Source organism: Sycon ciliatum, chromosome 1 (assembly GCF_964019385.1).
Source record: "Sycon ciliatum chromosome 1, ocSycCili1.1, whole genome shotgun sequence".
NCBI lineage: Eukaryota > Metazoa > Porifera > Calcarea > Leucosolenida > Sycettidae > Sycon > Sycon ciliatum.
The window spans coordinates 94,417,635-94,489,373 of NC_088643.1; the positions used below are offsets into that span (position 1 = coordinate 94,417,635).

The 71,739-nt window shown below is 47.0% G+C and overlaps 3 protein-coding genes across 4 annotated transcripts; 1 reads left to right on the forward strand and 2 right to left on the reverse strand.

Annotated features, from left to right (window-relative positions):
• The first annotated feature begins 2,921 nt into the window (after positions 1-2,921).
• Positions 2,922-17,133, forward strand: LOC135806602 (protein transport protein Sec23A-like). Of its 2 annotated transcripts, none has more exons than XM_065320807.1 (20): positions 2,922-3,320; positions 4,420-4,477; positions 5,086-5,172; positions 5,670-5,747; positions 6,359-6,430; positions 6,691-6,881; positions 7,164-7,467; positions 7,830-7,945; positions 8,316-8,439; positions 8,826-8,906; positions 9,129-9,218; positions 9,671-9,777; positions 10,057-10,146; positions 10,688-10,900; positions 11,291-11,378; positions 11,914-12,000; positions 13,807-13,899; positions 14,809-14,871; positions 15,884-15,952; positions 16,485-17,133. In XM_065320807.1, the coding sequence occupies exons 1-20, from the start codon at positions 3,103-3,105 to the stop codon at positions 16,569-16,571; spliced, it is 2,316 nt and encodes a 771-aa protein (XP_065176879.1). In that variant the 5' UTR covers positions 2,922-3,102; the 3' UTR covers positions 16,572-17,133. The 2 variants fall into 2 exon arrangements, with proteins under 2 accessions (XP_065176879.1, XP_065176878.1); XM_065320806.1 differs by having other exon boundaries at positions 2,924-3,320; positions 16,482-17,133.
• A 2,079-nt stretch (positions 17,134-19,212) lies between these two features.
• Positions 19,213-28,570, reverse strand: LOC135807181 (uncharacterized). The gene is made up of 8 exons (XM_065321200.1): positions 28,376-28,570; positions 26,861-27,453; positions 26,148-26,293; positions 25,490-25,610; positions 22,933-23,172; positions 21,833-22,030; positions 20,591-20,601; positions 19,213-20,097 (listed from the first exon to the last, which is right to left on the reverse strand). The coding sequence occupies exons 1-8, from the start codon at positions 28,395-28,397 to the stop codon at positions 20,049-20,051; spliced, it is 1,380 nt and encodes a 459-aa protein (XP_065177272.1). The 5' UTR covers positions 28,398-28,570; the 3' UTR covers positions 19,213-20,048.
• Positions 28,571-68,729: 40,159 nt separating this feature from the next.
• Positions 68,730-70,067, reverse strand: LOC135808905 (putative uncharacterized protein DDB_G0288537). The gene has a single exon (XM_065322153.1). The coding sequence runs from the start codon at positions 70,065-70,067 to the stop codon at positions 68,730-68,732; it is 1,338 nt and encodes a 445-aa protein (XP_065178225.1).
• Positions 70,068-71,739: the final 1,672 nt, after the last annotated feature.

The following is a 71,739-nucleotide window of genomic DNA, read 5'->3' on the forward strand; positions in this document are numbered from 1 at the left end:
AGCTTCCCAAACTGACAACAATCAAAAATGATCTTCTATTAGGTCTCTCCACATGCTAAAAGAACAAAATCGCGGTACACCCAAAGTGGGAACGAAAATCATGAATTCATGCACTTGGCTCACAGTCTATACTGCACTGCAGTGTCGAGTCTGCATATGCCGCATTTATGCGCATGCGGTGCGCTCTGACTGAAGTCTGACTTCAGTCAGAGTGCACTGCATGCGCAAATAAATGCGGCAAAGTACTGTTTTCACATGTCAAACTTGGTAGTATATGTACTCTCCTGATGTGATATCACTGTCGTTCTCCAAAAACGGCCAATCCTGATGGGGCCAAAATTCAAAAAAAATAAAATAATTGAAAACATTTTGTGGACAAGCCTATTAAGGTAGCAGTACTGGAATATGCCATTCGCAAATACACACAACTAAAATCTGGTATTACTTCGGTGTCTGTGAATCTTTTCCCACAAAATTTTGAGCACAGATTCATGATTCACGCCACCACCTAATAAAAGTACTACCTTGAACTTATTTACTTCGCATCGTCCCAAAGGTTCACTGCACTGGAGAGTAAAAAAATGCCGTCATCTCAGATTTTTGGTACATGCTAGCAGCAACATAATATCAGCTGAAGTGTTAAAAATGCATCACAAGCGACAGTCTACAACAGTAGCAGATGCTGAATAGAACAGATTGGAGATAGGACACAAGTAGCACCACCCAGTCAACATCATCTGTGAAGACGCCCGTCACCGTCGAAAAAGATTATTACTACTGAGGCAGCTAACATCCGCCAAACAAAAAACTATGGCTTTATAAATATATTCAGCATCTGGGAAATTTTCCACTGATCAATCTACATATAAGGTTTATTGGGCTGTGATGAGCCAGTCTGGAGATATAGTGTACCAAAGTTTGGTCGGAAGGCCAAAAAACACTAACTTTTGGCACTCTGAGAACCCTCCAGCAATGTATGTGACTACCTCTGCTTGCTGTATCGTGTCAGCAAATCCCTTTCGAATGGCTCTTCTTCTCTTCCTGGCTGACTTTTGCTCCTCACTGGACCTTCTCCTCCTGTGATACTGCTTCTCTTCATCCAACTTGAGAAGACCAGAGCTGGCAAGTTAACCCTTAGAGCAGCTCATCATTTCCAGCACAGCCGAAAACATTTCCATTGTTCGTAATCAGCATTAGAAATCTTTCTTGCTTGCCATCTGTTCTTCCAAGTTTCACATCCACTGCAGTGTTTTGATAGCACCTCCGCGTCCAGAACCTTTTCTGTCTCATAGGACACAACAGTTGGCATACCAAACATTGATGAGAATCCGCGCTTCATCCACGTTCCATCGGTGCTAACTGCAACATGCTCCGGGTGGGAATGCTGTTCTGTTGTTCGCCGAACAAGAAGACGCTGTGCAGCACTCTTCATGGTGGCCCTAGCATCAGTTTCCACAGCAGTGTGTAGTGCATCGCTGTGCCCAGAATTGGACTTGCTAACAGGAGGCGGCATATCCAATATCCCACAGATACTGTTCAGACCTTCTCGTCCACTACCAATAAGGCGCATGGCAAGCACACTGCGGCAGCGGTTTACATCGTACAATTTAGCAAGTGGGTGTCTTTCTGCCAGGGCTACACTGGATGATGAGCAGCACGATTCGCACTGCAAACTAATTGTTGAGGCGAGGCCATGACGAAAATTATCTTTGATAGTCAGGTTGCCCTCTTGATAATTACTACATACACACGCTGACGTCACCAATTGCTGTAAGCTCTCCATGTGAACAATTCGATTTCCTGATGGAATATCATCGCAATCCTCTTCAGACTAATCTCCATCGTTATCACACGAGCCATCACTGGATAAAAAATCAGCTGGAAGATCAGAGTCATCTTCTACGCCCTCACCAGCTCCATCACGGCATCAGCCTGCGACTCGTGTTCGCTTTCACTCCCCTCAATTGGCTCAAATACTGCAGGACTTGAAACGAGCTTGGACGTAACTCTAGGAAATTTGCTTTTCCTTGGCCTGCTGAGCGACCTTCGTTTGTGTTCATCACCCGTCTCCTGACCAAGTAGCGCCAGCACAACAACTCAAGCGCAGAGCTCCAACGTCGATGACAAACGCTCGTCGCATTGGCAAACAGTTTGAGAACAAAGAATTTTTTTTATCATTAATTTGAAAATACAATTGCGTGGGTTGAGTGCATGCAGGCCAGCCAGGCCAGCTAGCTTGGGCCAGGCAGGCGCTGCATGCATGTGGTGATCGCGACACTCAGCCCAGCTCTAAACTGGTTTTAGCTGGACAGATAGTGTGAATCAGGCCGAGATTGGCAAGGATGCGCTGATATTGTACAGAAACCCTCTCGAAATAGATTGACATCGATCAGCTGATCAGTGCAATTTTGAAATTTTGACGGGTATTTTCAGTTTTTGAAGGGCCATATCTCTGCTTTGGCTGGTTCGAATGCCAAAAAATTTCATTTGTAGAGCCTTTGGTATTCCTTCTTTCAGAAAAATCACACTTGAAGCAGTTCCCGTGAAATTGATATTTTGGCTAAATCTGACACCCGTTTTCCAGTACTGCTACCTTAAACTCCGACTCTGAGTCATGAACATGACCATAATGACTCATGACATGAGCTCAGATGAGTCAGATCAGTGCGGTAGTACTGACTGTACTAGCGCACTGACACTGACTGCGCACTGTCTGTACGAGCTGTCTCACACTGGCATGCATATCGCACATACACACCGGCGAAGTGCACGTGCGCGTGCACGGCCCGGCAGTTCGCTGCGCAGCGAAAGGACACGTGGCAGCGCACCCTACCACATCGTGCTGGGAACGAGGTCGGAAGATTATGAGCCAAGCGTCACCGATCTGATTCGGTCATGAGACCTGGGAATGTGTGATGTGTAATGAGCTGAAAAGAAACAAAAGAAACGAAGCAGAAGTGAAGTCCTGAACAAACTAATCCTTACACTTGATGTATTTATGAAACTGCAGCACATCGCCAAGTCAATTGAGCTGTTCAGTTTTACTTCTTGATGTTCAGTAGAATCTTGGGACACAGATGAATTGATTGGAGACGAGCGAAAATGTCTTTCGCTGAATTTATCCAGCAAAGCGAAGACAGGGATGGCGTGAGGCTGACATGGAACGTCTGGCCCTCATCGCGGCTGGAATCGACAAGAATTGTCATTCCACTTGGTGCTATGTACCAGCCGTTGAAGGACAGACCGCAATTCCCTGTTGTAGCGTATGAGCCTGTGATGTGCACGCGCCAAACGTGTAGAGCTGTTCTTAACCCGTTCTGGTAAGATTTCTGTTCACTTCGTTCAAATTGACCTCGTATTTGTATAAATATTGAATATATTCGTACATACGGTCATGAGCCAGAAAAATGAGAAAGTCACTCCTTTCCAACTTCCAATATGCACAAACATTAACATTGACACTACACTAACAGTCTCTGGACTGGAAAGAGCGGGCAGACTCATCTGGGCTTGCAAGTACATGTAATTTGGATTTTGGTACTTCTTCACATACTTCCAGTCAGCTCATGCTTGAAGAACGCATTGCCAAAGATTCCTTGGCCTCCTCATAGTGTCCAGCAATCACCTATTGTAGGATGTGAAAGATTTCATAAGAAACAACCATTTGTAGATGTTATTGGCCGCGGAACAAAATGAACTCTCGCCTCCTTTCTCGTCAAATAAGAACTTTCCAAACTGCACAAGTGAAAAACTACTGCATTATGTAGAGAGATGCATAGAGCTAGAGATTTTAGAAGATGAATTGATGGGTGATGGACGCTGTGGATGAAGCAAGCGTGGTGGTATTGCCGCATACCGTAGCTACACTACACAGGTATGCAATTGACCAATCCCATCCATTAAACCTGGAAGCCGGTCAGCCAGTCAATGGTCATACTTAAAATTTTCTTGCCCAACATTTGATAGTCTGTAGCAATGTGGTACATGTATGAAGCATGTCGAACTGAAAGATCCAAAGCGATTGCTTGCATGATTAGATCTTGTGTGTACACGGTACAATAATGGTTATACTGCCCCAATGGCTCGGAGCTGTATACTGGAGGCAGGGTGCCTTTACATGGAAGGTAGAACTGAATATAGATGCACATAACAGTTATATGTATGACCTGCAGTGTTGCTCAATGAAATCCGACCGAGCGAGTCAATGCCATGCTGGGCGCTGTGCAGCCCTAAACCTGCGAAGACTGGGATGTGAACTGGCCCTGGGCGCAAACTTGATTCCCGTGATCGGATTTCATTGAGCAGCACTGCAGACGTAGTACATGTGTGTTTCATCGAGTCGGTCATCAGACAACAAGTCTTGCGTGTGCATGCGTATGTGCATGCGTGCGTGTACGTGGTTCTCTGTTAATTTTGCAGTCAAATTGATTATCGTGCAAAGCTCTGGGTCTGCAATTTCTGTCACCAGCGTAATGCGGTACGTATGATATGTCCCGGGAAGTCCTTTTGCTTTCCTGTGGTGTACGTGGATACTTTCCCAACCACTCTGCCATTATCAAACTCGTTTCCATCGTACGATCCATTCTTTTCATGACATTTCGGCAACATTGTTCTCATCAGGTTTGCATTGGGAAAGAGCAAGTCTACTCCACACCGTTTTCTATGTATGAAGCTGCTGCAGGAATCCTCAACAACTTTTACTCTGTGATGTACTAGTATGGAAACTTTGTGAAGGTCCTTCCAGACCTTAAACGTTGGATTAAAATTATGGAGTATCTACTATCAATAGTGTGCATTGAATTTTAAATAATATTATCTTGATTTTATGCTCATGGAAATTAAAAAGCACTAGTGGTTTACAGCTTGAACTAGCTCTGCCTTTCGGCACTGGGCACTCTATTGGACAGCCTGGAACGTCTTTGTTTTACAAGTTATAGTATTATGTAGTTGTCCACCGATAAAACCGAGATGCTGAGGAGTCAGAATGTTAGATGGTTGCCACAGTACTGATGGCTGTTGCCACCGGCACCGTTCAACCACCCAACATCCATGCTGTTGTTTCTTTCATGTGTTTGCTGTTAACAGTTCCCACAGCACTATCAAGCAATCACTGCTGAGCACCAGCCAGCCGAGATCATCGGCGGATATTCGTCTATTGAGTACACTGTACAGGTATGGAGGCTGTTTTGCTGTGTCCTTGGTTAGGTTCACACTATCCTATCAGCTGTTTTGCTCTGTCCTTGGTTACGTTCGCACTATCCTATCAGCTGCTAACTTTGCTAGGCACATGTAAAGAAAGTTGATGCCAGGGCAATCTTCATGGCCGCGAATATGTCAGGTGAATCGTCAGTAATCTACTTCTACACTCCTTTTTGCATGTATGTGTACTTGAGGTGTGATCTACTTGCTTGTACGCGTTAGTATGTACTGGTCGCTATACACCTTCCAGTCTTCCAACTGTCTCTCTTTCTCTGCCTCTCTCTCTCTCTTTCTCTCTCTCTCTCTCTCTCTACCTCTCTCTCTCTCTCTCTCTCTCTCTCTCTCTCTCTCTCTCTCTCTCTCTCTCTCTCTCTCTCTCTCTCTCTCTCTCTCTTTACCTCTCTCTACCTCTCTCTTCCTCTACCTCCCTGTCTTTGTGTGCTTATTCACTTGTTTTCTTGCTTGCACAGCAACGAGCACCACTACCGCTGGTCTACCTATTTGTCGTGGATCTATGTTTGGATGATGATGATCTTCAGGCACTGAAGGTAACATTGTTGCTGCTTCTGGCTCGGTCCAATACATCTCTTATGCAGATGCTGCTAAGGAGGTTGTTATGAATCAGCTTTTATCAGTGTACACAACTACCTTCACGTCATTGTTGAAGTCAAATTTGGGGCGAACGAAATCTGACCTTCATGGCGAACTGTGCCACGTCCAGGCCCACTTGCATAGCAGGCTGAATGTCACGCAATGCTCACTCACGTGCGCTTTTGCTAATGGCCACACGGTGTGGGGAGTTGGATTTATTTGCACCCAACTGTATCTACTTATGTATGTACGATGGGTACAGTTCGTTACATTTCTTCCAAGACTTCTCAGTATAACTGCTAACGGTATTCGTAGCTGACATATCCGCTCAAGCCACTGTAGGTCTTGTCCTCCCCTGGTTTATTTTGGCTTGTGCATGCTGCTATAGCATGATCACACTGGAAAGATTCTACAGTGCCCGTTATCCTATTTGCGATTATTGAGGAATTTTTGGGACGTAGGGCATAACTCTACTGTAAGTGTACACTGTTCGGCGTTTTCTCTCTTTGGCTTTGGTTTCCTGAGGTGATGTTCTTTGTTTTCTGTTTTTGCGTGGCTCTGTCTGTAGGAGTCTCTTCAGATGTCTCTGTCTCTTCTTCCTCCAACTGCATTAGTTGGCTTGGTTACATATGGCAAGATGGTAAGCATATGTTACAACTGGCTTTTCAACTCGCTCGACATTATAAGTGTAGTGAATTGTTGCTGGGTTACGTGCATCCGTTCTGGTCCCATACCAAGTTTGTTGTGTGTGCGTATGTGTGTGTGTGTGTGTGTGTGTGTGTGTGTGTGTGTGTGTGTGTGTGCGTGTGTGCGTGTGTGTGTGTGCGCGTGTGTGTGTGTGTGTGTGTGTGTGTGTGTGTGCGTATGTGTGCTCTGTGCTTCTCTGTCCATTGTGACCAGGTGCATGTTCATGAACTGGGCTCAGAAGGTATTGCGAAGAGCTTTGTATTTCATGGCAAGAAAGATTACACGGTGAAGCAGGTCCAGGAGTATCTCAACCTCTCCGGCGGCGCTGGTGCTAAGGCCCCTAACCAGCCCACTGCACAGCAGCCACAGGGACAACAGCCGCAACATCAACCCTCCTCGTACCGGTATGGTTCTGTGCTGACTGTTGTCCTTTGCTTCCCATCATGATGGCTGAAAAGTGAACAGTTTTTGTCTTGGCAGGCGATGCTTGTGGATACATGTACATTGTACTGCTTGAGATATGCCTGTACTCGGTATGCCTTCTTTTGTTGGCTTTATTGCCAACGTTGAGTTTAGCACAATAAGTAAATCTTGAATCACCAGCACCAGGACTGTTGCCACACAATGAGCTGTCAATTCTAATGCATGAATTTTGCGCTTCCCTGTGCTCATATCTCTCTGTGCAGATTCTTGCAACCAGTTCAGCAGTGCGATATGAACTTGACAGATCTGATTAGTGAACTGCAGGCAGACCCGTGGCCGGTACCGACCGGAAAGAGACCCGACAGGTCCTCCGGTGCTGCACTATCGGTTGCACTGAGTCTACTGGAGTGCACGTATCCTAATGTCGGTGGACGCATCATGATGTTTGTCGGTGGTCCAGCCACACAAGGCCCAGGCATGGTCGTGTCCAACGACTTGAAGGAGACGATTCGCACACATCATGATGTCGAGAAAGACAACTGCCGCTACATGAAGAAGTCATTGAAGGTCAGGACGTGTTCTCTGTGTTTTGTCTTTGACACCACGATAAGCATGTTTTGAATTCTTTATTCTCACGATGGCACCATTGCCAATAAGAGATATGTGTTGTACATTTTGTTTTACTCTGAAATATATTCACATTTCGTTTTCATGCAATCACATTGATATTTGTGATGTTGTCGCCTGTGTGCAGTCTGCATTTTCTTATGTCAGTTCTGTAGATTTGAAACCATCCTTCTGGTGGTCACTGTTGACTTGCTTGAATCCATCAGCATTATCACAAGTCATGTTGCTGGATCATTCTTGGTGCACATGAATTGCTAAATGCCCATGTCCATTGTGTATATTGTGACCATACTGTCATACAGCACTTCAATCAACTAGCTCAGCGTGCTTCTACCAATGGCCATGTTGTAGACCTGTTTGCTTGTTCTCTGCGACAACCGGGTCTCCATGAAATGGCTGCGGTATGCGACTTGACAGGGTACGTACTCAATTTGATGTACATGTACATGTACTGTCTTGTCACGATTGTAGCTTGGCGCATTGTTCCACAATGTAGACAGGCACGCAGTGATGCGAATTGTTGTAATGCAGGCTTTTGGATTGTTAGTTCTGAGCTCAGCTTGAGCCTTGTGTGAGGTAAAGGCATGGTCATGGCAAACCTACTCGTAGTGACTAGAATACTCGAGAGTACTGTACCCACCAACTTTGTCTATCACTACACATTAGTATGAACTGGAGAGTTAGCCGTGGCACCACCCATGCCTCTTCCTATTGTGCTGCTACGTTAGGTGTACACCCTCCTCATGCTGACTGGAAACTTGCTTCATTCTCTTTTCGCTTCCATGCAGTGGTCATATGATCCTCGGTGATTCGTTTGACACGTCCTTGTTCAAGCAGTCGTTCCAGCGAGTTTTCCTGAAGGATGCTCAAGGCCACTTGAAAATGGCACTTGGCGCTCAGCTGGAAGTCAAGGTAATATTCTGGGCTTTCTCCAACCATCATGTTGTATTGTGTATACCCGTACCAGTACTATTACCTACTTTCCATGCTGTGATTGAGACCTGTTGGATTAGTTGCATTTGACAGCTGACCTGAGCTTTCTTCGTTCTGATCACGGTCAATCTCCAAGTCGTGTTTTACCAAGACCGATGGGCACACACGCACGCACACGCACTGCAACACCATCTGCATGTGCTGTGATGGAAACTGTGCCTTACAGTGTAGTTGTGTGTTTGTCTACCACCTACTGACCTAGCTGTTGTCACTTGTTCATAGTGGCAACTGCACTGCTCTCCCTATCCCATGTTGTTCTAAGTTCAGTTTACACTGTCCTGGTCTGTGGCTGTGTCCGTTTGCAGGTCAGCCGGGAGTTGAAGATCAAGGGAGCCCTCGGTCCTCTTGTGTCCCTCGGGCGAAAAGGTGGCAGTGTTGCAGATGAGGTATGTTGATCATTCCCATTGCTTGCTGTACTGTAGCAACACAACATATGCTGTGTTACCTGTGCAATTCAATGTATGTCGTCTATCTGCTGATGGCAAGCCAGCACTACTGGCGTGCTTCAACTGACTGCCAACCAGTATGCCATGGTGTGTGTGTGTTTCACTGTGTTGTGTGATGCGTGCCACTGTATGTGTTTGTACTCTGTTGTGTGATGCGTGCAGGAGGTTGGTGTTGGAGGCACCAGCGCATGGAAGCTGTGTGGACTAGATGACCGGACGACGGTTGGTGTCTTCTTTGAAGTTGTCAACCAGGTAAAGAGCACAGTGTATTATCAGACCACGCTGTTGTACAGGCTGTCCAGCATGCACACGTAGTTGGTCACTCTGCAGTTTGCAAAAAAGAATGTACTCTCTGCTTGGTGCTTGGAGCAACCCCCTCTCGTGTTGCCCTTCATCTCTCTTTTCTTGCTCCGGTGCATGCACTCCCTTCTGTCACTCTGCACTAACGGTGACAATTGTGACCTGACTTATGCCACTGCTTGTGCAATAGTTTACTGCCCTTGATCTGCTGTACATGTCTGCTGGTTATGTGCTGATGTCAGCTTGTGTGAACAGTCACATGTATACTTATCCTTGCATCAATCACTGTGTGTGTGTGTGTGTGCGTGTGTGTGTGTGTGTGTGTGTGTGTGCGCGCGCGCGCGTGTGCGTGTGCGTGTGATTTTTTGTTTGTGTGTGTGCGTGTGTTTAATTGAAACCATCAGCATGCGACACCCATTCCGCAAGGCCAACTCGGCGCAATTCAGTTCATCACAACGTATCAGCATTCCAGTGGACAGCGTCGGATACGTGTCACAACTGTGGCGCGCAAGTAAGCAACTTCGTGATCCCATTCAATGGTGTTGCTGTCATGCCCATGCTCCGATGATCCCATTCAATGGTGTTGCTGTCATGACCATATTCCGATGAGGTTTTCCTTTCACGTTTTATTACTTTGTGACCTGCGAATCTGAGTTTGAGTCTTGTATTGATGTAGCTGCGTAGTCGTAATAGCTGTGTAGCTATGTGTAGGAAATAACTGAGTGATCACTGTGTGCTGTGTGATGTGTGTGATGCGTGTGCTGTGCGCATGTGCTGTGTGCATGTGCAGCTGGGCAGATGGCACAATGCTGCAGCAGATTGGTTCCGGGTTTGACCAGGAGTGTGCTGCCGTCATGATGGCTCGTGTTGCAGTCAGCAAGTGAGTCAAACTTTTCTTCTTTGTCTTTTAAGAGCGTTTAATAAGAGTGATGAGGTGTGTACATGCACAAGAACAAGATTTCCAGAAATGTGATCAGAAAGCACATACTGTATCAGGATATATTTGTTAGTCTGCTTTGTGTTTGACTGGAAGTCGGATCCCAGTGAGCGGTTGCGGCACATGACATTGACGCAAGTACAACCAAGGATCAGTCAAATTTGATAACACTCACGCGTATCCCATGCAGCCTACATCAGACTTTGTGCTCCCGTTTCCCGTCACCATTTGTGGATATGCCATGCTATCAGTGACCACTATCACAATAGATTCTTTTGTTGGGTACATGTATGTATGTATGTATGTATGTATGTATGTATGTATGTATGTATGAGAGCCGGGACCTTGGGAATTTAGGTATGTTTTACAGTCCTCCTCACAGATCATGCCAAGTTCCCATGCATGTTTCCTAAAAACTCTCTGTTGTCCATATTGGTCTTTCCAACTCTGCTTGCTGTTTCGGTGTCCTTGTTCTGTTTTGAAGGGCTGAGCATGGCGAAGGACCAGACGTACTCCGCTGGTTGGATCGCACTCTCATTCGCATGTGCCAGAAGTTTGGCCAGTACAACAAGGATGATCCGAATTCTTTCCGCATTGAGAATCACTTCAGTCTATACCCACAGTTCGTATTCCATCTGCGGCGTTCGCAGTTCCTGCAAGTATTTAACAACAGTCCTGATGAAACAGCGTTTTATAGGTGAGCATACTGGTTTTGTTTCTTATCTTGCCGCTGCGATTACCTTACACCTGGCCTCATCATGATGATCATCATCATTGTCAGTCTCCGGTAACATTGCTTAGTATGACTATGAACATTACTATGCAGTGCAGCATAAACTCCAGACCACATGCGTGGCTCTCCTGCCGACATCTTTGATCACACCAACAACACTACTCGAAGTTCTAGTGCGTACTGATTCCTCCATACAGCCCTTTCAATTATACATATCTCATCTCCAGAATGTTACTAGGAAATTGGTGGTTTCACCGTGTTTTGTCCTGTATTTGCAAAGGTACTTCGAAGGTATGCTTTCTTGTCAAGCTTCACTCCCTGTTATTTGCTATAATTATGTGATGTGTACTGCAGGAACAAGTTGAATCGTGAGGATGTGACATCATGCCTCATTATGATCCAGCCTGTCTTATACGCGTACTCCTTCAGTGGGCCGCCAGAGGTATGTACGAAATCATAAATGGCAACAGCGGTGCAGTGCTGAGCTGTGCAGTGCTGTGCTGTGTTGTGCTGTGTTGCTTGTGAGTCCGTTAGTAACATGTACCACGCAGGCCTAGCACTGCCGCCACTGGCCTGTACTGTGGTGGAAACAGGCGGTAACTAACGTTACTGATTTACCTGACTTTATTTATTACATTTGAGTAGCACAGTACATCCACAGTACATCCACAGTACATCCACATGTACTAGTATCTTTAATACTAGCAGCACTATGATCCCAGTGAAGTTTCTTTAGTACATATCACTATTAGTATTGTATTGTATTTGAAGGATTACCCAAAGGCTCTAGGCCTGTCCAGGGGATCTCCTACTCGGAAAAATTACTTACATTGGCTGCTCAAATCAAAGACATTCTAAGAACATCCAGTGTATGCTAGTTGAAGTGTTCTTTTTGAAATAATTTTGAAACTTTACACTGACGGTGGTTGCTGCTGGTGCTGTGGTGTTGGTTGTGCTGTCTTGGGTCTTGTGTACAGCCGGTTCTCTTGGACAGTGCAAGCATCAAGAAGGATAGAATTCTGCTGCTGGACAGCTTTTTCCATATCCTGATCTTCCACGGCGAGGTAGGGCAAACGCTTGACTCATGCTGATATTCTCTTGTTCCATTTCCAGTCTTGGCTGTATCTCAGTATACAATGCACATATCAAGAGTTCAGTATTCCCGGTGTACTGAGCTTGTAGCGGGTTGCTGGTATATGAAGTGCTGGGTTAGAGGGACGATTGTACTCGTACTTAGGGGTTAGAGGGACGATTGTACTCGTACTTAGCTGGTTGATATTGCTATTATTCCCGTAGCTATGCAGAAGACGTTACTTCAGTAACGTCTGGCGCTAGCCAGGGTCCACACAGCTTTAATTTGGTGTTTGTGTGTTTGTTTGTTTGTTTGTGTCATGGCTGGAGCTATCCCGTATCTGTCCCGTATCTGTCCCGTATCTGTCCTGTATCTGTGACTACAAAGGCTCTACAGGATTGTACATAACAGCTGTCCACAATATTTGCGGGCTCCTGTATCTGTCCCGTACCGTACCAATATTCGTCGTATTATGTATACGACTCCCTGATGTAGAGGGAGATTTGGAAAGAAATAGGGAGACGAGGAGGAAATTAAATTAGAATAGACGCCGAATAGGTGATAGGATGCGTCCGCATTAACATACATGTACTTTGGAAGAGAGATCCTGTCGTCTCCAAAATAAGCGTGAACGAGCGATTCAGCGCCGGTCACAGGAAACGTCGGAAGAGAGATCCCGTCGACTCCAGAACCCCCGTGATCGGCAGAGTCCGCCGGTCCCAGGCAACGTCAGGACAGACATCCCGTTGAGTCCAGAACGCCCGTGATCGGCAGAGTCTAAGCCGGTCCCAGGAAACGTCAGGACAGACATCCCGTCGAGTCCAGAACGCCCGTGATCGGCAGAGTCAGCGCCGGTCCCAGTGAACGTCAGGACAGACATCCCGTCGACGCGCAGAAAAACTAAATCTGCAGCCTCTTTTGCCGTCGGACAGGATACGTATTATAGGAGACTGTAAAGTTATGTAATGTCCAAATTTCCACGTGAGCAGCAGGTCACTCGCGTTGATTTTTCGACGTGCGAGCCAAATAACGCGAGCTGAACTTTCGCGTCGCAGACATCCGGTCGACGCGCAGAAAAACTAAATCTGCAGACTCTTTTGCCGTCGGACAGGATATGTATTTTAGGAGACTGCTAAGTTATGTAATGTGCTCCACAGGCAACCATGCATTCGGCGTCTTCATTGGCTCAACAGGTCAATGTACATGTATTACTACAAAAAGGCCAGAAAATCCGATTACTGTATTAAAATCAACTAATTTTCGCTGGCGATTTGATTTCGCTGATTTCGCCGCTTGGTACCAACCGGCCAAAGTAAATCGCAGGCCAAAGTTTGTCATATAGGCAAATGATGCATGATTGAGCAATGGATGCATGTGAGAGCAAAAATACCGATCGATTTCAAATTTGACGTGAAATTGCGCGTCACGTCGGAAATATCGTGCATCTTAACCTCTCTAATAGAGAGGTTTCTATTTCTCATCGGCCAAAATTTGTTGATTTACAGAATAAGGAGATAAAAAGAAAAGAAGGAGCAAACCAAAAGTAGATGATTATTAGAGAAATAACAATCCGCAATAAATTCTGCAAATACTTTTGCCTCAGTTTTTATAACATGTACGATGAGCTAGGCAAAAAAGCATAAAAGCATAGCGTAGGGCCCTGAGCTTCCAAGCTCTCTCGTTTAGAATCGTGAACTCATGCTGGGTGTGTTGCCGTGCCTTCTGTATGCCACTTATCTGATCTGCATTGTGTGTCTGATGGTGGTGTTGTCGTTGTGTGTGTGTTTACACTGACTAGACGATTGCTGCATGGCGGAAAGCAAAGTATCAAGACCAGCCCAACTACGAGAACTTCAAGCAGCTGCTGCAGGCACCCGTAGATGATGCACAGGTAAAATAACGACTTTGTTCATCATGTTGTCATGTAGTAGACCTGTTGGTGCAAAGGTTATAGTTATCATTTTCTAGCTGCTCACGGTGGAGCCGCTGGTGTGCTAGGATACAGTTATGGTGAGTAGCCCTTTAGAGCCTAAATTATTTCAGGAGACGCATGAAATTCACAAACTCACATTTTCATCTGACTGTAACTTCGATATCCATTGGAGTATTCCAACAATCTCGGGCTCTAGGGAAAGCTCTCTCCAAGACAAACACAGCCATACCCAGTTCGCAATTGATAGAGTCGTAGGAGTAACGCCGCAGCGCGATCTGAGCGCTCCAATGCCAGACCTGCGAGCGCGGTACTAACTTCTCAGCCATTTCAACAATATCGTTCGCAGAGCGGTCAATTTTTTTGCAGGAGAGAGCTTCAAAATGCAGCTTCAAAATGACGTATGCCAGTCATGCACGCGTCGGCAGCGAGTCAGGGAAAATCCCTTGCTGGCGTTTCAAATTTACGCCGCGCGAGCTGACTCGCCCACTCGAATTTCGTTCGAGTATCATAACTCTGCGCCATGACCTCAGATCGTCTTCGGGTTTTTAGGAGCCGACAGCTGAGGCTTTTCTGATACGATTAGACCTTTCGTTTGTTGAATTCAAACAAGGATTGACTGAATGACGAAAGTTTGAAGTCACCTCAGCATGCACTGTACAGTCAGGCGGATATATCCGCCCTATAGGCGTTATAGGGTTAGTATACGCCATACCTTATGCCTGATTGTGCTCAGCTAGTTTGTTGATGTGTGTACCTAGAAGAATTTGATTATGTACATTCATCTTGCAGTAAAATGGGTGTGATTGCTTGGGTTTATGTGAGGCCTCAGCAACATGTTGGTGCCGTGTTTCTGATGTACTGCTGCAGGAAATCTTGCGCAATCGATTCCCCGTCCCTCGCTACATTGACTGTGATGAAGGCGGCAGTCAGGTATGTAGTTGCTGTACTGCAAAATGGCAGTCAAAGCACGACGTGCCGATCACCCTCCATCTTGCTGTAAACTGTCTTCTCTCCCATCACCCTCAGCTTGCACCTAGTGCGTCAGCGAAAATTAAATTGAGCGAATGTGAATCAAAATTGAAAAGTGTCATCAGCGCACTCAACTGTTGCTGTTTTAATCAGATTCAGCTTCAGCTACAAGGGGTGGCTAGAGGTGGCAGCTTTCTGAAAACCGAGGTATATGCGAAATATCCTTCAGCTCGTGGCTGGAGATGAGCCAGCGGTCATGCCTTGATTTGACAGCCGAGGCCTTGGCACTTTTCGAGGGTCTTGTTGCTAAAGGCAACCTTAACCTAAGCCACATACAACACTTTCACTGCGGACTTCATTAGGGCTTGAAAATGCTATGTGACAGCCAGCCCTTACTCATGACAACGCTGAGTTCTGCATCCGCTTGGATCCCGTTTTTGTATGGATCCATGCACGTCTGGCTGGTTTTCCTTCACAGCAGGTTAACACATTCGCTGGTACTGACTGGACTGTGCCCTCCCGGTCGGGGACACACTCCTGATACAGGAAAAGAAATCACACTTGCATGCGTCATGAGGGTCCTTCACACCGCATACTGTACTAAACTACCAACAGAGTGGATCCAGAAGTCGTTATTTCAACTTGTTTTGTCATCACTTTCCACTAAGTTTCCAAAGCCCTATTGGCAGGCTACTGGTCCTGTATTGCGGGGTCCAGTGGCTGAAACTCACCTGTGCACCGTGCCTTCCTTCATCACCGTCAGCAGTGTGTTTGTGCCGTGTCCGGGGATGGAGACAATAAGTGTGCTGATGGCTTAGTCGCTTTGTTGGCGCATTACAGCCAGTTTCCTTTGATATCACTTCCTGGTGTGTGTGTGTGTGCGTGTGTGTGGGTGCATGTGTGTGTGCGTGTATCATGTTGTAGCAAGATTGAGTAATGTATCTTATTGTCCTCTCTCCTGTGTTCTGTTCAGGCACGCTTCTTACTAACACGCGTCAACCCAAGTGCCACGCCCAACACTTCAGGTCCATGGGGACAACAGGTATGGCTGGTCAGTCTAGTGAAGACGATGTGCCTGCATAATGTATGTGTTCATCGCGTGGCTGAAGCCCTGCATCAGTTCAAGCCCCAGTCACGACTCCCGGCGGGGCATTTTTTATTTCATTTATTTTTGCAAAAAAAGCACACACCATTTGACAGCACAAAGCAGCAAGACAGCGATGAGAAATATGGAATGGCAGGAGTGGGGGAGAGGCAGGGGCAGCTTGACCGACCATAGGGTCTCGGCTTCATTGCGACCCAAGCGCATGGACTTGCTTCTGATCGGATTTCAATCATTTCATTAAGCCAGCACTGTCCAGAGTCTGTTTTGCAGAACGTTTCATGCCAAATCTGTATACTGAAGTACATGTACACGGAGCATCATTTCCCCATCAAATACAGACAAATGCGAGCACTGACTTTACGCATTTTGTCATGTGTATCTTGTTCATGCTTGTACATGAAATGTGTTGTATTCATGTGTATGTGTGTGTATGTGTGTGTATGTGTGTGTGTGCTTTGCTTCTTAGCAGGAGGGAGGTGCTGCTGTGCTGACTGATGACGTGAGCTTGCAAGTTTTTATGGAGCATTTGAAGAAGCTGGCAGTTGATGGCCAGTAAGAAGTTGATGGTGTGTGATGGTGACCTATGTATTCACAGACTTTATGTTTTCGCCTTCGTCGCTATCGCTGTCGTCATTGCTGTTGTTGTTGTCGTTGCCGTTGTCGTTGTTGTTGTTTGCCATAGCGTTCTTCTATCGTTTTTTTATAGGTTTTCTATTGGAAATAGTACTCGTCTCTCTTAATTTTTCAAATGTTTATTTCATTTCATGCTACTGCGTTGACCAACTACTGCCATGTATTCTAGATGTCTAAGGACTTCCATTTTGAAGATGTTGTTGTGCCTGCCCTCAAGCGAGTGAGTGGATTGGTAGCATGTTGATTGCGGTGATAACGCGCAACAGTCCTGCTCACTACTGAGCCCGTGTGTGTGAAATGTACTTCAGCAATTTATTTTCATTATAATTCATTTGTACCAAGAGTACATGACTCCACGAGTGGATAACTCCGTTGGGTAGTGATCTCATCAAGATTCTTCTTCTACACCGTCAGATCTCTCTGAGCTCTGCATTTTCTCAATCACAAAAAAAGTTCGTGATGCAAGGAATGACGACTACACCATAGCTCAGTGGGTTTCTGTCAGTGGGTGCGATTTGTACTACTCCACTGCCCGCTAAACACTGGCTAGACTGTTCACGTACAGCGTGAACAGCACACTAGCTATGTGCTGTGCATGATGTGAGTTTTCACCATCAGCTTATGGGTGCCTGTTGTGCTGCTCCTCGGGGGAAATCGCTGAAGAAATTCTCAAAATTCGCAGCCCAAGTTGCGGTATATAACACAACTTCGAAAAATCTCTAGAATCGGGAATCGTGAGACGGGTTTTTTGGTCACAGTCTAGGCATGCCCTTACTAACAATAAGCTAGGAACCAGGGAGTAGTAAATATCATGTACTTCACTACTCCCTGCTGGGAACGTACAACGTGAGCGCTCTACCACGTGACGTGTTATTTGGCAGACCGCATACTCCATAGCAAGAGTACAGTACTCTTGTCCATAGCTATAGGCCCATTCACAATACCACTTTTTGTGACAAGGAAATGCCTGTCGCGTCCTGTTGCTAGCAGTTGCAAGGCCACTGTCGCAGAAAGTTGGTTGACCAAAGTTCAACTGTTGCGACATGCGATGTGCGCCGTACGCAAAAAGATAATAATTATGGTAGTGAATCGGGTGTCACGGTCACAGGCATCGTGAATGGGTTTTACGACCCGGTCCATTCACCTGTACATGATTACATGCACCACTTTAAAAAAAATTGTATTGTGAATCGGCCTGAAAATTCAACTGTTGCGGCGTGCGATGCGCGACATACACAAGTTAGTGGAGTACAGTTTCTACTCTAGTTGCGCGTGCATAGTACATGCACTGCGTAGGGATGTCGCAGAACGTAAAAGATGGTGAATCGTTTGTCGCGGTTGCAGTTCGTCGCGTCGCAAAAAGTGGCATTGTGAATGGGCCTTTTAAAATTAACTTGTCAATATGCCGGTTTGATTAGCCTAGCTTCAGAACTGCTCAATTCCAGAAGGTTCAGCACTCAGACCTCCTGGCTATATGTACACATGACTCAAACAGCAGTGAGTCTGATAGTAATAACAAGAGTATACTCTTGCCTTGGTAATAGAGAGGTTCCGGGGTACGATTTTCCGTGCCAAAATCCGTATGGGCGCTACGGATTTTTTCCAGGCATGCTCCATACGATTTTTCGGCACGGAGAATCCGTGTGGACTGGCTTTCATACGAACCATGTTTCGTATGGAGATTTTGCGTCATCGGGTGCAGAAAGATTTTTCGCGTACAAATTTGGTACGAGAAACATCGATTTTCCGCGGGAAGTTTTGATTTCGGTACAAATTTTCAAAATAAAAAGGCATAGCGCGGGAATGTGACGTGTTTGCGATCGTAACCTAGGCAATGACGGCAAACACATACGTTCCGTACCCCGGAACTTTTCACTGCTCGAAAACGACGTACAAAATATCCGTAGCGCATCCGCGGATTTTGGCACGAAAAATCGTACTCCGGAACCTCCCTAATAATAAAAAAATAGTTTGTACCTACATTCCCCAGCCCCAATCATACATGTATTATGATTGGGGCTGGGGAATGTAGGTACAAACTATTATTATCAAATATTATTTGATATTCGGAACTCTCCCTCCCCCTCCATGGGAAATACCGAAAGAAAACACTCGTGGACGTGAATGCAGAACTGTCAGTGTTGCATCAGCAAAAGAATAATGGCCGATAACTGTCGTCGGTTTTGAGGATGTTCATTCGCCCTTTACTCTCCTTGCCAGACTTCACTTCCTCTAGCACATTTCTGAGCAGTAGAGTGGCGTGTCCAAGAACATAGTTACATAATCAAAGGGATTAGACCAGGATGTTCATATTTTTCATCAATCTGGCTGCGTTTTTGGTAACAATTCATACTCGACCATAATGTATCGCAAAGGCTGTCAGAAAACCAACACCGCTGTTCTAAAATTTAGCCTGTGGCGTTCTTAGCGTTTCAGGTTGGACGTTCTTGGACTCCAAGTACGACTCGTATCAGTTCTTCGGCGCGCGCCTCTACTAGACTTCCCAGGCCCCGTGTGTACCGTCAAAGAACCGTCACCCTGGTAACTGCCAATCTAGCCAAGAGTACCGAACTTAAGGAGCAGATATGGAATGTTGGGTTAGGATGTTCATTTGCACAATATCCAATGATGTAGGCAATTGCGTGCAAGAGGATAACAGCAAGGATAACAGCAAGGATAACAGCAAGGATAACAGCAAACATACAAAATAAGTTATGCATCTAAAAAATAGATCGGGGAGGGGCTGGTATTAGAACGTCTCCAAGAAGGAAATGGGGTTAAAGAGCAGGAGGTTATCGTGGGTCATGGCCAAACGTAAAATGAAACAAAGGGAGAAAGATGAACGGCTTGATAACAGCGAGTCAAAGGACCTGGCTGGCGTATACCAACACCTGGGCTTGCAGTGAGCAATGTAATGACACAAAGTAGTTAAAAATGCTGGGTTGAAATCATTCCACCGGAGACGGTGAAAGTCGGTAGCTGGGGGTCTGGGCAACGATAATTGTTACGTTGGCCAGGAGAATAGGAAGTATCAAGAGGGGATGGTTTCTGAAAAAATCTCAATGGGGATAATGTGAAGCGGTAACAGTAAACGCAGTGAACAAACGAATAAAGGGTGCGGCACCGATGCCATCAACAACAGTTATATCTGGCATGGGCTGCTGCTGTTCCTGCTGCTGGCTGGGGTAATTTCAGAGCATTTAGAAAAATCAATGCTCAATGAAATAAATACTTTTTGCACTAAGAAAATTGGCCTGCGGAGTATGTGTGATACATGCAGCCAACAGAGATGCCAATCAGTAGCAAAACTAAGAGAAGTTGAGAGTTATGTCCTTTACTGTCTACGTATCTACAGAGACTAAAAATATATAGTAATTATATAAATATGTATGAGGTAACCTTATGAAGAGGACGAGGACGAAGACGAGGACTTGTCAGAAGGTGAAAGCCTGCATTGAGAAACATCAAGAACGGTGCCAGAGAAAGCTGCCATTACTGCCAACACAATTCATGCCAGCAGTGCACATTCACAAAATATGGGAGAGAGACAGAGAGGGAGAGAGAGAGAGAGAGAGAGAGAGAGAGAGAGAGAGAGCATTACAAGCACAAAAGACGAACCACAGCAAATGTCGATAGACAATCGGAACTTGAAGTTTGTTGTGAGTGCAAAATCCCACTAATTTGAATAATTATACACTTTACTGACAGTAACAGGTACCTGTCATGATGACAATATCTGTGTGTACACCAAATACATTTATTGCAAGAAATTAGAGGTGTAGTTTTAACCCCAGATGGCCCCTGATGAAGAAAAAAACCCCATTGGTGGATAGTTATTCTGGATTGCACACCTGTCTGCAGACGGGCTAAAGCTACTGCAGGATACTGAATACAGTGTATTAGTAAATTAGTAGTAGCTGAATAATCTCGATAATGACTTACGTTGATCCGAGCTGTACGTCCAAAATCCATAGAGACGAAATGTACACGCACATACACATGGAAACACACACACACATACACAAATGAGCAAAAATGTCGATTCACTCTGTCACTCTGACAATGAAAAGCTTTTCCAGGAAAAGTGCAACTTCTTCTCTGTTATAAATCATTCTCTAGCAAGCATAAACCCCAGAAATACGTATGCACTTTGTTGTATGTGTGGCGGCTTGAAAGGAAATGACAAAAACGTAATTTGCCGGACTCCAAGGCAACAAAATGCATAAATACTTTATATATCCAAGCTTGCAGCTTATATCAATCATATCTTCTGAAAGTTGTAGTCAAGTCGCTGAAACGCTTTTGATCCCTCTCAAGTGTGTGTATATTTTTTAATTTCGGCCAGTCGGCTACTATCATTTCGTCTTGGGGGTTAGACAAGGGGAAGTAGCCATGTAGGGTCGTGAGCCCGCCTTTTGGCACCGCGAGTTGCAGCTCTCTCGGCTCGACTATAAGTAAAAGTTGTTCCCCCTCCAAACAGGTTTGAGCTACCTTGAAACATCACCTACTAGCCACTCTGATTGTTGTAGGTAGAAACAACACAACAATGAGTCAATCAATGTGCTATAGGCAAAGTGTGCTATAGGCAAAGTGTGCTATAGGCAAAGTGTGCTATAGGCTAAGTGTGCTATAGGCAAAGTGTGCTATAGGCTAAGTGACAAGGCAGGGAGATGTTATTCAACCCAACTTCATGTTATTGTGCCAGGAGTGGCCCCTAATGCTGTAGAATGCCTCATTTTAGCGGATAATAATTTTAGCGTTTTCTGATTCTGGACCATTTTGAGATGAGATATTTTAGCGATCTGGCTTTCAGAGTCTAAAAAAGAAGGATGACTACACTGCAACATTTCGATTGGCGTGGCAAAACTTTAGTGAAAACTCTCCTTTCGCTAAAATATCACCGGCGCTGAAATTAACCTTTTTACAGTACCACCTACTGCACGAATATAAAATGGCAACATGACAAACCCAAAGCACTATTGAACGTGACCTTTCCTAAACACACACACACACACGATGCAGAACCTATTTTGTCCTACAGGTCTGTAAGCTGTCTGCACACACTACTACCCCAGTGTGCAGTCCCCAGTCTACAGCAATGAATGCAAGCACAGCACAGTGTGGCGTGACAGATGACCGGATGGAAGTGCTGCGAGTACGAAACAGCGATAATGGTGCACGTACCAATGGATTATGGAGTTGCTCGACTGGCACCATCTTGATGTCATGAATCATGACCTTTCGTGTGAAGGCCATTGTGTAGGGCCCATCATCACCCCCATTATCAGATTTATCACTGGAATCTTCATCATCATCAGTATAATCAGAGAGAAGGGTTAGGTAGAGGCACGGGGAATACTTGTAGTTTGGACGAAGTCGAATCTGGACAGTTTGCAAAAGGCAGCAACACAAGAGAAATGGGCACAGTGAACGGAACGTGTAGAATGAAACAAAAGCTAGTGTCAATCCAGTCTGTTCAGACAGAATATCAGAACAAACTGGCAGGAGTATTCTGCCAAGTGAACAATATCCACTGGGGCCCATTTATGAATGACTGCTATTTGGAGTTAGTAGGGAGGTTCCGGAGTACGATTTTTCGTGCCAAAATCCGTGGAGACTCTACGGATTTTTATACGTCGTTTTCGAGCAGTGAAAAGTTCTGGGTACGGAACTTATGTGTTTGCCGCCATTGCCTAGGTTACGATCGCAAACACGTCACATTCCCGCGCTATGCCTTTTTATTTTGGAAATTTGTACCGAAATCAAAACTTCCCGCGAAAAATCGATGTTTCTCGTACCAAATTTGTACGCGAAAAATCTTTCTGCACCCGATGACGCAAAATCTCCATACAAAACATGGTTCGTATGAAAGCCAGTCCACACGGATTCTCCGTGCCGAAAAATCGTATGGAGCACGCCTGGAAAAATTCCGTAGCGCCCATACGGATTTTGGCACGGAAAATCGTACCCCGGAACCTCTCTAGTGGTAGCAATATTGGCAATATTTGTAAGTAAAATGGGCTTCCAAGTAGCCTAGATGGTGAGTCAGGAGTTGGGTTTAAAAGTGTAAAGTCGACATGCTGGGTATTACCAACCACTGTCTGCCTGGTGTGTAGCACGCAACACCGATTATAACAGTTATCAAGAGTATTTAGCCCCCCCCCCTCCCCTCCTCCTCTGGAGAGAGTGAGTGTATGTATGTGTGTAGCTCTGCATATGGGGCAGTGGGTGGCAAGCACTCTCTCAAACTCAATCACTTTTGACAATAAAATAATAGTAGTTACCTGATTAGGATTCTCTGGCTGGTGGGCAACAACCAGACCAGAGAATTCCTTGGGAGAGTCCATGAGTTCTTCGCCCGTCAAAGGCTTGCCATTGTTCAGTTTGATTGTGTTTTGTGGTGGTGCTTCAGTAAGGACAACCTCCACCTTCACTTTATTATCTGATGTAGCACTGCTTCCAGAAGTTCCCTGTTTGCGTGGCGCCTGGTGCACAGCTCCTTCGATGCTGTTCCACTGCAGAGACTGAATGGACAGCAATGCACGCACACACCCACACACACGTACTTCAATGAATACATGCACTACAGTATACATTGTTTGGCCAGCGGAGTGCGACACTTGCCATAAGGGACTGCACCAAACAATAGAGAGGTTCCACACAACGTAATTACCGTATAAGTCCGTAAATAAGTACGTATTTACTTTCGAATTTAGTGACCACACCCGTACTGACTTTCGGGCGGGTACTGACTTTCGGGTACGAACTAACTTTTGGACCTGACTTGTGTGTAGTGGAGAAGTCAGTTTCATGTCGATGTACATGCTGCGTGCTGCATGTGCGCCTCGTACCGGTACTTATTTCGGGCAGTATGTTTATCGGGCTTGACTTGACTTCAACAGACAGAGCCAAAAGAATGAAGGGGGTATTTCTTTCGGACAGGTACTTATTTACGGACTTTTACGGTATGTAAGTAAAAACCGTAGTCAATCCTGGAAAGTCTTTATGTACACTGCATGCGGATCCGTGTTCTGCTGTGCGGAGTGTTAGAACCACGTAGCTACCAATGGCAACTCCGAACGCGGAAGTGTATGACCCAGAGAGAGAGAGAGAGAGAGAGAGAGAGAGAGAGAGAGAGAGAGAGAGAGAGAGAGAGAGAAATGTATCCTCAACCCACTCACGGTGCACCTCCGTTAGTGGAGCCCCACATACATACTCGTACAGACCACTTTCTGTATGTGGAGTGCAAACTCGAACAAATTCATGGGGTTTCCCGCCCACTTACATAAAGTTGCTAAGCTTTACGTAGCGTAGAACCTCTCTAATAGACACCCTTAGCAAACAACGGTAACGCTCTTTTTTACGGTACTCGTACCTTGATCACCCTAATAGTGTTGAAGCAGCAGCGTAAAACACGTTATGGAGGGTTGATTTATTGTTATGACAAACGGTACATTTTTTGGCCAACTATTGCATAGTCCGTACGTATTTCACTTTGTATCGCGTATATGCTGACATAAAGTATATGCTGACATAAATGGTTGCAACGCGCGGAATAAAAGCTATTCTCACGGCAACAGCGTACTAAAAATAGCATGCATCTTGCTAAAACTAGTAAAAGTCAAACCCAAACCAGGGCATTTCCCCCTTACGGTAATAACTGTAATTGTTACAACATAACGTTTTTTGCTAAGGGTGTCTAATGAGCAGTCCTGCACACATAGTACAGGTGCTACATACAACTTTTATTGGTCTCCTAGCTGAAATAGTGGTACTCATCACACAATGTGTAGCACTCAAGATATGCGCATGAAAGGTTCAATAGTGGATGGGGCCCTGAGCTAGCACCATACTAGTAGATGCTAATACTCCATATGTGTACATTTTCTGTGACCTATGTGTACATATGGTGTGACCTATAGACCTGTTTGGATGCGTTCGGCTTTGTTCTCCAAGCTCTGCACAGAGCATTACATCACTAAAGTCCATTCATGGCATTTCCCTCTACGGCAAATGTCGGGTTTCGCTTGCCACAACTGAACTAGCAGGCACGGGCAATTCACCGTCATGAAGTTCCCCCGCACATAATGATAATTATAACATTTGTTAGTACATTGTGCACTTCATGATCAGTGCTCAGGTACAGAAAATGAGTACTGGTAAACAGGGAGTTGTACATGTGACGTCACAGAAAACTGTACTATCTAGTATGTAGTACGTGCTTTACAAATCTTCAGACCTACTAGTATAGATCATGCATAGAGCCATCGATCCCAGAACACATTGTACAATGTAATGCGTGACGAACGGATCGCATGACCCATTTTGTAGAACCATGAAGATGAATAGGCCCGGGAAGGCCCTACAAACAATAGGGACATTTAGCAACGTGAAAATTCTGGGAATGAGTACAGAAGCACAAGCTCGAAACTTCGAAAACTTGGACGCAAAGTTGCAGTGATTTGCGAAAGTAATTTTCCCTTTCCTCGGTACGCAATTGACGACAGGTAGTAAATTTACAGCCCCCTGCTTGAGCCTGCTTGAGACAGGTAGTAAATTTACAGCCCCTGCTTGAGACTGAGCTGCCTATACGGTACTGTGAGATTCAAATACCTTTGAGAAAAAGTCATTTCTTTTTCGAAAGGTTTTCGCGAAATATCACCGCCACCAAAAGTTCGAATTCCCTATTAAAATTAATGTGAATGGAAGGAGCTGAATTCCGTTTGCAGGGCCAAAGGCCCTTTGCTGCACTTCAAGCATGGTATCTATGTTACCGTATGTTACAGTACACTGGCATAAAAGAGCACGGAGGCTGGGATTCATGTCTGGGATACTGCTTACTTCGTCGGAAAAGGACATCAGGCCAGGCGTGTCCTCTCTTAGAGCAAAGCTGAGTGAGATCAGGTAGCGAGCAGTCGGGACAAGTTGCAGGAACTTGATGTTGATTGGCACAACAAATGGTCTGCAAGCAGAACGCGTCAGAGACCAGCAAGTACATATATATAAATTATATAGATCCGTTTCACAAGAGTCTGTTTATATGCGTAATGAATGGTTATCGTCGTCAACAACCCAACAGGCTGGTAGTAGTAGTAGTAGTAGTAGTAGTAGTAGTAGTAGTAGTAGTAGTAGTAGTAATAGTAGTAGTATTTACTATTTTACTTGGGTATACCCAACAGGCCTATGGCCTTCTTACAGGGTGCCGAAGAAGAAATTGTGAGCAGCTAGCGCGAAAAGCAGGCAAGGTACGCTGGGATCGAATGATGGTGCGGATGCAGACAGGGAACGGGCTTCCACTGCAGGGCAGGTGTGCCGCTTACAGGCTATCAACGTCCCCATTTGGCATCGAGAGCCTGGCCATGTGAATACCACATGGTGATTTACATGCACAAGCCCTAACAAGCTCTGGGTGCTACAAGTCAGCCACAGCAAGTTTGGCCCTGGATAGGACACCCCCCCCCCCCCACGTACACGACCACAGGCACAGCCATGCACTTACTCTCCGAGAACAATTTCTGGAGTCCACGCATTGTTCTTAGTGTACGTCTTCCATTCCACCAAATTGGCAAGTCGCACCTTGGCCTTGAGAATGGCATCTCTTGGTGACAGTGTGGTCACATCAACCTCCTCGACTTTCTTTTCCACCTAGCATGCAGGGAAAAAACATCTATTGCTTCACAGCAGTCTACATGTATGGAGCTGGAATACAGAGTAGAACTTACCCATCAGAGATGGCAAACACAGAGAGTACTCCCTAAAGGACCTTGGGTACATCATGCTCCATACTAGGAGGGAATGTATAGTACCCCAGGGGTTACTGGATAACAGCATTATTACATTGCCACAATCAAGACATGTTGATGCAAGTAAGCACTCACTGACCATATATGTGCATATCTAGAATAGCCACCATCCGTGTTTTCAGGAGTGATTTTTGCCCTTACTTGCCAGATGAATGCGAAACAGCATTCAGTTTACCTGACATCCAATCAAACACAGCAGCAGTAGCAGTAGACACACAGCAGTAGTAGGCACACAGCAGCAGTAGTGGACACACAGCAGCAGTAGTAGACACACAGCAGCAGTAGTGGACACACAGCAGCAGCAGTAGACACACAGCAGTAGTGGACACACAGCAGCAGTGGACACACAGCAGCAGGAGTAGACACACAGCAGCAGCAGCAGTACACATACAGCAGCAGGAGAACTCACAGGGGAGGCATGTGAGCTACCAGAGGACTTTTTCCTCCGTTGCCCTGAACGGGAATGATGATGTGAACTAGCCGACCATGGATCAACCGTGAAGTCAAACATTGGACTTCCACGAGGTTGATTAAATGGTGAAAGCGACAGCCATGCATCCCACGGGTCTATAATAGGATAAACTGGAGAGACATACGGATGAGCAGCTGGCTGAGGGAACTGCGCTATTTGAGGCCGGTATTGCGGATAGCGCTGGTGCTGGAGAAATAGGGGATGTTGCTGCTGCGGTTGGTGGTGGTGATGTTGCTGCTGCTGCTGGTGTGGCTGATGGTGGTGGTGTGGCGCCTGTTGATGATGGTGTTGCTGCACCTGCTGTTGGTGCAATTGCTGCTGTTGCTGCTGCTGTTGTTGCTGTAACTGCTGTAATTGGAGTTGACCTTGCGTCTGTTGCAAGGCTGATTGTTGGAACTGTGCTAGTTGGCTAGGAAGGAAGTGAAATTGCATGTGCTGCTGGGTGTTGGGAGAGTTACCAGTGGACTCATCAAACACATCATCATCACTCAACGACGCTAAGCTAGAGTTGCCAAACGACGTTGTAAGTTCTGAACAGGAAAACAACAGGAAACACGAGGAGGGGTGGTGTTGCAGCGTCACTGACATTTCTTCAACAATTCACAGCACTTCATGTGCGGCCTGGTTTGTATTTCCATGATTTTCATGTCACTTTTGTCTTTTCTTCAGAGACTCAGTTGAGTGTCATGGATATAGTCCTGAAGAGTTCTTCAAAATACATTGCATGAGGGCGATTTCAAGATCTAGATGCAAGTGGCATACTACTGGTGAGCATGGATGAAGCATTGTGAATTGATCCAAAAAAGTGCGAAACCATGCAGACACACTGAAGAATGACGTCATGACCGTCACCTACACAAGTGACACAATTGACAAACTACATAATTATATCTTCAACCACAGACGACCACCTTGAATGGAGTCCACTGCTATCATTAGGAGTATCGGAGTGGAGTCCCCACGACCACATGAGAGTGACAGTATTGTACAATGTATTGATTTTAAAAAGGTGAGCGATGTGAGACGTCATGGGCACGCATGCACACGTCCTTTCAAAGTAAACCGCAGAGCATTCAATCAGCATACTGAGCGAGTTTTGACGTCTCCCTAAAGTGGACGGAGGCGCTGAAGGTCACCGAGACATTCGAGCCACAGGCAAGCAGCGAAGAACTAGAACCCTCCCGTTTCCCATTCACCTGCCTCTCGGTACATGTACCACGGCCACACCCTTGAAATGATTAAAAAATTATACGCTACAATTGAAAGTGAAACTGCAAGCTACACACACAGACAGCCACACATTTACTGTCTCTGACGGCAGGTCAAACACGGGCATTGCAAAGGGAAGTCACTACAAGAGATCATCACAGTGAGCTTTGCACACGGGTGTGCCCTGAACCCAATAAAAGTTGTAGTCAACAATTCTTAATTGAAAAAAATGCGCCCACTTACGTGAAATCAAAGACGAGGACATATTTTCTGACTTGATCAATAGAGGATTACAAGAAGAAGGTGAGTTATTAAGCCGTTAGGGGACCGGTGAGATACTCGGAACGGTGGAGCTAAAATATCACGTCCTTTCTCCTTACACCTCTAAGAGTGAACTGAGGGTTGGTTCTCTCAGCCTCCAGTTCTCCTTTCTTCCACAGGGACCCCAATCAGCTAATGGCTTGTCCCGATCATACACAAGTGCACAAGATGTACGAGCATGTACAAACAGAGCAGTGCATTTGGCCCCAGTACATGCATGTCACCGTAAATGTCACCGTATGCTATCCGAGCGGCTCCAGCAGCGCGTGAATGGCTTGGTGCTGTTCCAGAATAGGACTCGCGGTTTTTTTACTGGGGGGTTTATCGGACTCCCTCCTCGTACCGCAAATACACAGTACCGGAAACGAATCCCCCCGATCTTTTGACTCTATAGCATACTTCAGGCCCCACCCACATGTCCCCAGAGGTTGGCCATTGGCCCGATTGGGTGACTCCCGACCTCGTCACACCCCTGCAACAAGAAGCGAAGGTCCTCTATCGCCAGCCTAGCCTCTAGCCCCATCATCAACCGTTTCTACTATCGATCTGCAATGATATTATCTTCATTTACTTTTTCATTTAAACTTTTAATCGATAGGTTCCATTGCCCCAGTGGTCATGCTTGTATTTCTAATTACATTTCTTGACTTCAAACTTGGAACTGGAGACAAGAAAAAAAAACTCTAAAAGCCCCTAAACTATGCCATTGTGCTACACTCCAAATGAATACAAACCAAGTTTTTTTTAACGGTGCAAGGTACATGACTTTGTAGTAGATACTGCAGACACCTAATTTGGAGTTATGTCCAACACCAATGAATAGAATTGCATACAGTACTGATAAGATGTTAAATAAATAAATAAATATCTGCTGGCGTGATGCATCATGATAACTGTGTGGTTACACTCGCCATGATTCGGGACTACTGACTCTCTGTACATCCCCAACTTCTCTCTGCTCAAGTCAGTGGGAGCAGGGAAGAGGAAATAGCTAACCAGTCGGTTTGGGATTTTTAAAACGTGTTCTTTCACTCAAAACCTTGTGTTTCCCCAAGTACTACCCGTACAATTGTTATGTACATGTACATGTAGGTACATGCATACATGCAGAGTAGGCCCTTGGTCTGCGCGCCTCCTTGTGCATGTGGTGCTGATGCCTGTGTAGCCGTGTACGTGTAGCGCCTGTGATCATGTAGTGGCGGCATATCCATGGCACCTCCTCACTTCCAAAATTAATTCCCCCCAACTTGGCCCAAGTACAAACCGTACGCGTACATTGTTATACATAGTGCATGTCAAGGTTCACAGGTACAGACACTGAGTCTGTGTGTACAGTGTTTTGTATTGTCCCTTGTAGTTGTACCAGTGAATGGCGCGGCGAAGAAACGTGCGAACCATGCAGTCGTGTCAAAAACCTGGCTGGCACCTGGCGCCATGGCTCGTACCTGTAGCTGTACTGGCGCTTTATACCAAGAGTACAAGAGTACATGGTTTTCATGTACTCTTGTTTATTCTGTATTAAATAACAAATCGGTGAATTAGAGGAGCCTTTGGCGAGCTAGCTCCTTTGAGCATCCCCGTGCTAACATCATGGGCACTGTACTGCAGATCTGTGGCTACTGCGCCGGGACGTGCACATCTTGCCCACACGAATATCTCCCGAAGAGGCTAGAGGGGAGAGAGAGATTCAAAAAAGAAGCTTGGAAAGATGCCATCGGACTCAATTGGCTATTGAACCGCCCAATGGCGGACACACCCTGAACTCCCCAACGTTCATTCTCGGATTGGACTTGGAAATGATCCCACTTATGGGCTCGCCACACCTCAGTAAGTGGGCGAGGACACGGTGCAGAAAAGGGATTGGCGGCATCAAGGTATCCGTCCCGGGATCCAATTGCATTCACCCCTGCCCCTAGTGAAGATCATACTTACCGTATACCGTACTGGCAATAATATAATTATGTTGCCGCAGTGAGGCCATGAAGCGTTACATTGGCACATGTTTGCCGCACGCAGGGCGTTACATGCAAAGTCGCACAGGAGCCGTTACACAGGTTTCTATATTGCCGCAGTCCTTTTTTTGCTATTGCCGCATCACTTTTTTGCTATTGCCGCATCATTTTTTTGCTATTGCCGCATCATTTTTTGCAAACTGCAATGAAAAGATCGCCGCACCCCGCCGGACGCGCGTTACGAACTCAACGAAAATTTGTCGCACTAGCCTGGTCGCGCGTTACGCCGCACCCCCCTGCGTTACGCGTTACGCGGCAACATATATTGCCAGTACGGTATTCTCTATTATAAGCGCCGTGCTTATATTTTTTCAACACCCCTCTACCCCGTGCTTATATTGGAGACCGCGCTTATATTGGAGACCGTGCTTATATTTTTTCAACCAATACATCCATACAGGGCAAGAAGAAATACATGCTAGATATCATGCATGCCGCATTGATTTCCACCAAGACCGTGCTAATAATAGAGACCGTGCTTATAATGTTTCGAAAGGTGCTCACAGTGTGCTAGTATTAGAGACTGTGCTAGTAATGGAGACCTGCGCTTATAATAGAGAATATACGGTATACCGTAAAGTACCGCCAAAGCGCCCCACCATCTCATCCTTTCGTGGTCGTATTGTGGAGGTAGTCTGCTGTCTGTAGGTCATACGATATGAACCTTGTACACATATAGCACGATTTGCAGTCAATCCGTACCTTCGAGCGGACACAACCTCCACACAAAACCCTGCCAAGCATGACCTTAGTACACTAAGATTCTTACATCGTACAAACTTCGTTGCACTCTGCCATACGATTTTCCTTTCTCTGGCTGTAAAATCAAGGTGGGGCGCTCTGGCGGTACTTTACGGTACTAGCTAAAAGGTGTTTTATTGAACGCACAAACCAATGATAATACCGATCCCAGTCAGCGGCAAGAACAATGAGTGGAACAACACAGACCCTACGAACACTGAAGGTAGACACATGCAGTCCGCCTTTGACGACTATGGCTTTACTATTGGAGCCGTCAGATGAGAACACAGACCTCATCACAAAAAGTAATATTTTGTGTTAGTGATACTATCTGATTTAATTTGAGTATTATCTCCAAGAACCATGGAACGAGGCCAACTAAAGATTCTAATCCGTCCCTAGACCTGATTTTAACTGCCCCATCTTGTCACTTCATGTTACACATCCATGCCCATTGCAGACCATTGCACTGTCCTCTATTTTGCGCATATCCTCCACCAGAGAAACGTAACTTTAATAGGCGCAGCCCCACAGGACCCCGGTCTCCGGAAAGGTTGACAATCATGCACCTCCTCAGGCAGAAACTGAGCATACTACCGTTGAACGAATGGCACCAAGGTGCACATCAGTTTCAGATGCATGGCATATATATTGTGCACTGCTGGACCAGGGAATTCAGGCGGCAATGACCATCACGTGCACACGCGGGAAAACCACCCAGTCGAACCAACCATGGTTCACGAACCACGTCAGCAAACTAACCGCCTCTACAATGTATGTGCTTCATCGAAAGGAGCCACTCAATATACAGTCATGTACCGGTAATACAGAGTCTATCAGAGACTGGTGTGCTACAGTGGTGTGCTACAGTGGTGTGCTACAGTGGTGTGCTACAAGAGACGTCAAGGTGCTCAACTGCTCCGTCATGGAGTCGAAGTACCTGGGCACCGCCTACGCTCGCGTAACTGTGCATGAAGAACACCAGGAGCGAGTCCTCGACAGAACATTCTGGCCCGAGGCTATTGGGCACACTGTCCGAAAGTGGCGATTTAGAGACAGCAGCTCCACCACGCCCCCTACCACAAACTAATGTCGGTCTTCACCCCGTTGAGCGCTCATGCTTTCCCGTTTTTCCCGGACCACGCACGTTCTGTTAACATTGTAACTATCAACTGTCGCTCTGTAACAAACAAACTTCCGGAATTGTACACAATAATGTCATGCCAACAAGCCCACCATGATATGTTTAACAGAAACCTGGCTAAGCTCGTCACTTGTATTCAGTGTTCCAGGCTACACATGCTTCCGTAAAGACAGATCTACACATAAGAACTTGAGATCAAACCTACGTGGCTATGGTGGGGTGGCCATTCTCATACGTGATGGGACATTTCACATTGCACCCGTCGCCATAACCTGTTGTTGTTGTTGTTGTTGTTGTTGTTGTTGTTGTTGTTGTTGTTGTTGTTGTTGTTGTTGTTGTTGTTGTTGTTGTTGTTGTTGTTGTTTGGCTTTATTTTAGAGTGGAGTTCCAAAACAAGCCTAAACCTAATGACAATGGTCCCACTGATAATAAGAGAAAAGAAAAATATATAAAAAATAAGCGGACAAACAGAACAGAGAAGAATATAAGTTAGATAACTAATATGAGCACGGCAGCAGGGAAAAAATGTCACAAACACGGTAACCGGGAAGAAAGAAGTGAGTGAGTGAGAGAGAGAGAGAGAGAGAGAGAGAGAGAGAGAGAGAGAGAGAGAGAGAGAGAGAGAGAGAGATAGAGAGAGAGAGAGAGAGAGAGAGAGAGAGAGAGAGAGAGAGAGAGAGAGAGAGCGAGAGAGAGAGAGAGAGAGAGAGAGAGAGAGAGAGAGAGAGAGGAGAGAGAGAGAGCGAGAGAGAGAGAGAGAGAGAGAGAGAGAGAGTAGTAGTAGTAGTAGTATTTATTATTTGACTAGGGGAGTCCCAACAGGCATGGCCTTGTTACAGGGAACCCTAGGTGAATCTTTGTGAGGTGAGCAAAAGTACCAGCAGATTGTGCCTGACGACAGTTTGGAGGAAGAGTGTTCCACCGACCTGCCGCCAGAAAAGAAACTGAGCGCAGTCCATACCCAATATGTACAGTAGGTAATACTAAGGCAGCTGTATCCTGGCCACGAGTACGAGCATTTGTGTGCGGGCCAACTGAACGCAGGAGAAACAGTGACTGAAGGAGGGGGCTAGTAATTGATGACAAGCAGCGATAGACCAAAACGTATAGTTTCAAATTAACTCGTTGCTCAAACGAATACAGATGACACCGTTGTAAAACTAATGCAGTTGGGGTCATTCTATCTAAACCAAATGCCTTCTTCATCGCAATATGGCTGACCGTCACAAGCCTGTTATATAGGGTAGTTTTCAAACAGAGAGAGAGCGAGAGAGAGAGAGAGAGAGAGAGAGAGAGAGAGAGAGAGAGAGAGAGAGAGAGAGAGAGAGAGAGAGAGAGAGAGAGAGAGAGTGAAGCAGATGAGTTCATCCTAGTTGAGGGTACTGCTTAACAGAAAGGCCAGGCTTAGCGATTTGAAAGTGGAGCGCTTTCTTTCGAGGCGTGCTGTGTCTGGGAGCTGGTTCCACACTGGACAGGCGCGTGCACCGGGTCAAAAAAGGTGGTTTCCAAAAAATTCGCCGCCATTTTGCAATAAGCTACCTGCAGATTCAGCAGTATTACACGCAATACACACTGAAAGAAAGTTTTAAAAGTTATGGCTGCCAGTCCCACCGAGCCATCAAAACAAATGTGGTACAAAGGCATTTTCCTGACACAGGATAAATGAATAGGCTAGCCGACGTTATACAAGTAGTTCGAAGTAGTGAAGGAAGATTCAGACACTCTTGCTAGTAAGTGAGTCAAAGAAGCAGGTCAATGCATGTCACTGTCTGAGTCTGCAGTGGCAACAGCCCTGGGAAGATACGCGCAACCGGAGCGCTTTCGATTACACGTTTACACAATTCTGGAACTGGTTTTTTAAATTCTGGAATGACCAGAATGAGCGTATTCCGGCCTTGTAAACGAACGACTGGAATTCACAACGCATTTTATTCATGTCATGTCACAAACGAAATTGATGAATCGCAAAAAGAGATCACGTACACCCTCGCGATCGATCGCGCGCACATTTGTACATGGACCTAGCATCGCGCACACGCCGGCCAGGGAGGCTCTTCGCGCGCTTGAGTCATGACCAAACCGGTAACACACCGACAGTGCAATTCTGGCGCCAGAATTAGAGAAATTCCGCCTTCTCTTCAGAATTGATGGATTCGACGGAATTGGATAAAATCAATTCTGACGACGGAATTGCCACTTTTGACTGTGTCTTCTGATCTGCGCTCTGTACGTACCACCACATCATCTGTTCGCAGCTACCTAAAAAGACTAAAAAGCAACAAAAGCCCTGGTCCTGATACTCTACTAAATGAAGTTCTCAAAGTTCTGTCTCCATCTCTGGCGTACCCACTGTGCCTTATATTCAACCTTTCCTACTCCTCCGGCGTATTTCCTGATTATTGGAAGATCGCTAAGGTCACGCCCATCTACAAGTGGAAAGGCTCCCGATCACAAGCCTCAAACTATCGTCCAATATGTCTTCTCTGCTCCCTTTCAAAAGTATGTGAAAATATATTTTTATGACCAGTTGTATCGCCACATTTCACCATGCCTTAGCCCTTCCCAATCTGGCTTTCGCCGCAACGACTCAACCTCTGACCAACTAGCCCGTCTAGTACAAGACATTGCCACCCTTCGTGCTGCTCGACACCATATTACTCTCTGTTTCTTTGACTTGGCAAAGGCCTTTGATACTGTCTGGCATCGTGGCCTCCTTGCCAAGCTACATATTGTCTTTGGTGTGTCTGGCCCTGCTCTGTCCTGGCTGGAGTCCTATATGTAACCGATCACAGTTTGTTTCTGCCCTCTCCATCAACTCTGATCCCCTACCAGTGTCTTCTGGAGTTCCCCAAGGCTCCATACTTGGACCTCCTTTATTCTTAGCATACGTAAAAATAATGATTTACCCTCTATAGACCCAGGCGTCTCGTTATTTGCTGACGATACAACCCTACTGTCAGCATCCTCGTCCTTAGCGGCTCTTGTACCTCGAGTGTCGGCTCAGATATGCAGTGTCCTACGCTGGATGCAAACATAGCGACTTAGACCCAACCTGACTAAAACCGAAATAATGTTCCTTCCCCCAATCTCATCCATGTCACTTTTACACCATCCTGATTTCCCAGAACCCATAAAGGTTGTTTCCAACCATAAACACCTGGGAATAATGCTTGATGATCGTCTCTCTTGGTCTTACCATATTGATGCTCTTTGCAGCCGTTCAAGCTCTGCCCTAGGTGTTATACGTCCCCATTGTTTCCATCTTCCTGTCAAATGCAAAATTTTGTTTTACAAACTGTAGATCCTGCCTCTTTTTATGTACGCTGCTGTTAGCTGGTGTGGCTTGTCCTCGGTTCTCGCTGAGCGTCTCGAAATCCACCATAGGAAACTTCTTCGTATCCTGTTTAGTCTACCCCCTCTCTACTCTTCTGCTTCCCTGTTTGTCCTTGCAAATGCTTGCCCTCTGTCAACCCACCGTCAAAAATTAATTTGCCCTTTTGCTCACAAATTTAAACTAGGTCTACATCCTCCTCATCTTAGCGTGTACAACTGGTTCCGAACCACAGATGGCTCCCAGACAAGATGCTCTGTTGCCCTCCCCTTGGCTAAAACCGTCCTCCCTTGTACACTCTCCACTCTTTGTTGCCTACTCTGCCTGGCTTGCGCTGCCCGCTACTACGCGCAATGCCAGTACCCTGGAGGCATTTAAATCTGCTCACTAGATTCACCATCACCTGTCCCTCCCATGCTTCTCCGTCTTGACCATTACTTTTCTTCTTTAATTATTGTATTCACCATGGTTGGTTAACACCCACATCTCCCATACTGGCTGGCTTTCTTTTCATGCCATGAGGTGTTGATAACAGTGACATTCCGGGATGGCTGACGTCTGGCGCTACTACTCTCCTTCCGAAGACTTCTCCAACTTCGGCAATGCCCAAAGATTATAGACCAATTACGTGTCTTCCGATACAGTACAAGCTCTTTACCGCCGCCATATCGAAGATTATGTGGCAGCACATCAATCAACATGAAATACTTGCAATGGAGCAGCGCGGTTGTGCAGCAGCTGGTCTTGGTTGCAAGGAGCACCTGATGGTGGATAAGATGATTCCGGAGGATGCCCATACGAAAAGGCGAAATTTGGTCATGGCATACCTGGACTTCAAAAAGGCGTGTGATAGTGTGTCGCATGAATGGATTCTACATGCTTTGACGATGTATCGATTCCACCCGTCTCTGGTCACAACTATTGCTCGTAGCATGCAGAACTGGAGAACGACAATGCACATATGCGACCAGGGAAGATGCAGGGTCACTACCGGCAACATATCTATAAGAAGAGGCATATTTCAAGGTGACACATTATCCCCGTTACTGTTATATTAGCGATAACATGGAAATTTGTTCCTTGGCTCACCGTCTGAGTTCTTAAAGCTACTATTCATTTTCTGCTGCCCCGGTTATTTCTTTTATTAGTATTATTTTCTTTGCCTTCGCTTTCTTGTTATTGGGCAACTTGCCCGTTAGAATCTGCGAAGTAAAATAAACAACAACAACAACAACAACAACTGTTTTGCCTGGCGCTAAACCCAATCAGTTTTGAGCTTAACCGATTGCCTTTGGGATACAGAATCAGCTGCAGAGACGCCGAGTTGACTATCAATCACTCTTGGTACATGGACGACATTAAACTCTATGGGAAAACTACAAAGGATGTGACTACCCTCGTGTCTACCATGTGTGGCGTTGGTGATGACATCGGCATTGTTTTCGTGAGATCCTAGTGCCCCGTGGCACAACCCTCGTCACAGACACAAGCTTCTAATTTCTCTTGTGGGTTTAATAGAAGGTGTTCTTTATTGATCTGTCCCTGTTCTCGGGAGTTGTGTGATTATAGGAAAAATAGTGTTCAAAGTGAGTCGGACATGTATGGAAAAGTGTTGTATCGTCCTCTTTACAGTGGGTGTAACAGTCCAACTAACTTCAGTAGTCATTCTTGGAATAAGCAATGATCCTTGCCATAATGCATTCTTATATACAGGAACAAGCAAATGATGGACATAACACCTAACAGCAGCAGCGTGATAATAGCAGGTGATAAGTGTATCCTATTCCTAGTGTTAGTAGTAACAGTGAATCTGTTACACCATTCCCCCCTCTCAACTGTCAGAACAGTACCAATTCGAAGGAACAGTTATGGTAACTAATGATCATGCATGGATATGTGGAATGCATGGTAGCCGAAAACAACACTGATGAACTCAAGATCCAGTGCATGTCCTCTGCAAATAACGCCTGGCTGGCAGGGAAGCACTATCCTAATCATGCAGAATGCTACATTTCTATTGCAACACGTAGAAACTAGCAATACAACTGTGGCTGCCAATTAAATAGCGATTTTATGAAAAACGGTCCAGGTAGGTTTTCAGCGGAATAATAGCGTTTCCTGCTTCATCCATCAAGTATTCCTCCGGCTCCCAGGTGGCATCTCGGTAGCCCTTCCATTTCCCTAGGTACTGCGTGCGCCGTCCTCTCTTCTTGTGCGACAACACCTTTTCGACAATGTACCGCGTATGGCCATCCGCATCGGTTAGGGGTGGAGGTGCCGGCTGAGTACGGCCCGGTATCTCATTGCCATGGTACAGCTTGAGGGCAGCAATATTGAACACTGGATGGGCCCGAATGATTCTTGGAAGAGCTAATCTGTACGCATTCGGGGCCACTTTCTTCTGCACCTTGAACGGCCCATACCACTTGAGCCTTAATTTGTGTGAAGGCCTGTCTCGTTCCTCGGGCGTCAGCAGGAAGTCCCTGAAGACCAACACCTCATCCCCCTCCTTCAGGGCGTCCTCCACCCGTCCTCGATCCGCATACAATGATTGCCGGGCCTGCGCCGCCACGATGGCATCCTGTGCCTCACGTAGTGCCTCTACGCGGCCATCCAGCCATGACAGCGGACCATTCGTGTCCATGCCAGCTCCAGCTTTCTGCTTCGTCAATAAGCTCGAGGGAGTAACTGGATGGCATCCATGGTTGAGGAAAAATGGCGTGTTACCTGTTGACGCTTGATCGGCATTGTTGATCGCAAACACACATAGCGATAGGAGTTCATCCCAATTGTTTTGCCTATGGTTGACGAAAGCTCTTAGCGTATCCTCAATGACACGGTTCACACGCTCAGTCATGCCATCGGTCTGCGGGTGGTTGGCCGTGCTCATTTTTAGCTCCACGCCAAGAATACTGAAAACCTCCTTGAAGAACGCCGACGTGAATCGCGGATCTCGATCACAAACTATCGTTTTGCTCAAGCCATGGGCAGCAAACACATGATCCACGTACAATCGGGCTGCCTCCTTAGAGTCAACATGAACAGTCGTCGGGATCAGGTGCACATACTTCGTCAGACGGTCCACAAAGGTTAGAATGGCGCTATGTCCTCGGCAGGTCAGCGGCAGTGCCATGATGAAATCCATGCTGATGTCTGTCCAGGGCTGTTCGGGGACTGGAAGGGACTGCAACAGTCCTGCCTTGGTCTGGCTACCCTTTACGCGTTGGCACCGGTCGCAAGATTTAACGAAGTCCTTCACAGTACTTCTCATGCCTGGCCAATAGAAGTATCTGCTCAGCTTCAGGTAGGTCCTGTCTCTCCCCGGATGGCCGGCCGTCAGGCAATCATGATTCTGTTTGAGCAGTTGCAGCCGTACCGGACCGCGAGGAATGCAGAGGCGAGCATCGCCCGATGTTACTAGGTACAGCCGCCGGTCCACACTGTTCCAGACGTATCGCTCATGCATGGCGTCTTCGCTGCAAGCCATCAAGCGCTTGATTACTGGCGAAAGCTCTGGGTCACTATCATACTCTGCTGAGATCTGATTCGCAATTCCTTGATTCACATCCAGAGAGAACTCGATTCCATTCAGTTCCAAGTCTGGTCGACGTGACAACGGGTCTGCTATGTTACACTTCCCTGGCTTGTGATGTACCGTGTAGTCATAGTCGGCCAGGAATTCAATCCATCGAGCCTCTCTCTTGGTTAAGTTTGGTTTGGTCCTGAGGTAGACAACTCCCATGTTGTCGGTGTAGAGTTGAAAGTGGCGAAATAGGTAGACTCGCCAGCACTGCAGGGCGTACACTACAGCCAAAGTTTCTCGCTCGGCGGCCGTGTAATTCCGTTCGGCAGAAGACAGCTTTCGGCTCACGTAAGCCACAGGATGCCAGGACTGGTCCTCTGCTTGCTGCGTCAAGACTCCTGCCACAGCAAAGTCACTTGCGTCAGTCTCAACGCGGAAATCCTGACTGACGTTTGCTAGTCGCAACACTGGTGCATCCAGCAGAGCAGACTTCAATCGCTCAAATGCCTCCTGTCGAGTCTGATTCCACTCGAAGCGCACATGTTTCCCTGTCAGTTCCTCCAGGGGTTTGGAGATGGCCGAGAAATGGTTAATGAACCTTCGAAAGTAATTAGCGAATCCCAGAAACTGTCTTACGTGCATGACCGTCGTCGGGACAGGCCAGTTATGCACGGCCTTGATCTTCTCTGGATCTGGAGAAATGCATTGGCCGTCTATCCGGTGCCCAAGAAACAGAACGTCTGTCCGGCCGAATTCACATTTAGACGGTTTGCAATATAGCTCATTCCTCCTGAGGGCGTTTAAGATGGTTCTGACATGATCGAGGTGCTCCTCCCATGATTTGCTGAATATGAGGATATCGTCTAGAAACACCACAACGAATTTACGCAGGTATGGCTGGAGGACACTGTTCATCAAGGTTTGGAATGTTGCCGGGGCATTTGTTAGGCCGAAACCCATCACTGTGAACTGAAAGTGACCGAATGGGGTATTTATTGCTGTCTTCGGAATATCTGTTTCTTCTATTCGAATCTGATTGTAACCGGACCTCAGATCTAGCTTGGTGAAATACGCACTGCCTTGGACGGTATCAAAGAGGTCGTCAATATTCGGTAGGCAGGCCTTGTTCTTAATGGTTATGCGGTTTAGCTCACGCCAGTCGCATACCATTCGAAGTGTTCCATCCGCTTTCTTTACGAAGAACACAGGGGCTCCGTATGGGGATTTGCTGGGCTGGATGAATCCTCTACGGAGCAGCTCGGTGAGCTGAGCTTGAAGCTCATCCATCTCTGGTTTTGGTAAACGATATGCTGCACGAGATGGCGGTTTAGCTCCTTCTTCCGTTTTTATCTCGTGATCTGCGCCTCTTCTGGGTGGCAGCTTGTTTGGAAGCTCATCGGGAAAGACGTCCCCGAACTCCTTCAGCAGGTCCTTGAAATCCTTCTGATCCTCCCTACCCGGACTATCCACCGTCTGTGGCTCGTCCGGATCTGCTGTCACGTACGCTAGGATTCCTTCTGCGCCGCCTCTCATTGCATGCCTAGCCTGCTTCCCTGAGATGAGGAACGTCTCGATCGGTGGGTTGGATTTGTCCGTGCCATCACTTTCACTCGGTTGACAGATGATGGATCCACCCTCCAGCTTGATTTCATTGGTACGAAAATTGATCTGTGGGTTCGTCCGGGTCAGCCATGGTTTGCCGAGGATCACGTCATACCGCGTCATAGGGAATACTAGGAACTGTTGGTGCTCGCTAAAGTCGCCGACTACGGTCTTCAAGCTGTCCGTTTTCGTAATAGGCTGTGAGCGGACCGATCCATCAGCAAGTGTGACGTTCAGGACGTCGCTACCGGTTGTTGTGGAGATGTTGTGCTTCTTGACAAGGTCAGTTGAAATGAAGTCGTGGGTTGACCCAGAATCCAGTAGCATGGTAACGCGACGTCCATTTATCTTGCCCTGGACGCGCATTAGGTCGTGTTCGTTGTCGGCGGAAATGCTCCCTGTGCTGGCGGTTACTTCATTAGGCCGGCCAACAGTATCAGGTGACGAATGCTTGACAGGCGAGGCTTGAATTTCGGTCTCCTCGAGGCGTGGTTCCTCATTTGCTAAGGGGCTGAATTTGTTCTGAACTTTGATTCGTGGCCTATTCCTGGGTGCTCTCGTGTTCGCCAGTAGTCGCACTCCCTTCCTTACTGGCGTCCATCGTTTAAAGAAGGCTTGCTTGTGGCGTTCCTCCCTCCTTCTGGACAGAATCTGGCAATATGGCCGGGTTTCCTGCAGGTGAAACACAGCCTTGAACGACCCTCTGGCTCCCTGGTTTCTCTCCCACCGGATGGTGTTGGTTGGCTTGACCAGGGTCCAGGCTGGCGCCTCTGATGCCCTGGTGCGCGCACTGCCTTGGTGTAGCTTGCTTGGGCTAGCCGCATCGACTGGTCTGCTGAGACCGCAGCTCGTATGGCTTGGGCCAAATGTTGCGGATGCTCCCTAAGTACCTCACCGCTTAGGCCCTGAGCCAGCCCACGCGTGAACAAGATAGCTCTGGAGTGGTCATCAAGCTCGAGAACTTGTAAGCTAAGCCGCGAAAATTTGTTGATGTATTCGTCAAGAGTCTCATCTTGGTGAAGAGCGAATAAGTCGATGCGCGCCTGTTCCCTGTCATAAACCGGGCCGTACACTTCTCCCAGCTTGCTCTTCAGGTCTGGCCAGTCGGAAAACAGCGTGTTTGCCTCCTGAGAGGCGATAAACCAAAGACGAGCGTTGCCCTCCAGAAAACTCGCCGCGTAGCTCAAGCGCTCCTCCGCGTTGTCCAGCTGCAGGGACTTCATGGCGAGTTCGATGGCGAAGGCCCACTCCTTGAACTCTCTTGTATCTCCACGAAACACAGGCGGAGACTTAACATGGCGCATGCGTGGCCTCTCTCCGCTGGGAGCTTGAGCACGTCTTGGCGTTTGATCTGATCCATCGCACTGACCGAGTGCGATAAGGTGATTCAGACGCTTCTGAATCTCGAATATACCGTAGGCGACTAATGCGGCCACTGCGCATAGCCCGAACATGACGAAAAGAAAAACCATCCTCTTGCTACCAGTGTAACAGTCCAACTAACTTCAGTAGTCATTCTTGGAATAAGCAATGATCCTTGCCATAATGCATTCTTATATACATGAACAAGCAATGATGGACATAACACCTAACAGCAGCAGCGTGATAATAGCAGGTGATAAGTGTATCCTATTCCTAGTGTTAGTAGTAACAGTGAATCTGTTACAGTGGGTGCCCAATCGGGCAAAGCACAAACGAAAAGGATGCCGCGAGTCAGTGCTGTCATGCAGCAACATTCTCCCCCCTGGTTACGAACCGTGGGAGAGTTAACATAAACATGTAAAAAAAGAACAGAAGACGTGACGTCACTCGGTACTTCGGGACAATTTTGGGCACCTTCTTTTCAAGTTTTCACCCACTTCCAGTCATTGCAGAGAAAAACGAATAACACCATCATGATCAGGAGCCAAAGAACTACAAGATAAGACAAAGAAATTTTTTGTGACAGTTCCCCTAGCAACCATCGTGTTATTCGAGTAGAAATAAGGGTGGATGGTCCATGGACGCACGAAACAAGAAAAAGGAAAACAAGAAAAAAAGAAAAAACAGCGCAGCTAGCTGCAGCTCAGAAGTGCGGGAGGCATGACAGCTCTACGACCGCACGTCCAGTACACAAATTTTCGCGGCGGGTCGGCGGAAAACTCTACCTGATGCGGTCTTGACGTCGACAACACGGACAACACCATCGCGGCCTGGATGGACAGCTGAAACATCACCTTTGGGCCAGTAACCCCGTGGTGCGTTGTCATCCGCGATAATGACAATGTCGTTTACGACGAGCTGCTTCGTTTGGCGGTTCCACTTTGTGCGGCGAGCGAGAGTCGGAAGGTACTACAACCCAACGGCGCCAGAACATATCTGCAAGGGCTTGCGCAACGCGCCATTGGCGCCGCAGCGAGACATCTCCTGCCTGCGCGATTCCTTGAAGAATGGCGCACGGGGAGCCGATCAGGAAGTGGTTTGGAGTCAAGGCCTCGTGGTCAACTGGGACCCGGGAAGTTCGGACCCCCGACGTTTCGAAGCGCCATTGCAATGTTCCCACAGCTGAACAGCTACAGACCGACTGCTTCAAAGTACAATACAGTATAGTGTAGTATTGTATAGGTATTTTGTACATCAATGCAGTGACAGACTCACAGTCAAACCAAATTATTATAACAATGGCAGTTCTGTATCACGGGGAGTTGCAGTTCCAGAGAGAGAGAGAGAGAGAGAGAGAGAGAGAGAGAGAGAGAGAGAGTGCTAGAGAGAGAGAGTGCTAGTCTCAGTGTCAGTATCTAGAAGAAGCTTTTAAGTAAGAAGGCATGTAAGCCATAAGCAACATAATCACAAACCAAACACCAGTGTGTGAGAGAGAGAGAGAGAGAGAGAGAGAGAGAGAGAGAGAGAGAGAGAGAGAGAGAGAGAGAGAGAGAGAGAGTGCTGGTCTCAGTGTCAGTATCTAGAAGAAGCTTTTAAGTAAGAAGGCATGTAAGCCATCAGCAACATAATCACAAACCAAACACCAGTGTGTGATAGAGAGAGAGAGGGAGACTAAAGTTGAAGGCATGTTTGAACAACGTATAACAATTCACATGAGAAAACGTGGATACTTTTCGTTGGTTCAATGATTAAAATCAAATTCTGGTGAAAATACCTTGCGGTATACGCGGTGAAGGCTTATTCACTGACATGAAACGAAAGGTTATGGGCTATTCCTCTGAGGAATAGCCCATAACTCTATTCCACTGAGTCTGTCTCCCGCGCGCCACAGTGCATGTGAAATGAACAGGCGAAAAGAGGTGCGATTCTTCTCCCAGCAAAAGCCATTGCTTTTGAAGGACGGAGGTGTAGAGTTATAACCAGGGAGTCGTGAAATGAACAGGCGAAAAGTTCAAACCAGGGAGTCGTGAAATGAACAGGCGAAAAGAAGTGCGATTTTTCTCCCAGCAAAAGCGGGTGTGACGACGAAATAAACAGGCGATGTCGTGGCCATTCTCCGAACTGGTTCTCGTCGAATCGTCTGGCGCCGAATTTGACACACTCCGAAGTGTCCCCGTTCCTAACTAACTGTCTTCGAAATGACCGCTTCGAAATGTCGCGCGACGAGACGTCACGCTCCGAAGTGACGGGACACCATGTGTGAGAGGTCGACTGTTCACGAGTGCCTCTGCTTCTGCCAGTGCGGTCAGGAGAGTCTCCTCCTTGGGATGGCGCTCTTTGAGGATGGCGTGAAGTGCGGTCTTGATGGATCCAACGAGCCGCTCCCAGGCTCCGGCCATGTGGGGTGCCGCCGGCGGGTTGAACGACCATGTAATGCCGTCATGAGAAAGCTGGTCCTGGATGCGAGCTTCATTCAGCTCACGAATGGCCTGGCGGAGCTCTTTGGCGGCGCCTTTGAAGTTGGTTCCGTTGTCTAAGGGGATCACCAGTGGGCAGCCTCGCCTGCTGATGAATCGCCGGATGGCCATTAGCGTTGAGTCTGTGGACAGGTCGTGCGCCAGCTCCACGGTGGCGAGACAAGTGAAGAGAGCGCCGTACCGCTTCTCATGTCTGCGCCCAACAGTTACCGACAGCGGGCCGAAGTAGTCCAGTCCTGTCCGTGTGAAGGGTCGCTGAAAGGCGTCAGTGTGGCACTCTGGCAGGGCCGACATGATTGGTGGCTGCGGCTCGGCACGGAGATTCTTGCAATGATGGCACTCGCTCCAGGTGCTTCTTACCGCTGCACGGATACCGGGTACCCAGTACTTCTGACGCAGCTCGTTCACTACGCGATCCTGTCCTTGATGTAGTGACCAGACATGGTGTTGCTGTATGAGCAGCCTAGTGAAGGCGTGCTTCGGCGGGAGCAATACAGGTTGGCACAGGTTCTTGTTTTCAACCTTTGCGTTCCGTACGCGGCTGTCAGAGCGCATGATGCCATTGTCGTCGATGAAGGGTGTCATCTGGACCAGGTGGCTTTCTTTGTTGACTGGCTTGCCATTGTGGAGCGCAGCGAGGTCTTCTGGGAAGCCTTCCGCTTGTGCAGCTTTCCACCAAAGACTCTCCGCGGCTCGTAGCTCGGGGACTGTCAGCGACGGCTTGGCAGTGTCTCTTCCTCCGTGTCTCAGGTGGCGAGTGAAGCATAGCACCCAGGCGGTTGCTCTTACCAGGCGACACCAGCTTGAGAAGCGCTCGATCTCTGGTAGTGCTGCCTTCAGGCTGGGTGGCTCTGAGCTGTCTCCTGCTGCTGCGTGGACGCCACTGAACGCACGCTTCAGCTCGAGATCATCCGGGTCCGGCGTACGAGTCTCCTCGGCGGGCCAGTCTGCTTCGCCTTGCCTCAAATAGTCCGGGCCGCCAAACCAGCGATCGTCCGGCTGCAAGCGCTGGGCAGAGATGCCTCTGGAGAGGTCGTCGGCTGGGTTCAGTCTTGTTGGTACCCAGTGCCACTGGTCTACTTCTGTTGTGTCTGTTATTTCCGCGATCCGGTGGGCCACAAATGGTTTGAATTGCCGGGCGTCCGAGCATATCCACAACAGCACCGTTCTGGAGTCTGTCCAGAATATGACCCGTGGAATTGCGATACGCAGCTGCTCCCGTACGGTACAGGATAGGCGCGAGGCGAGGACCGCAGCCTGGAGTTCCAGACGGGGTATCGAGGCCGGTTTCAGTGGAGCAACGCATGCCTTCGCTGCAACTAGGGACACTGCCTGTCACAGTATAGACTTGATTGATTGGAGAATTCACCGAATGATGTTCAAACCAGAGGTTATAAAGCAAAAGAAAGGCGAGAACCACAGGAGTGAGAATAGTAGGAACACAAGGTGTTACCATAAGACAAGCAAGAAGTGTCAAGGTAAAACTATTACACTCTCCCGGCCCCATAGGAAGCCCAAGGTTCTATTAGATAACACAATCCAGTTAGGAGATGCAATTGTGGAAAGGGGAATATTAAATAATCACTCATGCACATGCATAACCACATTGAAGTGTAATCCAACTCAACTCCATCACTCTCACAAGGAGATGACGCAAAACTATATCAGTCTATAACATATTATTAACTATCTCAGTAAGAGATACATATGGCTCAGCCCAGTTAGATCAAGGCTGCTGTCGTTGTGAGGCTAGATAGTTCTGCAGCGGTTTATTATTCCGACCAGACTCATCACATAGGTTGCCAGCGGGCTCCCACGTAGCTTCGCTGCTGGGGTAACCCTTCCAATGCACCAGGAAGTGTTGCTCATCACTGCGGTGTCGGTGATTCAAAACGGCTTCGACAACATAGCGTTTGTGTCCATCTAGATCTGTGAAGGGCGGAGGCGGGGGTTGGTGTCTTCCAGGAATCGTGTTCTCTTCGTAGCGTTTAAGAGCAGTGACATTAAACACGGGATGGCAGCGAAGTTCACGGGGTAGTTCCAAGCGAAAAGCATTCGCTCCAATCTTAGCCTGGATACGATACGGACCAAACCACTTGGGTTGCAACTTCCGAGAGGGCTGGCCACGAGCTTCCGGGGTCAGTAGAAAGTCTCTGTAGACAAGAACGCTATCACCAACCTTCAAATCACTGGGCGTTCTCGTCTGGTCTGCGTATAGAGCTTGCCTTGCCTGGGCGTCGAGCATTGCATCTCGAACTATCCTTAGTGCGGCTTCCTGCTCATGAAGCCAATCGACCGAATCACTCCTTTCCCCTCCCGTAAGAATGAATTCGGGTGGGGACTTAGGGTCAAACCCATAGTTCAGATAGAACGGTGTATTAGCTACAGATGACTGTTGTGAACTATTAATTGCAAACTCGCAGAGTGGTAGAAGCGAATCCCAATTGTCCTGTCTCAAGTTCACAAATGCTCTTAGAACATCTCCCACTTGACGGTTAACTCTCTCTGTCAAACCATCCGTTTGAGGGTGGTTAGCAGTGCTGAATGTTGTTGTTGTAGAAGTTTATTTAACGTCGCACCACAAACAGGCGATTTCGCCTCCTTTGATACATGCGGACGACAGAAGGAATGAGAGAGAGGGGGGGGGACAGAAGTATGGAGAGAGGAAGGGTAGAAATAAATAAGCAATCAACCTCAGGGCTACACCAAAGCAAAAACGGAATGGGAACATACTATATACAAAATAGCTTCATACATATATTGCAAAACACGTTTACTATTCTTCAGTCCGCTATACCACAGAAACACACTAGCCGACAAGCATTTAAGCGGAGCCATGATGCGCTTTTAGCTAGGGCACAGAACTGAAGGTGGCTGGGCTCGGAACGGAGATCAGGCGGGAGCTGGTTCCACAGGACTGCGCCGATGAACTGCATGGTCGCTCGACCCGAATTTAGTTCCTAGCTGAGAGAATACGTCTTTGAAAAAAGCTGCAGTGAATCGTGGATCGCGATCGGAAACAATGGTCGAGCTCAGCCCGTGCAGACGAAACACGTTTTGAATGTACAGTTGAGCGCTGCCCTTAGCATCAATCTTCGAGTTTGTTGGAACAAGATGTACGCATTTCGTAAGTCGGTCCACAAAGGTGTAAATTGCGTCGAAGCCACGAGAAGTAAGGGGCAATCCAACAATAAAATCCATGGAGATATCCTGCCAAGGACTATTAGGTATTGGAAGTGACTGGAGAAGCCCTGTTCGTGGCTGACCTCCCTTCGTTCGGTGGCAGAGATCACAGGTTTTGACAAATCTCTTGATATCGAGACCCATTCGGGGCCAGTAGAAAAAACGTGCTAGGCGGAAGTACGTTCGATCACGACCCGGGTGGCCAGCCGTTGCACACTCATGGTGTTCTTGAATGAGCTTTAACCGGACACCGCACTGTGGTATGCACAACCGGTTATTGGGGGATGCCTTGAGGTACAAGCGATCAGTGGATTCGTCCCAATAATAGCGATCATGCAAATTATCTCGGAGAGAATGCTTCAATCTTTCTATGATGGGAGTTAGCTCTTTGTCTCTCTGGTAGGCATCTGATATTGTATTGGACACGTCATCATTCATTGCTAAAGCATACTCAATAGCATTCAAACGTGGTACTGCATTCTCCACGAGGTTACTCTCATGGAGATCTGGGCGACGCGAAAGGGGATCTGCAGGGTTCTCTCTGCCGGGTCTGTGACGGACTGTGTAGTCATAGTCAGCTAGGAATTCAACCCATCGCGCCTCTCTCTTTGTAATGCTTGGTTTTGTTTTCAGATAAACTACCGCCATGTTGTCTGTAATGACCTCAAAGTGTTGAAAGAGGTAGATGCGCCAGGTCTTTAGCGCAAACACTACGGCCAATGCTTCTCTTTCTGTAGCTGTATAATTCTGTTCAGCAGCAGACAATTTTCGGCTAGCATAAGCCACTGGATGCCAGGCATCTTCCTCTAGTTCTTGGAGAAGAACACATCCCAAGGCGAAATCGCTTGCATCTGTTACCACTCTGAATGGTCGGTTCACATCAGCCAGCCGCAATAGGGGCGCATTCAACAAGGCATGCTTTAGCGATTCAAAGGCATGTTGCCGAGAGCTGTTCCACTCGAATCGTGCATGTTTTCCCGTTATCTCCTCTAAGTTCTTAGAGAGCGATGAGTATTGATCTATGAATCGCCTAAAATAATTCGTAAATCCAAGAAATTGCCTCACCTCTGTGACGGAAGTCGGAGCGGGCCAGACCTTTACTGCGGCAATCTTGTCTGGGTCAGGGGCGATGTGCAGTCCATCGATGCAATGTCCCAGGAACCGCACACTCTCCACGCCAAATTCACATTTTGACCGTTTGCAAAATAACTGGTTGTCCCGGAGCACGCTCAATACCGACCGGACATGCTGCATAAGCTCCGACCACGTTTTGCTGAAGATGAGTATGTCATCTAGGAACACGACTACGAACTCCCTCAGATTTTTATTATTTTTATTATATTATATATTTGAGGATTTCCCAAAGACGTAGTCTAAATTGAAGGGAGTTCCATTATAATGGGAGGCTGTAGGGTTGAGATAGCAGACAGTGGAGGGCTAATAATTCGTAATGAACAGCCTAGCAAGAGAAATACAATTATGCTGAATGTTCCAGAATGGTTCTTTAATCAATGATACCTATAGCCTCGGGGTATGCCTTGAAATACGAAATGTACCGAAACAGAAACACAAAAATTAATAAGAATAAGCGCAACGCACAAAGAAGGAGGACAGAGGCATGTCAGTGCGGAGTGGCATTGTGTTTGGTGTCAGAGAAGTGCGTGCAAATGTGACTGTGAAACAGGGACTGCGAGGCTGTGGCTCTCAGGTCTGCGGGCAAGGCATTCCAGACAGTAGCGGTGCGGAAGAGAAATGACCTCCCGGCGTGTTTCCCAACCCGTGGCAGAGTGAATGCGAGTTGGCGGCGGCGACTACGCGTGGGGCAGTATCTCGCTGCTTCAAAAAGTTCTGGTTGGGTGGTGACCAAATGGAAGAATTCCATAAGGCAGGCGATCTTCCTGCGCCAGGATAGACTTGGCCACCCCAGCTGTTTAAACAATGATGACTTGGGCTCGTCTGATGGGGAAGGGCATCTCTCAAGCCGCATGACTGTGCGAGCTACTCTGGCTTGCAGCCGTTATCAAGGGAGTCGTAAACCTACAACTTCCTAGTGCATCTACTTGTACTTGTACTTGTAGAACATGTACAACTGTATGGAATTTGATGCGAACAGGCGGATTATTACAATTTTATGCGATTCGTATGCAATTTGCCTCGAATTATGCGATTATTCGATTTTGGTAGGAATTATGCGAAATATTATGCTAGCATAATCCGTCAAGGCCTAATTGAAGTAGCAGCAGGGGAAGCTGAGAAAATTCACAACAAATCCCATCCGGTGCTTATGTTCACATGGGGCTTGGCATCACGAATCTCAATCGCCTCACGCAGTTTGCGACGGGCTCGATCAGGCTCTCTTCCGATTACTTCAACTGCAGAGAATGCACTTTGCCCATAGTTAAAAGCTTACATCCAGGGTGAGTGATACGAAAATGTTGGCCCCATGGCTTGTCGAGTTCCTGGCGTCTTGCCTCACCATTATGTTCTTCCAGGTAGGCCTTGACGGATTATGCTAGCATAATGTTTCGCATAATTCCTACCAAAATCGAATAATCGCATAATTCGAGGCAAATTGCATACGAATCGCATAAAATTGTAATAATCCGCCTGTTCGCATCAAATTCCATACAGTTGTACATGTTCTACAAGTACAAGTAGATGCACTAGGAAGTTGTAGGTTTACGACTCCCTTGATAACATGTCCAGTCCACAACAATCAGTGATGGTCGTAGCTACAATGTAGGTCGGACGGTGCGTTGACCCCGTTGAACTTTTGCTACTACAGTACAACGCCCTCTACAAAAAAATTCCCTTGTTATTTTGCACAGAACCATTATGCATTAGCAGCATATGTGAGCATAATGCGGCATAATATGATAGCTTTTAGCATAAAAATAGCATAATTCTGCAATTTTTTCAGCAATGCGAAAAGCATAATTTCACGAAAATATTAGCATAATCCGTCAAGGCCTACTTCCAGGCGAGTTTCCAGAAAGCGGCCAGTCTCACCAACATTATTGTTCCGGACATTCTTTGCACTTCAGCTGATACACAACATTCTTCTGCATACATACAACTGTCCCCCGGATATACACGAGATACACGGCCCCTTTGGGCGACCTCTCTTTTTCGGTTGTAGCGGATTTGCAACCTTGACACATAGAGGAGGAACGAGGGCGGAGCGACACAATGTGCGCCTCAGGCTACCAGTGTGCTCATATATGACTCTAACCGGAATTTTATACTTTCTGATTGCTTTATTCACTGCTTGATGTACTTTATCTGACTTATATGGAAGCTTTAGAAATGCGCAGCATGGGTTGGCATGGCGACGACGCTTTGGCCTTTTGGAGGCAGTGCGTGCCTCTTCAATGATTCTCTCTGGGTAATTGTTCAATCTTAATAATAATTGTTCATGAACCCTCGCTTCACTTTCTGCACGCATTCTGGTATTTATTTTATTTTTTGGCGCTACACTCTGCGTAACTCCATTCACAGAGCACAATGCGCGCTACCTTCTGCTGCTTCTCCTCTGTGATGTGCTAGTTGCGCCTTTTCTCTCTCTCTCTGTCCCCCCCCCCCCTTCTGCATACTAGGTGACATAATTCGCATCTTTTTTGGCGCTACACTCTGCGTATATACTGCTCTTGTGTGGCTTCCACGGTTTTCATTGTTAAGGTGGCACTCTGCCTTCGTGGGCGTACGGCACGTTGACATCCGTAATTTTGGATTGGGTAGAGATAATTACTTCAAATTTTCTACACAAGTTCTCTATGGATATCTGGTCCATGTGCACACCCTTAGGCATGAACAGTGACAGTTAATTCTGAGCATAGCTTGAAAATTCAAAAATGCCCGTATACTTCACTCTTCACCAGAGTGCTGAAAAACTCATGTATAAGATGACCAAAATGTCTACTTGGCAGGCTAATAGAAACATAAATGAAGACATTGAACCAAAGATTAGCAAAATATGCAAATCTCCTACTCAGATAGCTTCGTTACAGCGAAAATACTGATTTCGCGTAAACATTCGTAAACATTCGTCAATATTTCAGAACACCAATACTGGTTATGTCACCTGCTAGGCAGGTAAGCTTTGGTTCAATGTCTAGCCTACACCATGCAGAAACAGAAAATATATACTTTTATGGGTGTACCAGCTACAGGAGAGGCCACAGCCTGGTTAAGAGCCAGCACAGTCATGGAAAAATGGTCAAAAAAGGGACTTCACATTGGGTCCGCAGCAACAAGATCCCGTGTCACAGCACATACCTAGACGCCACCAGCTTCGTATGAGACACCTTCTTGAGCTACTTCCTCTTCCTGGATACCTTTGCGAACTCTTCTTCGCCTCTTCCTCCTCCTCTTGACCTCTGCAGACCTCTTCCTTGCTGCATGCTTCTGTCTGTCAAGCTGGAGTTGACCCAGTGCTGACGCCGTGCAACTGCCAACGGGGAGTCCCATTTCCGTCAGCAACGCTGAGATGGACGCTGGGCCGTCATTGAACCATGCAGCAGCAAGGGCAATAGCCATTTGCACGATCCTGGCAGAACAGAAGCCGGTCTTGGGGCACATCTGCCACACCAAGCCATTGAAGCACTCGTTGCGGTTCTGTGTCGCCCCACGCAAGCATCCATACAGTGAAGCATGTCCACGGCGCATCCATGAGCCATCGTATGTCACGGCTGTCTCACAAGTGACGTCAGGGGGATTGCGAATCTCAGCAGCAGCGATGTCCATGCTCCTCTCCGCCACAGTGTCAGCAGACAAAGCCAAAGACGTGGTATGGCCATGGTAGGAAGACAGGGACATGGGCTTAGGCATGTTGAGGGCCGCACTAAATTTCACCATGGCTTGATGGCCCCTTCCAATCAAGCGCATGCCCAAAACAAATCTTCTGTTGACCTCCAAAACACGATTGAACTTTTTGGACATGGTCTCCGTCTCCTCTGCGTCACATCTGTCACAGACAACACTCAAAGTGGAAGCCAGGCCTTCTCTCTTGGTCTCCTTGAGGGTGACATTGCTATGACAGGCATTACAAGAGACACCAGTTTTTGCAGCAGGCTCTGAAGACACTCCAAGTCGATCAGCCGATATCCGGTGGTCGCTGCTTCATCATCCTGGCTCTCAGTGTCGGATCCTGGCTCAGATTCGCTGCTCTCTTAGGCGGACTCGCTGTCGTCTGTGCTGTGATGGTCTGACTCGGAATTTGAACTGTCTGACGAATTTTCAAATAAATCTGGGAATACATTCTCTATGGGATTGTCGGCTGCCAACTCAGGCGCAGGATGAGGGCATTTCTCTGGCTCAGGCTCGCGGGGCTTCCTGCCATGAAATATCCGTTTCTTTGGACGTCCAGGACGGCCACTACACTGTTTCCTTCCCATCGCAACACCACAAATAACCTCAACATCGAACAAATCAGAACGAAATATTTCGATTTGAATTTTGTCAGATGCGCGTATGGATGTACTGCTGCATGAGTGGTCCGTGCCATGCGCAGATATCTCCAAACTAACCAGAAACCCCATGGGACAAATCCTGTGAAATTTGAGAACGGTACTCTAAACCTGGACGAAGTTATGAATATTATACGTTTTTGATGAAATACTGCAATTTATATTTGAATTTGCAATTGAGTTTCGTTGTGCACTACCTCTTTGAGCGCCTATATCTCTGGAGTGCGTGCATGGAATTCGCTCAAATTTTCTCAGCTGTCGGCTGGGTCCTATGCCAAACGTTTGAGACCATAATCGACACCTATTTCAAAAATTCATTTTTTGACCCTCTGAAGGCAGAGTGCCACCTTAATAGAGAGGTTCCGGGGTACGATTTTCCGTGCCAAAATCCGTATGGGCGCTACGGATTTTTTCCAGGCGTGCTCCATACGATTTTTCGGCACGAGAATCCGTGTGGACTGGCTTTCATACGAACCATGCTTCGTATGGAGATTTTGCGTCATCGGGTGCAGAAAGATTTTTCGCGTACAAATTTGGTACGAGAAACATCGATTTTTCGCGGGAAGTTTTGATTTCGGTACAAATTTTCAAAATAAAAAGGCATAGCGCGGGAACGTGACGTGTTTGCGATCGTAACCTAGGCAATGACGGCAAACACATAAGTTCCGTACCCCGGAACTTTTCACTGCTCGAAAACGACGTATAAAAAATCCGTAGAGCCTCCACGGATTTTGGCACGAAAAATCGTACTCCGGAACCTCCCTAATACCTGACGATGGCCAAGTGCCGAAACGTTGTAAAATAACGGAACTGGTTCGGATGTGATATGCAGCGCTATGGGAATGGGTGTGTCCACCCGAATTCTTTTCACAGATGAAGCTGCAGGAAGCCTCAGCCCTTCTTCGAACTTGTTTGTGTTTGTTCGTATACCCGGTACTTTATTTGAATTCGCTAATCCAAACGAGCACACATGCTCAATGACAAATTGCCCAAGAGTCCGAGACCCAAGGTCGGCAGAGCATCCCAGACCACGCCATGCGCCACCACTCCCCTTATTCATGGCTCATATATGACGGGTTTACGTGGCTCTAGTAAAAAAAAAAAAAAAAAAAAAAAAAAAAAAAAACAACTGCAAAACAAACAGAAGCTAGAGAATACCACAAATAATAACTTGGTGCGAAATAATGACGCCCAAAAGCGCTAAATACGAAATTAAGAAATAGGAAAATAATAAACCACATAGCGCTATTAAAAGCTGCACCAAATAATAATTTAAATTATAACTAAACCGGGTGGAAAACCAAGAAATCATAACAAACTATACAAACTAAATAAAAAATTAATAATAAAAAATTGAATAATAAAAGGTAAATGAAGCCCAATATCATCAGCAGAGCCGAACCAAGGAACATGACCCGTGCCACAGTCAGGAGTTCATCCGAAAAAGTCGGTAGCCATCAGCCAGTGTTGGTGCGTGAGATACTTATGGACATCTTCTTTGAACGTGTGGAGCCGCTTCAAGCTGAGTGGAGCCCTTACAATTTCGCTTGGCAAGCTGTTCCATACTGAGACTACAGAAAACGGGAAGGAGCGAGAAGCATAGGCAGGTGCTCTCCTGTCCAGGACTTGCTGCAGCTGCACATGGTGCTGCTGGCCAGGTGGGGGTTGACTCCGGGTGCGCCGAGCTTCTACATGGTTGGCTGGAGGGGGGATCATGGCGGTGAGCTGGGGTGGCCCTGGGATGCACTGGAGCTTGTACAGGTATACCAGCCCAGATACAATCCGGCGGTGGCACAGGCTTTGGAGAAGGGCACCAGGGCCAATAATGGCCATTGCACGTTTCTGTACACGGTCGAGTCGGGCGAGGTGGCTGGATGCAGCTCCCATCCACACAAGGGGAGCATACTCGAGGATGGGTCGCACAAATCCCTTGTACGCACAAAGCCGGCCATGGTAATCTAACACCCGGCAAGCCCGACGGAGAACACCCAGTCTCTGGCAGCCACGTGTCGCAATTGAGTGCAAGTGATCCCGGAATGACAGCTTGGCGTCAAATGTCACTCCAAGAAGCTTGATGGTGTTGGGTTCCGGAACCACGATACCTCCAAACTTGATGTCAGGGACAGCAGGGTGTATGGCTTTCGTAGTCATCAGCAGCTGTTGCGATTTAGAGGGCTCGAATCTGATGCGCCAGCGTTCTCCCCACTCTTCAAGACGCTTGAGGCTGGATTGCAAGGCGGCAGTCATGTCATGCATATTGTCCTGCGTGCGGATGAGGCTGTAGAGGGTTGTGTCGTCTGCAAAGGAACTTAGTCGCGTCTGGGGAGACAGGCACGGTTCGTGGACGAACCACAGTGGGTGCAGCTGGTGGGACAATGTTGGTCAGCTGTTGTGGGCTTTCGATGCACTGAAGCTTGTACATGTAGCACAGCCCAGAGAGAGTGCATCGTGCAACCAGACTCTGGAGGAGCACATCTGGTCCTATGATGGCCATTGCCTTCCGCTGAATGCGGTCGAGCCTGGCCAGATGGGTCGGGGCAGCAGACATCCAGACCAGTGGAGCACACTCCAGCATATTATTATTTATTATTATTATTTTAAAACGAAGGTAAGTTATGGGTCGCAAATGTCCACGCAAACACACATCCAGTCATAATAAGGCAAGGCACTTGTCATAAGTATCCTTGTTCCGCGCATTCTGGGAATTTGTGCAATCTGTAGATGGCTTGAGCAACTGTACCTGCGAATAACATGGCGCTGTGTGAGGTGCAGCCCGAGCACTACATACACTGGGTTGTATGGGCATTCGAACGAGCAGCTACGATACTCGGGAGGGAGCGGGGCACTTCTACCAGCAGCAGCACCACCTGGCACCATGGCACCATGGCACCATGGCACCATGGCACCATGGCACCATGGCACCAGTACTACTGTGACACCAAGAGTACAATAACCATGCATGTATGTTCATGATTGTACTATTGCCTTGGTAACACTTTACTGCTCCTGTCAGCTGATCACCTGGGTATCGCGCACCCAACGGTTAGTGTCAAGAAACGTGGAAGGCCGCGGAAACGCGAAGAGGCAGATAGTGGTGATGCCACGAAGAGGCGAGATGACGGGACATTGGAGGAGACAACACCCAATGGAGCTAAGAATCGCACTTCGTCAATCAAGCAACATCTGTCAGCCCGTACCAATTGTCGTGAGTTGTACAGTGATAATGTTTTCTCAATATTGTCACGTGGTAGATGTGCGTTACATTTGGCTGTGTTAGAAGCTTTGTATATCCGTAAGTTAGGTCCTGAACTTTGCGTACAGAAAGAAAATGTGTTGTCGCTACAATTGTTTGGTGTTACTCCTCGTCGAGGTGGTAACAATGTAACTTAATTTGCTCACTATGTTGTTGTAACTATTATTATTTTCCTTCGAGTTTTGTGTCGTGCTAAACTTGATAATTTTCCACCTTGTCACGAGTGTTGTTATCTAATTATCTTTTATTATTATTATTTTTTTTTGTTTTACATCGGAAGCTCAACAGTGCAGCTGCACAAATATCTTTACGCTATATAAGTTTTAGTCTTTCCAGCTTGAGCCATTCCTTGTATAATCCTTGATGAGAAGGGACCGAAAACGTTCGGATACTTATGACAAGTGCCTTATTATGACTGGATGTGTGTTTGCGTGGATATTTGCGACCCATAACTTACCTTCGTTTTAAAGTATTATCCGCCTCCGACCTCTTTAAAAAAATTATTATTATTATTAGGCCAAACTAAAGAAGGTGTGTGGTTCGACTCACCCGACCGACCGTACAATTTCAGCCCGACCGTAACTTTTTTTCGGCGGGCTGTCGTGTGACTGACGTAGATCTACGTGGACTGAACACGTCCACGTCTACGTGCTGTGCGGCGTGAGTCTGCGGCGCGGACGCAGGCGGCTCCTTTTGGACTTGACTTGTAGTTGTACTGCAGTGCAGTGCAGTGAGTGGTACGACTGCTGCCTTGTGCTGGTAGTAGAGTCTACTCGATACGCGTATACATGTATACAGTGTATTTACATGTACTAAAAATATATATTTAAAAAAAAATCCGCCCGCCCGCCCGTAAAAAAAATGTCCATGTTAGTCGAACCACACACCTTCTTTAGTTTGGCCTTATTATTATTATTATTATTATAGGCTTTTCCGCGTTGGCATCGCCAAGCAAGCTTGGCTAGCCTTCGCATAAGCTGCTCCATAATGATGAGACGTAACAATGAATGTATGTATACACGATCTAGGACAGAACCAAGGTTCAGGATATTTTTGAAGAAAGCTGCAAGTTGTGTTGAGGAACACAAAGTTGCAAACTCTACGAAAGTAAACTGCAAGAAATGTTTTGGGGTTGATCTCATGATTATTGTAGTCACAGGTTGTGTTAGTAGCATTCAAGGTTGTGTTTTCACAGGTATATTGTTTACATTCCTATTCTTTTACAGGATAATATTTTCACAAAATATGTTAGTCAATGAGTTATGTTATGGTACACCGTACGGCCATGCAGCTGCCACAGGTGGAAGCAGTATTAGGCTATGATGTATGCTTTTATCACATTGCTGCATAGGTCTTTCCAGTCTTGTCGTGACTGGGAGATGGCATGGAGGTTCTCAAGTTCCTCGCGTTTCTTGAGCGACCCCCCCCCCCCCCCCCCCCCCCCGATACGCTGCAGGTCCTGGTGCAAGCTGATGAAGGGCACCCACGTTGCAATGTTGTGTTTAGTCACACGGAACAAACAAAAGCATGAACCGAAAGGCCCAAACCTGGTCAAAGACGAAGCTACCCGGGCCTAAGAAGCTCCTCCAATATTTTGATTTCGTGCGTCGGAAACTTCTTCAGCTGAGCACCCTCACAGCTCGCACAATGCGCTCCATACACGGTATGTCGATATGTCGTGAACCAGAAAACGTCTGTACGTGGGTCACTGAGTATCACGTGGTACACACACGTAAAGTACCCACGGATTACGTGGGACTAAACCTCCCTACTGGCAGAGTGGTACGTGGCCGGCCCCGCCAGGTGGCAGCGGAACTTGGGTTTTCGAAGTATGCTGCCATCATAACGCGTGCTGGTACATCGTCGTTTAGTCTCAGGACATGGCCAAAGAGCCGCCACCTCGCTCTCACAATGGTTTCCCCAAGGGGCTGGGAGTTAGTGCGTTTATACAGCTCGCTATTTTTGATGACTTGAGGGTACTTGATCCCGACGACTGTTCTCAATTGACGTCTGTGGAATGCTTCCAATCGCTTGATGACATTGCTTGGTACTCCCCATGTTGAGCAATTGTACAGGAGTATTGGTGTGATAAATGCATTGTATAGCTTGACACGTCTCTTCTCTCTCACCTGCGAGCCTCTCACCCACACTGGGCCACAGTGCCCAAAGCCGTTGAAACGCACCTGTGGCCAGCTGCATACGCCGAGATACATCTTCCCTGTCACCCAGTAGCGATCCCAGCTTCCGGGTCAGCCTCCATTCTTCTGCAATGCAGTCGCTGAACCTCTCGATATGGGTGAATTCTGTCTTGGCGGAGTTAACTGTCAAATCCCATTGCTTTAAGGTGTCCCCAACAACAGGGAGGCATGATTGGAGGTCAGTTCCCCTAGATGACAGAAAGTCAACATCATCAGCATATGATGTGTCAGTTGGGAGGTGCAGGTCGATGTCGAGTTGTGGCCGGATCGGTATCTTACCGATCCGGCCACAACTCCAGCATAGGGCGAATGAATCCTCGGTAGACACTCAGACGGCCATTGGTGTCAAGTATCCGCGCAGCTCGGCACAAAAGCCCAAGACGTTGACTTGCTCTCACCGCCATGCTGCTGATGTGCTGGCGAAACGAAAGCTTTGAGTCGAACAATGTACCCAACAGCTTCAGTGTTGATGCCTGGGCAATGTCGACACCACCAAATGAGATGCCTGGAGTGGCTGGGTCCAAGGATCGTGTGCACAGTAGCTGCTGTGACTTGGATGGCTCAAATGTCGCCCGCCACCGCTCAACCCACTCTTGAACTTGTTGAAGGCCATGACTGTGTTGCTCGTAGCAGTGCCGCTTCTCCTTCTCGCACATGATCATGCAGTGAAGGACAGCATGCTTTGTTTTTTTTGTTTTTGTTTTTTTCAAGAGGCTCAAGGAGTTCATAGAGCTACGTAGACCCGGGTGCTCGAATCAGAAACGATTTGACAGGTGTGAAATTTCTCATCTGTAAATCTCAACAATGTCAGAATATACTTTCGGAGAGGCGATGGAACAGGGAAGAGAGTCTGGCTTGGCCCACCCAGCAGGAATTCAGAACCTGGGTGCGCTACAACACAGCCTACAGTACGCAGTAAAATTGTCGTATTTCCTTCGGATTTTTTATTTGAAAATTGGGTGCTCGAATCAGAAACAGCGAACTCGTCAGATCGTCTCCGATTCAAGCACACGGGTCTACCATCGTCTACGCTTGTTATGGCAGTTGAGGGCAGGGAGTAGTAACTTATTACCAAGAGTACATAACCCCCCAGAGTGTGCAACGCCGATCCAGCTCTGCATAGGGTCTTGGTCGAGCGGAATCGGATCTTCTGATGTCATGCGTACAATCCACACCAGCTCAAGGCCGGTCTCGAGGCAGGGCACCATTGTTTTTGATCCAAGAGTACCCGCGACTCCCCGGGTTCCCCTCAGATGTGTACGGTATTATGACGCAAAGATCCGATTCCGCTCGACCAAGACCCTACACAGAGCTGGATCAGGCGTTGCACACTCTGGGGGGTTATGTACTCTTGTTATTACTTACTACTTCGTTTTTGAGAGCAAGATGGTCAGCGGAGCCGCAGATTCAGCAGGTCTTTGGCAGCACCGTACCGTAGACCCACATCCTCGAATCAAGGACCCAACAAAAAGTGGGTCGCGAGTATTTCAAAAACCGTTTACCGGGCAGAGCTGAAATTTGGCATACCGTTAGCGGGCCGTATGTTGATGGTATAAATTTTGTGAAAACTAAACGAAATCGGAATAAGTTTAGGTACAATTTCAAGCTGTTTCTGTTTCGGTACCCTGTGTCTCATCTGTACGTACGTAGCTTGAAAAAACGTAAAATCATTGAAATCAAGAGTTCACCTCATGAAGTTTTTTTCTTTTTTTTCTCCATAACTCTTTATTGCACTCAGAAAAATAATAAGGCACCCATTTTGATAGTCCAGGGGATGGCCCACGCCTGGTAAAAAGAATAAACAGAAATTTAAAGAAAAAAAAAGAAAATAATAAGGCACCCATTTTGATAATCCAGGGTAGGCCTTGACGGATTATGCTAATATTTTCGTGAAATTATGCTTTTCGCATTGCTGAAAAAATTGCAGAATTATGCTATTTTTATGCTAAAAGTTATCATATTATGCCGCATTATGCTCACATATGCTGCTAATGTATTATGTATATGATGGTTCTGTGCAAAATAGCAGGGGAATTTTTTGTAGAGGGCGTTGTACTGTAGTAGCAGAAGTAAGTTCAACGGGGTCAACGCACCGTCCGACTTAGCTACGACCGTCACTGATTGTAGTGGACTGGACATGTTATCAAGGGAGTCGTAAACCTACGACCTCCTGGTGCATCTACTGTCTTGTAGAACATGTACAACTGTATGGAATTTGATGCGAACAGGCGGATTATTCCAATTTTATGCGATTCGTATGCAATTTGCCTCGACTTATGCGATTATTCGATTTTGGTAGGAATTATGCGAAAAATTATGCTAGCATAATCCGTCAAGGCCTAATCCAGGGGATGGCCCACGCCTGGTAAAAAGAATAAAAAATAGAAAAGAATCATAACAAGTACTGTACATGACTAGACCTCTAGACAAAAATGTACATGTCTAGACTTTACTCTTTAGTTCAACAGTCTTGCAAGGAAACACGTGCCTCGGCTACTACTACAGACGCGGGGTCCCGGGTGACACGGTGTGCGGATGAGGATCTTGCCCCACGAAGACACATCACGCTAGCTCGGACTAATGCAAAGCTTAGCTTGCAGCGAAGCCATGCCATCGTCACGGAGTACGGCTCCTTCAGCTTGTCAGATACTGAGATAGCATGCTGGCAAGACGCTTGAACAGGGCCGATGTCTTGCTATGTAGTGCCACCAGTGGCTGACAGCACTACTGCCGTACTGGCACGAACGTGGCGCGGTCAACCTCAAGCAGACGCTGCTCATATCTCCGGCGTTTCTCCTTAGTCATGACGTCAGGGGATGGCGCATGGCCCACGCCTGGTAAAAAAATGTTAACTGACAGCAAGAGTTCATACCCCCCCCTGGCCCTGGGGGTTATGAACTCTTGCTGCTGATATGACAGGCTTTGTTCAGCTGTACCGCGCTTGTACAAGTAGTTGTAGCGCAACTCCATCCATCACGCATCACCTGTGCACCCCAGCTTGCGTACTGTGCGGCCGTGTCCAGCTAGCTAAATTTGTATACCCAAACCGATCATGAACATTATTTGTTGGATGAATCTGGTAATGACATTGTTCCACTTCAGAAGTACAAAACCTTGGCTTCTGTCCGCTGAGTTTTGCAGTTGAACTTCTACTGAAGTACCTTTGATGTGCAATCATTGATTTACATGCTTGTTCTTTTCTTTTCTGTCTTACTTTCTTTCCTTGTGTTTCTTATTATTCCTTTTTCAAACCAACATTTCACACTCACTTTGCGCACTTTCTCTCGCATCCTTAACTATGTTACTAGTACATACACAAATAGGAGATCCCCCAGATAGGCGTTAGCCTTTGGGTAATCCTGAAATAAAAATTATTATTATTATTAATCAGTGAAATGCAAAGAAACCGCTAGAAGCAGTATGCGTAGTAGCAAGAGTACATAACCGGGTTATGTACTCTTGGTAGTAGCAAGAGTCCATAACCCAGGTTATGGACTCTTGGTAGTAGCAACTAGCAAGAGTACATAACCCCCCAGAGTGTGCAACGCCTATCCAGCTCTGCATAGATAGGGTCTTGGTCGAGCGGAATCGGATCTTCTGATGTCGATGACGTGGTAAACTGGATGAAGATCTTAATAATAATAATAATAATAATAATCTTTATTTCAGGATTACCCAAAGGCTAACGCCTATCTGGGGGATCTCCTATTTGTGTATGTACTAGTAACATAGTTATGGATGAAGGTGTGCAATAAGAAACACAAGGAAAGAAAGTAAGACAGAAAAGAAAAGAACAAGCATGTAAATCAATGATTGCACATCAAAGGTGTACCAGTGCAGTCGAACTGATACTTAGCAATGTGAATACGTAAATGACGCTTGAATTCAGATAGGGAATCTAAAGTTGTCAATCGGGGTGGAAGACAATTCCAAAGAGAACCAGTTTTCTGTAGGAAAAGGGATGAAAAAATACGACCATGTGAGTTAAAAACGAGCTTTTTGGGCCTACGGGCACTACGTGATATGGTTATCGCAAAGCGAGAGAGATATTCTGGGTGAAAATTGATGTACTTAAATAAAACCACAAGAGAAATAAAGATGCGGCGAAATTGCAGAGATCTGGAAGCTACAGCCCAATGTCCAGAAGACAAAAGTGTTGTATATTTCTGCACGTCCACCATCTGCACCGTTGACGTTTCCGAACTGCACCCAGGCCCTGGAAGTTGTAACTTCTCACAGGCACCTGGGAATCGTTCTTGACTCGAAGCTATCATGGTCCGAACATGCTGACCATATTTGCCTTAAAGCATCCAGAATTTTAGGAACTCTGAAGCCTCACTGCCGTTATCTGCCTCACGACTGTAGATCTCTGTTTTTCTCTTTGTATATTTGTCCGATCTTTGACTACTGTGACGTAGCGTGGTGTGGGTTATCAACCACGATATCAGACAAGCTCGAAGTTTGCCAACGAAAATTATTAAAAATGCTATTTTGCTTGCCCCGTGATTTCTCCTCTGCACAACTCTATGTTCTCGCTCGTGTTTGCCCCCTTTCTATTCGACGCAGTCTCCACAGCAACATGCTAATTCAAAAGATAAAACTCGAGAAAGTACCAAGGCATCTTTTTCCCTATGACTGGTTTGTGCGGAGCCGTTCAACCAGGGCACAAGTCTCGCTACCTGTAGCTCGCACTGTCCAGTTTACAAAATCCCCTTTGTTTCATTCCTATTCTGACTGGCTCAAGCTATCAAGCCTCGCCCACCACTGCCACAGCATGTCTCAGTTTCGCCAAGTTGTTTGTACTGAGTTGCGTTTTCCTGCAGCACTCACGCGTGTTTAGCTAAACAATGTAATTTCCGGCTATCTCACTTAATTGGCTGAGCTTTGTTTTCCTCCCTGTTCCTTTCTTGGCTGAGCTTTGTTTTCCTCCCTGTTCCTTTCTTTCTATTGTTTTCTTGTTTTCTTTTGTACTTTTACCATGGCTGGTTATCGCCCTCATCTCTGGGGTTGCTCCCCACATTAGCAATGCGTGCACATGCTACGAGATTGAGTTTAATAATAATAATAATAATAATAATAATGTCATGCGTACACTCCACATGTGCACACCAGCGCAAGGCCGGTCTCGAGGCAGGGCACCATTGTTTTTGGGCCAAGAGTACTGTACCCGCGACTACCCGGGTTTCCCCCAGATGTGTACGGTATGACGCAAAGATCCGATTCCGCTCGACCAAGACCCTATGCACAGCAGCTGAGCTGGATTAGGCGGTGCACACTCTGGGGGGGGGGGGGGTTATGTACTCTTGGTAGTAGCAAGAGTACATAACCTTACTCTTGGTAGTAGCAAGAGTACATAACCCCCCAGAGTGTGCAACGCCGATCCAGCTCTGTGTAGGGTCTTGGTCGAGCGGAATCGGATCTTCTGATGTCATGCGTACACTTCACACCAGCGCAAGGCCGGTCTCGAGGCAGGGCACCATTGTTTTTGATCCAAGAGTACCCGCGACTCCCCGGGTTCCCCTCAGATGTGTACGGTATTATGACGCAAAGATCCGATTCCGCTCGACCAAGACCCTATGCAGAGCTGGATCAGGCGTTGCACACTCTGGGGGGGGGGGGTTATGTACTCTTGGTAGTAGTCTACGGCCAAGATACCAGAAACCGTATCAAACTCAGCAGTTGACCATTACATGCTGCACTGTCTACCTAATATGGACGTTTTTCCCGCGAGCACAGGGCTGGTGCGAGCGTGGATGCACCGCCAGATGGTGATCAATATTTTCTGCCAGGCTGTCTCGCTGACACGGTACAGGGAGTGAGCAGTGAGCAGCGGCTGCATGGCTGCCCGGGGCGGATTGCCATCGATACAGTTCGAGCCTCCGCTACAAGCCAATAAAACCGGCTGTTTCTCTGGCTGTCCCTCGTTTGTCTTTCTTCTTCATTCGAAAGCAGTAGCCGATTACAAAGATCCTACAGGTACGGAGGCAGTGGAGACAGCCAGTCATAGTGGAAGAAACCTGCCTACGGGTCCAAGGCTGACTACAAACCCAACCCCGAGAGAGAGGTAAGCAATAGTTACTATAGTCATTGCCAAAACTTTATTCCCGTACCTATGCAGAAGACGTTACTTCAGTAACGTCTGGCGCTAGCCAGGGTCCACACAGCTTTAATTCCCGTAGCTATGCAGAAGACGTTACTTCAGTAACGTCTGGCGCTAGCCAGGGTCCACACAGCTTTAATTTGGTGTTTGTTTGTTTGTTTGTTTGTTTGTTTGTTTGTTTGTTTGTTTGTGTCACGCCTGGCGCTATCCCGTACTGTACCGTACCAGCAAAGACAGCTGGCCACAATATTTTTGTTTGTTTGTGTTTTTTTTGTTGTTGTTTTTTTACGACGAAAAACTTTTGTTTGTTTGTGCCATCGACATGCCTGGCGCTATCCCGTACCTGTCCCGTACCATCAAGAGTACGGTACCATCAAGAGAATGAGTATATATGCGAAGTGTATAGGGGGAATGCATTCAGTGCAGTAACATTTTGTGTGGATTTGTGTGCGAGGCCGAGATCCCACTAGCAGGCTGGCTGGGCCGCCTGTCGACCAGCCCGAGAATCGCATGTAGGCCGATAGCATAATAACAAATTATTATTATTATTATTATTATGAAATGACCCAAAGGCAATGTGCCTATCGAGGGGTTCATTTGATTGAAAGAACAGTAGATGTAGATGTATGTACAAAGAGAAGTAGGGATTGATGAGGAGAGAAATGGGGAAAATCAACTGCAAGGTGGCGGAATTCCGTTGATTGCATAAGCATAGTCAGCTGTAAATTTCCTGAGGGCAGCTTTGAACTTATAGAGCGAGGCTTCCGATGTTAGACTGGGGGGTAAACAGTTCCATAGAATAGCAGTTCGGAACATGAAGAGAGACTTAGACAATGATTTAAATTTGGGAAGAATGATTTTATTTGGTCGTCGCTCACTATTCGTAATCTTGAAATGGAAATCAGCAAGGTAATCACGATGATGGAAAACATATCTGTGAAAAGTAGTGAGACTGATGATTTGACGACGATAGGCTAGTGACTCTAGGGAGCATTTAGAATTTAAGACAGATTTGGAAGAAGTGTAATCAAATGCAATTTTTTTCTTTTTCAGTAGAGCTCTAGCAAACCTTGCCTGTAATTGATCAAGAGTGGTCATGGGTTTCTTATTAGATCCAAACGACCACACCGTACAGCTATATTCGATCACAGGTCTTACGAACCCTTTGTACAGTATGATCATTGCCGAAGGCGTAAGTTGCTGGGACATAATTGACAGTAGGTGCACTCGATATCTGAACTTCGAAGTTATTGAGGCGACATGTTTGCGGAAATCCAGGTTGTCGGTCAAGGTGATGCCAAGATGTTGCAGTTCAGAAACCACCGTTAATGGTTCATTGTACATTTGGTATTGGATTCCTGCAGTAGGTGTATCATTGATAGCTCTATGGCACAGCACGGATGTCTTGCTTGCTGAGAATTCACCTCCATTGTTCCTGCCCCATGTTTGACATGCATCGAGATCAGACTGCATGTTCGCTCTACTGGCGAGGGTGTCTTCAGGTTTGTAAGCCAGTAGGAGGGTGACATCATCTGCAAATAGATATTGCGTGCAATGTTGCATAGCGTTGGGCAGGTCATTTATATAGAGTAGGAATAGGAGTGGTGAAAGGTGGGAACCTTGAGGCACTCCGCAGTTGATGCTCCGCTTCTTCGATTTAGTGCTATGTACCTTCACTTCAATTTGTCGATCCCCTAAGAAGCTCTTCAGCCATTTTACTGACGAAGCTGTAGCAATCTTACCGAATTTCTTTAGGAGTATAGAGTGGTCGACCCGGTCGAAAGCTTTCCTGAAATCTAGAGATATCAGGTCAAAATTAGTGCCATTATCAATATTTACAGCCATTGATTGGGTTAGCAAGATAAGTTGGTCCGTTACAGACTTGTTGCGTACATATGCGAATTGACCTTTACAAATTACACCCTGGGTCATCAAGTATCGAAGTAGACGTTCCGAGAGAATCTTTTCCATTAGTTTCGCTATGCATGGGAGAAGGGATATAGGTCTGTAATTGGTAGGCTCTTTGGCGCAACCTCTATTCTTGTACACCGGTATTACAGTGGATGATTTCCAGGAGGACGGGGACACACCATCATCAAGGCTGTAGTTGAACAATACTGATAGTGATTGGGAAAGGATATCTGCGAATTGCTTTAGTATACGGTTTGTCAGGTTGATGTCTGATGATGATTTATGTTGTTGCAGCCTCTTTGCTGCATCGAAGACTTCAACAGGGCGTATGTTTCCGAATCCAAATTTGTTTCCATCGACGTCGGCTTCATTGATTGTTATACTAGTTGCTACAGTATTCGGCGGCGTTGGCTGAGTGGTGCATTGGCGGGCAAAGAAGGTACACAGCGTTTCGGCCTTCGCTTGATCTGTTTTGTGAATTTCATTGCCGTTCTGCAGGTCTGGAATTGCCTTTTTATTTGTTTGGTCAATATTGCATATTGCTTTGGCACGTTTCCACCACGCATAGCCACCCTTTCTTTCCTTGCCAAGCATTGTGTATCCGAGCGTTGACAAGTATGTGTCCTTGGCGGCTCTTAATGACCGGTGGTACAGGTTGCGCGAGAGTTTGTATGCAGCTCGTAAGGAATCGTTGAGTGGCTCCTTTCGGTGGAGCACATAGAGGCGGTTAGTTCGCTGACGTTGCGTCTTAAGTTTTTTTGTGAACCATGGTTGGTTCGACTGGGTGTTTTTCCGGCGTGTGATGGTCGTTGCTGCCTGAATTGCCTGGTCCAGCAGTGCAGAGTAGGCCATGCATCTGAAACTGATGTGCACGTTGGTGCCCTGCATGCATTCGGTCAATGGTAGTGTGCTCAGTTTCTGCCTGAGGAGGTGCATGTCAACCTTTCTGGAGACTGCGGCTGCGTTGACAGTACTTCTAGAGTGGCGTTTCTCTGGTGGAGAATATGCGCAAAATAGAGGACAGTGGTCTGCAATGGGCATGGATGTGTAACATGAAGTGACAAGATGGGGCATATTAGTTAAAATCAGGTCTAGGGACGGATTAGAATCTTTAGTTGGCCTCGTTCCATGGTTCTTGGAGACCATAGTGAAGCCATAGTCGTCAAAGGCGGACTGCATGTGTCTACCTGCAGTGTTCGTAGGGTCTGCGTTGTTCCACTCATTGTTCTTGGAGTTAAAGTCTCCCACGACAATTACTGGACGGTTGTCAACGAGGGGGTGAAGAGGACTGAATGAGTTGCAGAATGCAAGACTATCGTGTCTTGGAGGACGGTACATACAGGAAATGATTGTAGCTCCTGTTTCGACAGTTATCATCTCTGAATTGTTGCACTCTAGATCCCGGCGGCGCATAGCACAAAGGGCGGACGAAGAGAAGACTGCTACCCCACCACCACCCAAGTCGCTCCATGTAGTGCTGCACTGGGACCGGTCACGACGGAACAGGTCGTAACCCGGTATCTTAATGATCTCGTCTGGGATACACGAATTTAGCCACGTTTCCGTTATACACAAAATGTCTACTTTATGGTGGTCAAGGAGGTCTGTAATATCAGCCAATTTATGTTTCATACTACGACAGTTCAGGGTACATATCCGAATGCAAGAATTATTGTTATTGTTGTGGGGGGATGCGTTTACTGGTGTGGTATCAGGTGGAGGTTGTTCTCTTACACACGTTGAGTGGGGTTGGGCACGATAGGTGCGAGGCATGAAAACTGGTGCATGGGGATTGAGTGGGAACACGGTCGTGGCTGGTGTTGAGCGGGGTTGGGCACGATAGGTGCAAGGTATGAAGACTGGTGCATGGGGGTTGAGTGGGAACAAGGTCGTGGCTGCTGTTGAGCAGGGTTGGGCACGATAGATGCGAGGTAAGAAGACTGGTGCATGGGGATTGAGTGGGAACACGGTCGATTAGTTGGTGGCTGTGGGCCTATTTGCCTCGCTGAAGTCCCATGGCCGAACCTGAATGGGCGCTGGCCAAAACCCATCTGCCTCGATGGCTGCACATTGGTCTTCACGGACTGTAAGCCTTGCAGCTTTTGTGCCTACATGCTTGCGAGAAGGAAAGGTGCGGCAAGCTGTGGGTGTGATGCCATTCTGGACACAGTGGGACGTTATGGAGTCTGCGTCGCAACTGCCATCAATATTGCCAACAAAGTATACTTTCCGCAGGGAGCCAAGAGAACCTCTCAGTTTGCGGCTGGTAACTGTAGTCCATTGTTCGTCGTGTTGCTGGTGTTGGTGGTGTTGGTGGTGCTGTTGTTGCTGCTGCTGCTGCTTCTGGCGCTGTTGTTGTTGTTGTTGTTGTTGTTGTTGTTGTCGCTGTTGGGGTCGTTGGTGCTGGTTAGTTTGCTGGCGGTGCTCCTGTGGGAGAGGTGGCTGCGCAGTGACCGATGGCTTGGAGGAGGGCCGAAGTGCTCCGTTGTCACTGGAGCTATTGAGCACTGATGCCCATACGCGCTGCTGGGTCGTGGATCTGCAAGTGCTACAACTTGTAGTGGTATCCATGTGGTTGGCTTGCTGCATTTGCAGCCCATGTGCACCCGGCTTGGATACGGTATCGCCCGCCTTTTTGAATGGGGTCGGTGCAGTGTGTTGTACATGCTCTACTGACTTGAGGCGCCCTTGGTTGGCTTGCTGCATTTGCAGCCCACGTGCACCCGGCTTGGATACGGTATCGCCAGCCTTTTTGAGTGGGGTCGGTTCAGTGTACATGTGTTGCATATGCTCTACTGACTTGAGGCGCGCTTCCTGTTCCTTACACTTGTCCTCCAGCGCAGATATACGGGAATCTGATTGCACCGTACTAATAGGCGTATGCGTGTGTGCAAGGTCAGCTTGCTCTTTTCTAATCATGGAGAGTTCCCCTTGCATGTTGACGATTGCCGAGGAGATCCCTGAAAAAACTTCCTGAAGGGCGGCCAATTCAGCCTTGACTGTCCCAACTATTTCGGTCTTGATGCTTTCGATCAGGCCATTGACATCTAATATGGAGTCTTCGGGAGGCGAGATAACCTCTAAGTCACTTACCGGCGACTTGCTGCCTGCATCTCGACCGCATTCCGTAGGGTGTGTGGTTCTGCCCGCAGAACACACGTTCGCCTCTCCAGTAGAGTCACCAGCAGACCGAGAGTCTGTGTCGTCCTCCTCAACGTAGAGATCAAAGCATGGCTTCCCAAAGGCCTGCTTTGGGGTTACCGATCCTTGCTTGTAGCTATCGTTTGGATATGAATAGTCGATCAACGGCATGTTCACAGCTCAAAAAATGCAACCGCACTCTACGATGTACAATTTCACAACAGTCCATAGAAAAGAGATCACAGTTGCATACTCTTGGGTAGGCCTTGGCGGATAATGCTCGAAAAGGTGGCAGATTCTGCTTTTTTTGCACCGAAATTGGCAGAACCATACAAACCTTATGGCGGGCAATTCCTCGAATTCTGCTCCATTTCTTTATCCACATACCAAACATGCATGAAACTTACCAGAAAAAGTACCGAATTCTGCCAATTTTTCTGCCGGCATTATCCGCCAAGGCCTACTCTTGGGTTATGGACTCTTGATATGATAAAATAATTATAACGTATATACAGATCTGTACTCTCTTGTACCATCATCCTTCAATGCGACGGACCCCACGATAGGCGGTCAGCCTTTGGGTCATCCTAATAAAGTTTTTATTAGTTATTATTATGTAGATGTATAGCAGGGAGTCATATTATGTAAACGACTCCCTGCTGTATGGGGAGATTTTCTGGAAAGAAATACTTCCAGTACGAAGTAGGGAGACGATTAAATGCAATCAGAATGGATGTTAGTTGCCGTCAGTATCTTCTTTACTTATCTTTACTTATAAAGAAGAGGCACCTGTGACGTGTGTCTGTGTGTGTGTGTGTGTCACGCTCCTTATAAAGAAGAGGCACCTGTGACGTGTGCTAGCTCAGGGCAGCGCTGCTCCGCAGCGCTTCACTCAGCGTGACACAAAAACACACGTCACAGGTGCCTCTTCTTTATAAGGAGCGTGACACACACACACACACACAGACACACGTCACAGGTGCCTCTTAATTGGAAAGGCTTCCTGTCTGAAGCCTTTCCATACTGGTACTCGATGTTCCAGTTTTGTGACACGAGAATGGCACGAGAATTAGTGTACCGCTGAGTGTACCGCTATACACGTGGTCGACACGTAGTCGACACGTTGTTGATACTTTTTTGACACGTGACCCCGTCAACGGTCTGCTTTGTGCCAATGCCACCCGGTAAACGCCGATGTCGCGTACGACAAAGACGACTATCCCGTACGCGAAATAGTTGAGAATTGCATGACGTGGACCTGACGGCAAGGACAACTGCGAGGAGGCCCCTTTCGGTACCCCTGACGGGAAGGAGAACTGCAGAATTCGACGAAGTCGAACGAGGAGGTCCCTTTTCCGTACCCCATACTGCAAAGTGCCATTGATGGATACCTTTTGCACCTGGAACGACCCCTTAAACGCTGTCGCGGCGACTATCCCGTACGCGAAATAGTTGAGAACTGCTGACGTGGACCTTTTGCACCTGGAACGGCCCCGTAAACGCTGTCGTGTCGGCGGAGTGAATGTGCAGGGTACTAGGGTGAAAAGAATTGCTGCAAAGACGTAGTAGTAGTAGTAGTAGTAGAATTTATTATTTTGATAGGGAAGGCCCTACAGACGTTGCCGTCTTGTTACAGGGAACCCTAAGTGCTCTTTACAGAGCGAAACAAAAACGGATAGATGCTCAACCTGACGACACGAGACAGGCAGAGAATTCCACCTATCAGCGCCAAGGAAAGAAATGGAGAACATGCCATATCTAGTGGTAGCAGCGGGCAAAGAAAGACGTCCCCTCTACTAGGCTCTAGCCTAGGCCTTTGCCTTTGGAGACATCGTCGGCGAAC

Excerpts from the sequence above, each read along its gene's own strand:
- LOC135806602 (XM_065320806.1), top strand. The coding sequence starts at position 3,103 with ATGTCTTTCGCTGAATTTATCCAGCAAAGCGAAGACAGGGATGGCGTG. Across the intron at positions 3,321-4,419 it reads GCTGTTCTTAACCCGTTCTG|TCAAATTGATTATCGTGCAA; the intron begins GTAAGATTTCTG and ends TTAATTTTGCAG. Across the intron at positions 10,147-10,687 it reads GCTCGTGTTGCAGTCAGCAA|GGCTGAGCATGGCGAAGGAC; the intron begins GTGAGTCAAACT and ends TCTGTTTTGAAG.
- LOC135807181 (XM_065321200.1), bottom strand. The coding sequence starts at position 28,397 with ATGTCCTCGTCTTTGATTTCAC. Across the intron at positions 27,454-28,375 it reads GTCCTCGTCTTTGATTTCAC|AACTTACAACGTCGTTTGGC; the intron begins GTAAGTGGGCGC and ends TTTCCTGTTCAG. Across the intron at positions 26,294-26,860 it reads GTAGCTCACATGCCTCCCCT|GTGGAAAAGAAAGTCGAGGA; the intron begins GTGAGTTCTCCT and ends CCTGCATGCTAG.
- LOC135808905 (XM_065322153.1), bottom strand. The coding sequence starts at position 70,067 with ATGCCGTTGATCGACTATTCATATCCAAACGATAGCTACAAGCAAGGA.